Raw genomic sequence first — 67,500 nt, 5'->3', positions numbered from 1 at the left:
CTCTTCAGGTCACTTGTTCTATCTAGGCTGGAATATTGCTGCACACTAACAGCACCTTTCAAGGCAGGTGAAATTGCCGACCTAGAAAATGTACAGAGAACTTTCACGGCGCGCATAACGGAGATAAAACACCTCAATTACCGGGAGCGCTTGAGGTTCCTAAACCTGTATTCCCTGGAACGCAGGAGGGAGAGATACATGATTATATACACCTGGAAAATCCTAGAGGGACTAGTATCGAACTTGCACACGAAAATCACTCACTACGAAAGCAAAAGACTTGGCAGACGATGCACCATCCCCCAATGAAAAGCAGGGGTGTCACTAGCACGTTAAGAGACCATACAATAAGTGTCAGGGGCCCGAGACTGTTCAACTGCCTTCCAGCACACATAAGGGGGATTACCAACAGACCCCTGGCAGTCTTCAAGCTGGCACTGGACAAGCACCTAAAGTCAGTTCCGGATCAGCTGGGCTGTGGCTCGTACGTTGGTTTGCGTGCAGCCAGCAGCAACAGCCTGGTTGATCAGGTTCTGATCCACCAGGAGGCCTGGTCACAGACCGGGCCGCGGGGGCGTTGACCCTCGGAACTCTCTCCAGGTAAACTCCAGGTATACCCCAACTGTTTTAGTTGTTGCCAGAGCTTTCTGGGGTTATGCTTATACTCTTCAATTTTTGAGCAATAGTGCTTTGCCTTTGCTCCTTTTATAAGTCTCTGTACTCTGTTCCTCACCCTTTGGAATTCATTTAGTGCTGCAATATCCTGTCTGTTTGCTTTAAATCTTTTTAGCAGCTGGGCTCTGAATTTCATATTATCTAATATCTCAGTATTCATCCAGGGTTCAGTTCTTTGTTTAATCCTAACCTCTTTAACTGGTGCAATATTATCAAGGATGGTAGTGAACATTGTTTTGAATTTTTCCCAGGCATCGTTTACGTCCATGCAACTTGTTATCTCTGTCCAGTCACAATTGTGTAGCCTATTTACCAGTGTTTCTTTACTGTAGTTTCTAGTTGACCTCATTTTTATTGTCCTGTGTAGGCCTATCCTATCCCTAGTGATTTTCCTGGTGCAGTAAATGATGAAATGATCACTAAGACCTGTGGTAATGACGCCTATGGAAAATTTTCTAGGGTGCTTACCTGTATGTACCTCAACATTATATACATACCAGTAATCTCATTGGGAGACAGCCATATTGTTTACCGTAGTCACCCCGTGTAGACATGTGAGAAAACTTAACCACCCCTGGTCGCGGCAAGTGGTTCCTTCGACCTCACAATCTTATCCATATCTATCCGAGACCAGTATGGATTGGATAGCACCCACAAGTACGGTGCTACTAATTAATTGTGGACTGTATAGATTATATTAGTGTAACTGAATGAAGGGGAGGGGGGTAGGTTACACATGGATATATCCATCAAGGAAAACCACTTGTACATGATCTCTCCACTTACCAGATATTCTCTGGTGGTCACTTGATGTAGCTGGATCACTCATAACCTATCCAATTACAACATACCTAACTGGCCAGTATCAGTCTGCTATAACTAGAAGGGTTACTTAACTGTGGGTGATTGATACTCCTTATTTCCTCCATTCACCATCTCATTTCGATGTTCTGCTACACCGACACGGTTCTCATTCCAGCAGGACGAGGTATCCGTCGGTTTGTCCCGGTTTAGAAGTCATGATTCCATAAAGCTTCATTATCCTCGGTACGAATCACACATTCACTCGGAACAGTCTGAGGCCGATGAGCGAAGATTAACACACGGGTATTTCCCCTGGACACACACCATGGCCGTGCACCAGTCACACCCCGTCAAACCATTATTCACTAATTTTACCACCCTTTTACGGTGGTCCCCTAAATCACGTTCCCTCACTCTTCACCAGGAACAGTTACGACACTTCCTATTATGAAATGAGGCCTATATTAATCCTTAGGCCGCCGTGAATGCCAATTTCGTGGTTCCATGCTTTCCCAGCCTCCTCACCACATTCAAAACACTCCCGCCTGCCCCATGGCCCGAGTCCCCCTATACCCCCGCACATCCGTGCATGCGCAAAGGGAACTCTTGGTTCTACCCTATTGTCCCCTCAAGGAAGGTTCCTTGATGTTGGTGAGGGGCTCTTGATTTAGGGAATTGGATCTGTGCTCCAGTTCCCCGAATTAAGCCTGAATGCCTTCCACATCCCCCCCCAGGCGCTGTATAATCCTCCGGGTTTAGCGCTTCCCCCTTGATTATAATAATAATAATCTACCCTATTGTCAAATACATTTTTGACTCATATCGACACATTAAACACCTATTAGGCGCTATAGCTTCGGAAAATCAAAAATTTTCCACACTGCGGCCGGGCGGAGGTCGTTGCTAGACGACTTACATAATGTGGAGTACAATTTTCCCATCTTCACTGGCCACCTGGCTTGGGAACTCCAACATTGATATTTACATAATCACCCATTAATTCTTTCCACCTGTTAACTCCTCAGGTAGGGCTCCATCCAAAGCACACTCAAGCCTCCATGCTTCTGGTATTAACAATTTCCCTCTTATTGTAAGGTACGACACTAAGTCTATGCTCTCGGGGCTAATTTGTTGGGCATACTGGAATTATGAGACTTTACAATAACAAGTCTCTCTCAGTATCCCAAGTCAGCCCCAGCACATTACTGCATATAGGCACCAACTCCATGGCCATCCATATTTATTGAACCCTCAAAATGGACTAATTAGTGTTCCATTCTCTCAGGGGCATAAGCCTATGCTCCCTGGATTAATTTATTGGGCATACTGGAATTATGAGACTTTAACAATAACAAGTCTCTCTCAGTATCCCAAGTCAGCCCCAGCACATTACTGCATATAGGCACCAACTCCATGGCCATCCATATTTATTGAACCCTCAAAATGGACTAATTAGTGTTCCATTCTCTCAGGGGCATAAGCCTATGCTCCCTGGATTGATTTATTGGGCATACTGGAATTATGAGACTTTAACAATAACAAATCTCTCTCAGTATCCCAAGTCAGCCCCAGCACCTTACTGCATTATTTCATTAACCCCTTCACATATCCTCATTAGTTCCTCTTCAGTTGACGTCACACCCGGAGATTGTCCACATAAGATTATTTACCCAATTACTTCGCTCAGTGGACCACCTGTGCACTTAAGGTGTCCATTGATATTGTGTGTCTACAAGAGTGCAGAGTCCCTGAAAAATCCCAACCCCCTAAATTGCCATCGTTTGTTGCATATAACCTCAAATCTACTAATTCTTGTGTTCTATATATTAAAAAATCACTTCCCCATCAACTTCTTGCACATAAGAAAACAGAGGGGCTACAGTATCACGGTGTTAGGATTTATATTGGGAACTCTGCTCTCAACATATTTAACTTGTACGCTCCTGCTGATAAGTTTAATTACTTGGAGCTCCCAACTTGTGCTCAGTCTGAACCTACTCTCATTATTGGTGATTATAATGCAAGACACAAAAGCATTGGAAACTCTCAGTTTGGTAATCGTAATGGCAATCAACTGTTGTCACTCTTAAACAGTCATGATAATGTGCAAATTGTAGGTGACCTTGAACCCACACATATCTATGGAGGTGTCCTTGATCTGTGTCTTGGCTTCAACATTACTTCTGCCAGCTGTGAGTCTTCCATTGTAACAGATATAGCGTCTGATCATTTCCCAAGGCTAACCTCTCTAGATATTGGTAATACTATTCTCCCTGGTGGGATATTCAAACGGAAACGTCTTAATGTTTCCCCTGATCAACATGATGACTTTGTTGCACATGTGACTGACTGGTATAATTCCTATGAGTGTACCTCTGTCGAGACTTTTAACAATGACCTTGTGAGCAGTATTCAGAACTTCTTAGAGCCGCCTCTGAAACCTCCTACTACTCTAAATCCAAATGACTTCCATAATAATCATAAGTCTTATAAAAATCATACCTATTACAATGATTCTAAACTTCGAACATTGAAACGTACTGCTCGCAGACTAGGCCTAGCCTATAGAAACCATCGTACCCCTGAAATGCTGAGCCTCTTCCAAACTGCCCTTGCTGCTGCCAGAGAGCGTATGACAGAGCTGCGGCAAACAGACTGGGAACAATTTGTCAATGGTCTCAATGCTCACACCCCACTTAGCCGGGCATGGAGGGACATAAATAGAATTAAGGGTAACAGAACTGGGCAGATCGCGCACCCTCATCCCTTGCATAGGGCGAATGAGTTAGTCAGTGCTTGGGCTGCTACATCTAGCTATGACAGTCTTCCCAGTACCACACAGGCGAAATTAATGGACAAATATGATGCAAGGGAGAGACTTGTTTGCTTTATGCTCAGCAAGGCAGATGACTGCAACATTCCTTTCACTAATTATGAACTTGATGCAGCACTAACTAAGGGCAACTCCACGTCGCCTGGTGAGGATGGTATTACTTACAACATACTCAGATTGCTGTGTCGAGTACCAGGTAATCCTTTACTTGAATTATATAACATGAGTTATGTCACTGGGGAGCTCCCTAAATTATGGACCAATAGCCTCATTATTCCCATTTCAAAGCCCAATCAACAAAACTCATTTCGCCCAATATCCCTTACTAGCTGCTTGTGTAAAACATTTGAAAGGATGATTCTTAATCGTCTTATGCACAGAATTAAGGAATTCTTGTCACCCCGGTTGCATGGCTTCATGCATGGAAGGAGTGTGCATCATTGCATTACCACCTTTCTCACTCTGCACACTGACAGCTCATACACTACGTTCCTTGACCTTAAATCCGCTTTTGATGTAGCCAACAGACATGTAATCATTAGTGAACTTGCCAGAATGGATGTTGGAGGATGGCTTCTCCGCTGGATTAAAGGTTACCTGTCCAACAGAAAGTCGTCTGTGTTGTTCCAGGGACATAGAAGTGTAACTAAAGATTTGGAATTAGGAACCCCACAGGGAGGTGTGCTTAGTCCCACCCTTTTCAACATTTTGATTAATGCCTTACTTAATGCCATGCCTAGCCAGCCCCATCATTATATGGTTAGTTTTGCTGATGACATAATGATTCACACCACCGGATTCTCCAACACCCAAAACATTCTTAATCATGTTTTAACCTCGTGTCAGGACCTGGGGTTAATAATCTCAGGGGATAAAACAAAGATACTCAACAGGCGTCCTCCTCGGCAGAGAGTCACAGTTCGTCAGGTCCAGTTGCATGATGGGTCTCTTCTAGAATATGTAAGCAGATACAGGTATCTAGGCTTTGAGGTTCCACTACTTGGACCTGTTGTAACGAGACTTTGTCGCCAATACAAAGAAAGGCTGAGAGCACTTAGAGTTGTGGCAGGTTTTCATCCCAGGTATGGTGCTAATGTTAAAATTGTGAAAATGATGTATCTTGCTTATATTAGATCATTGGTTGATTATGCAGCGCCACTACTTGCACTCGTGTCTGACTGGAAGCTTGGAGGGCTGGAAAAACTGCAAAACGAAGCAATGAGGATCATCCTAGGATGCCCTCGTACTGCTAAAATTTTAAATATGCGGAAAGAACTTAATATTCCAAGCATTAGAGATCGTGTTACTGAAAGAAATATCCTTATTGGGGTCAATATGCTTAGGCTAGCCCATTCAAACCCCTGCACAGAAGCCCTCCAAACTTTCCTCAGCACTGGTGAACATCCTTCCAGATGGATCGAAAAAACTGGAACCGACCTCCGCATGAACCAGCTACATGATCTATATCAAGTTGGACAACAGAGACATTTCCCTGCTCCATGGGATATTACCCCATTCCAAACTACCATTCCTCCATTTCCCCCCAAAACTCTTCTTAAATCACAACCAAAGCTTCGTCTTGAAGCCAAACATGATGCCTTAAGCTGTATTGATAACTTAGTCACACAGAACAATCTTTCACAAATTATTTACGTCGATGGTTCTGTTCACCAGTCCACTGGTGCAGCTGGTAGTGCCGCTGTTGTCACACAGAGTGATGGCTCTCATAAAGAAATTGGAGCACGCATCAATAACTGGGCCTCTACCCTTCAAACAGAACTGTTTGCCATACTTCTTGCACTCAAATGTGTCCATGTATCTAAGGTTGACACTTTAATTGTAACTGATTCTCTGTCATCCATAAATGCTCTCAACTCATTAAGTATAAATTGTGGCATGCTTGTGTCAGAAGCCAGACATAGATATGGTAAGATTGTGGACAGTGGAGTCAGAGTGCACATGCTGTGGATTCCACGCCCTTGTGGCTTAGCGCTTCTTTTTGATTATAATAATAATAATAATTTGTGGATTCCATCTCACATTGGTCTTCAGATGCATGATAGAACTGATAAATTGGCTAAGCTGTATGCTTTCAAAGAGGGAGTAGATTACAATCTTGGCTTGTCAGGTAGTAGTTTGAGAACAATAATACGAAAAGAACTTCAGCTGAATTTTATGGACTTAAGGCTCAGGGAGATTGACACCAGTGAGTCCATCTATCATCATTCTATCATGCAGGAGGAGCCACATGTCTATGGTGCATCCAACAAAATAAGCAGACTCTTGGATGTCACTACCGCCCGGCTCCGGCTGGGTTACAAGTATCTTTGGCAGGTTAAATCACCACCACCAGATGTAGATCAAACGAAATGTAAACTTTGCCAGATGGACTATTGTCACACATTGCGTCATTATGTACTGGAGTGTGATAAAATTAATGAATTTAGAAACAACTCACTCAGAAGTGTTCAAGAAATGGCTAAGTATTTTATCCACAGTTTACCTGGAGTTTACCTGGAGAGAGTTCCGGGGGTCAACGCCCCCGCGGCCCGGTCTGAGACCAGGCCTCCTGGTGGATCAGAGCCTGATCAACCAGGCTGTTGCTGCTGGCTGCACGCAAACCAACATACGAGCCACAGCCCGGCTGATCCGGAACTGACTTTAGGTGCTTGTCCAGTGCCAGCTTGAAGACTGCCAGGGGTCTGTTGGTAATCCCCCTTATGTGTGCTGGGAGGCAGTTGAACAGTCTCGGGCCCCTGACACTTATTGTATGGTCTCTTAACGTGCTAGTGACACCCCTGCTTTTCATTGGGGGGATGGTGCATCGTCTGCCAAGTCTTTTGCTTTCGTAGTGGGTGATTTTCGTGTGCAAGTTCGGTACTAGTCCCTCTAGGATTTTCCAGGTGTATATAATCATGTATCTCTCCCTCCTGCGTTCCAGGGAATACAGGTTTAGGAACCTCAAGCGCTCCCAATAATTGAGGTGTTTTATCTCCGTTATGCGCGCCGTGAAAGTTCTCTGTACATTTTCTAGGTCGGCAATTTCACCTGCCTTGAAAGGTGCTGTTAGTGTGCAGCAATATTCCAGCCTAGATAGAACAAGTGACCTGAAGAGTGTCATCATGGGCTTGGCCTCCCTAGTTTTGAAGGTTCTCATTATCCATCCTGTCATTTTTCTAGCAGATGCGATTGATACAATGTTATGGTCCTTGAAGGTGAGATCCTCCGACATGATCACTCCCAGGTCTTTGACGTTGGTGTTTCGCTCTATTTTGTGGCCAGAATTTGTTTTGTACTCTGATGAAGATTTAATTTCCTCATGTTTACCATATCTGAGTAATTGAAATTTCTCATCGTTGAACTTCATATTGTTTTCTGCAGCCCACTGAAAGATTTGGTTGATGTCTGCCTGGAGCTTTGCAGTGTCTGCAATGGAAGACACTGTCATGCAGATTCGGGTGTCATCTGCAGACCATTGCAGACCATTCTGGAGAAATACCCTGACTTTGCTAGCTGTAAATAAAGCATTACCACATGTGTGCATGTGTGTGTGTGTGTGTGTGTGTGTGGGTGTGTGTGAGGGTGTGTGTGTGTGTGTGTGTGTGTGTGTGTGTGTGTGTGTGTGTGTGTGTGTGTGTGTGCGTGTGTGTGTGTGCGTGTGTGTGTGTGTGCGTGTGTGGGTGTGTGTGAGGGTGTGTGTGTGCGTGTGTGTGTGTGTGTGTGCGTGTGTGGGTGTGTGTGTGCGTGTGTGGGTGTGTGTGTGCGTGTGTGGGTGTGTGTGTGTGTGTGTGTGGGTGTGTGTGTGGGTGTGTGTGTGTGGGTGTGTGTGTGGGTGTGTGTGAGGGTGTGTGTGTGGGTGTGTGTGAGGGTGTGTGTGTGTGGGTGTTGGTGTGTGGGTGTGCGTCCTTGTGTGTATGACAAGGTCCTAAATGCACTAGAAGACAAAAAGAATGCAGATGTAATATATACAGACTTTGCAAAAGCCTTCGACAAGTGTGACCATGGCGTAATAGCGCACAAAATGCGCGCTAAAGGAATAACAGGAAAAGTCGGTCGATGGATCTATAATTTCCTCACTAACAGAACACAGAGAGTAGTCGTCAACAGAGTAAAGTCCGAGGCAGCTACGGTGAAAAGCTCTGTCCCACAAGGCACAGTACTAGCTCCCATCTTGTTCCTCATCCTCATATCCGACATAGACAAGGATGTCAGCCACAGCACCGTGTCTTCCTTTGCAGATGACACCCGAATCTGCATGACAGTGTCTTCCATTGCAGACACTGAAAGGCTCCAGGCGGACATCAACCAAATCTTTCAGTGGGCTGCAGAAAACAATATGAAGTTCAACGATGAGAAATTTCAATTACTCAGATATGGTAAACATGAGGAAATTAAATCTTCATCAGAGTACAAAACAAATTCTGGCCACAAAATAGAGCGAAACACCAACGTCAAAGACCTAGGAGTGATTATGTCGGAGGATCTCACCTTCAAGGACCATAACATTGTATCAATCGCATCTGCTAGAAAAATGACAGGATGGATAATGAGAACCTTCAAAACTAGGGAGGCCAAGCCCATGATGACACTCTTCAGGTCACTTGTTCTATCTAGGCTGGAATATTGCTGCACTCTAACAGCACCTTTCAAGGCAGGTGAAATTGCCGACCTAGAAAATGTACAGAGAACTTTCACGGCGCGCATAACGGAGATAAAACACCTCAATTACTGGGAGCGCTTGAGGTTTCTAAACCTGTATTCCCTGGAACGCAGGAGGGAGAGATACATGATTATATACACCTGGAAAATCCTAGAGGGACTAGTACCAAACTTGCACACGAAAATCACTCACTACGAAAGCAAAAGACTTGGCAGACGATGCACCATCCCCCCAATGAAAAGCAGGGGTGTCACTAGCACGTTAAGAGACCATACAATAAGTGTCAGGGGCCCGAGACTGTTCAACTGCCTCCCAGCACACATAAGGGGGATTACCAACAGACCCCTGGCAGTCTTCAAGCTGGCACTGGACAAGCAACTAAAGTCAGTTCCTGATCAGCCGGGCTGTGGCTCGTACGTTGGTTTGCGTGCAGCCAGCAGCAACAGCCTGGTTGATCAGGCGCTGATCCACCAGGAGGCCTGGTCACAGACCGGGCCGCGGGGGCGTTGACCCCCGAAACTCTCTCCAGGTAAACTCCAGGTAAACTACGCTCGTGTGCACATGTCCGTGCGTGCGCCCTCGTGTGTGTATGTGCGCGCGCGCACTAGTGTGGGTGCATGATCCACTTAATATTTGTATTTATAACTCATTACAATTGTGACCAGGTGTGGACGTATCAGTGGTTCATTACTTTGTAATTTGTTCATGACTGTAACCATGTATAGGAGTGAAGCTGATTCATTACCTCTGTAACTTGCCATGATTAGTGACCAGATCTACCTGGAGTTCATTACCTTTGTAACTAGTTCAGCTGTCATAACTTTGGGGTCCAGTCACTGGACCCATTATGTATCTTTGTAATCTTTTGACTACCGCCCACAGGATGGGTATGGGGTGCATAAAGATATTAAACTAAAGTGTGTGTGTGTGTGTGTGTGTGTGTGTGTGTGTGTGTGTGTGTGTGTGTGTGTGTGTGTGTGTGTGTGTGTGTGTGTGTGTGGTGTGTGACTCAACAATCAATATTTGCACCAATAACTCATTACAGTTGTGACCGGGTGTGGAAGTGTGAATTGTTCATTACTCTATAATTTGTTCATGATTGTAGCCAAAGTATAAACGTAAGTAACCATTCTACAGAATTCATTACCTTTGTAACTTGTGAGCTCATTACCTTTGTACCTAGTTCGGCTATCAAAACTTTGGGGGCCCAGTCCATGGACCCATTACGTACCTCTGTAATCTGTAAATACCTTTGTAACTTGTCATGATTGTGACCAGACTTACCTGGAGTTCATTACCTTTGTAAATTGTGAGTTCATTACCTTTGTAAATTGTGAGTTCATTACCTTTGTAAATTGTGAGTTCATTACCTCTGTAACTTGCTCAGCTATCAAAACTTTGGAGTCCAGTCCCTGGACCAATTATGTACCTCTGTAATCTTTTGACTACCGCCCACAGGATGGGTATGGGGTGCATAATAAACATATTAAACTAACTAACAACTCAGGTATTGTTCCTGAGTAAAGGAATCATTTGGACTTTCCTCATTTATATTAATCACTATGCTGTCCAGCTCTCACAAATTAGACTGGTTCAACATCATTCTCGATAGAAGAATACTTGTGCTGGGTTGACCTTTTATGAGTAAGACACCATGACTGTATTCACTACTTCCTCTAGTCATTATTACTAGGCGGTAGTTTGCCATATATTACATGGCCCTTACCAGTGTTGAGGAGAGTGACGCCGCATGGTTTTGGATTTATGCCCTTTATCCTGAATTTTTACATCCAACGCCGGCAAGGCTACCTCAGCTAGGCCATCATTATTGCCATTAGCTGCAACCTTTACATCAGTCACTGTAGTGTCAGGGTTATTAACATTATCATTATTGTCACCATTATTATCAGACTTACATACAACCCTGCACGTAACTGTATGGTGCCTTCCCTTGTTGCCTTGATAGCAACTGTTCAATTTGGTATGACAATCCTTTACATTATGATTGTCTAGACATCTGATAAATCTGTCAAGTTCTTTCATTCTTTCCACTTTAATCTTCCATGAATTATAGACATTACAATTTTTAGTGAAATGAGTACCCTGGCAGAAGAGACAGTCTCTCTTTTCCTTGCCTGACCTCTTATTAACTGGGTTACCCTTACTGAGGTACTTATTCCTCTTACCTTGATGTGAGGAACCACTATTACTGATTCCTGTCACTTGATATGTGCCTATTTATCTCTTAATTATGATTATTACCACTGGGATTATTTTTCCCTTTTGAGACTTGACAGATACTTCAGAGTCATTATGTGTTATATCCTTAGAACTGTTTGGCTGACTTGTCTACAATTGAACAATTAATTCTTGCCGACCTAGTCTGATTTCCTCCAGACCGTACTCTGGAGGTTTTGGCAAACCCACCCTTTGCATTAATAGGTTGATCAGCTGCCTGGCTTACACCATTTAATTTATTCAAAGCCTTACTTTTACAAGACAGTTTTTCTTCCAATTCGTAATGTTGATTAATTAAAACATTCATTTCCATTCCATCTGCACAATTCTCCAGCAGATCTCTTTCACAGTCTTTACCACAATTTGTACCAATCAAATCTACTCTCTAAAGCATCTAAATATAACTTTAATTCATTAGGGTTCACGGTTCTGATTCATTAAATCAAATGCCTTCGTCACATGGCTTTTAATAGCCTGTAATGATGCTTTCATTACTCTAAAATTCATGGACTTGTCAGCCACATTAACTCCATCAGATCCAGTCATGATTAGAGAATTATTAATCACCAATTATACAACTTAAGTAGGCGCCTTATAAGAGTAATTCTTGCACTTTACTCTTGTATAAATCCTAGCCACACATGTGCTAGCAATTAATTGGGCTAATTGTCATCCATCACACGATCGATTAAACTTGTGCACCCTACACCCACTTCCTTCAATCAGTCACTTAATTATTAAGTAATTAATTCAATTAATTTTTTCACTGATTGCATCCGGTTCAGGAAGGACCAACGGGCAGATATGGAAAATTTTCTAGGGTGCTTACCTGTATGTACATCAACATTATATACATACCAGTAATCTCATTGGGAGACAACCATATTGTTTACCGTAGTCACCCCGTGTAGACATGTGAGAAAACTTAACCACCCCTGGTCGCGGCAAGTGGTTCCTTCGACCTCATAATCTTATCCATATCTATCCGAGACCAGTATGGATTGGATAGCACCCACAAGTACGGTGCTACTAATTAATTGTGGACTGTATAGATTATATTAGTGTAACTGAATGAAGGGGGGGGGTAGGTTACACATGGATATATCCATCAAGGAAAACCACTTGTACATAATCTCTCCACTTACCAGATATTCTCTGGTGGTCACTTGATGTAGCTGGATCACTCATAACCTATCCAATTACAACATACCTAACTGGCCAGTATCAGTCTGCTATAACTAGAAGGATTACTTAACTGTGGGTGATTGATACTCCTTATTTCCTCCATTCACCATCTCATTTCGATGTTCTGCTACACCGACACGGTTCTCATTCCAGCAGGACGAGGTATCCGTCGGTTTGTCCCGGTTTAGAAGTCATGATTCCATAAAGCTTCATTATCCTCGGTACGAATCACACATTCACTCGAAACAGTCTGAGGCCGATGAGCGAAGATTAACACATGGGTATTTCCCCTGGACACACACCATGGCCGTGCACCAGTCACACCCCGTCAAACCATTATTCACTAATTTTACCACCCTTTTACGGTGGTCCCCTAAGTCACGTTCCCTCACTCTTCACCAGGAACAGTTACGACACTTCCTATTATGAAATGAGGCCTATATTAATCCTTAGGCCGCCGTGAATGCCAATTTCGTGGTTCCATGCTTTCCCAGCCTCCTCACCACATTCAAAACACTCCCGCCTGCCCCATGGCCCGAGTCCCCCTATACCCCCGCACATCCGTGCATGCGCAAAGGGAACTCTTGGTTCTACCCTATTGTCAAATGCATTTTTGACTCATATCGACACATTAAACACCTATTAGGCGCTATAGCTTCGGAAAATCAAAAATTTTCCACAACGCCTGACTGACTAATGTTCTCAGAGCGGTTACAAAGTACGTGGTCAATTAGGGTGGCTGAGAACTGCGTGATCCGGGTTGGTGTATTAATTAGTTGAGTGTAACTATTTAAACCTAGAATTTGCTTATACCTTTTGCATAGCCCGTTATTTTGCTGCTGAAAACAGATATTGAAGTCGCCCAGTATTATCGTCTCGCAATTGTTTTCAAGTCCGGACAAGACTCTGGAAAAGTCTTCTAAGAACTGGTCCTGGGTAGGAGGGCGGTAACTAGTTCCTACTAAGATGGGTTTGGTCTTGGGAAGCAGCACTTCAAACCATAGAATCCCCAGTTTAATGTTATTTAAATCAGGTCTTGGGTTGTAAGCTAAGTCATTTCTAATGTAGGCACATACTCCACCACCCTTTCTGTTCCTATCTAAGCGTTTTATATTGTAACCTTCTATTTTGACCTCGTCGTCAGTCACCGTATCATCCAACCAAGATTCAGAGATGGTTATAACTGCCGCCCTAATTTTGTTAGCTAGAATCCTAATCTCTGCCAATTTAGGAAGAAGTGATCTTGCGTTGACATGAATAAAGTGAAGGCCTGTTTTCATAAAACAATTATAATCATCAGTATATGGCAATGGGTCATTTGTATTAAAATTAGGTGGTATAAACCTTGGTAATAAATACCGACAAGTTGGTTTAGAAAGACACGTAAGCAAACACTATAACATATTTATTAGAAAACGTTTCGGTCCTGGGACCTTGATCACTTCTAGCATACAGAGGTAGAAAGACATTATATATATAGGCCTATATATATAATGTCTTTCTACCTCTGTATGTTAGAAGTGATCAAGGTCCCAGGACCGAAACGTTTTCTAATAAATATGTTAGTGTTTGCTTACGTGTCTTTCTAAACCATTAAAATTAAGTAAATCAATGTCATCATTGTTAAAGGGTAACTGTGCCAAAGTGCATTTGTTACACACAAAATGAATTCTGGCACCGTTACTATAATTGTACATACATCTATCATGCACCCACCCCTTACACATTTTACATAAGGTGTCTTTTCTGTTTTTCATGTGTACTTTAGTACAGTGTATGCACCTGTTTGGTAGTGTTTGAGATAATAATGGCTGTATTGTCTCACATTGACCTATGTATGCATTACATATAGAGTTAAGGTTATCATTCCTAGCTACTAGACCGTCATTATCACCGTCATTTATCTGTCTGTTTTGCCTCTGCACAATAGTTTGAGGTCTTGGATTAATTTGGATATCACCACTTAAGAGCGCTATAATAAGAGCTGTGTGCCACTTTTTGCTTGGGTATGCGGTGTTGCCATACCTTGCGGCGATAGTGACATGTGCAACAGTCATCATGCTGATCAGGGGGAACATTAAAACGTTTCCGTTTGAATATCCCACCAGGAAGGATAGTATTACCAATATGTAGTGAGGTTAGCCTTGGGAAATAATCAGACGCTATATCTGTTACAATGGAAGACTCACAGCTGGCAGAAGTAATGTTGAAGCCAAGACACAGATCAAGGATGCCTCCGTAGATATGTGTGGGCTCCAAGCAGTCACGCTGTATAGCCCTTGTGGCTTAGCGCTTCTTTTTGATTATAATAATAATCCAAGCAGTCACATTTACTTTCTCTTTTGGGTTATCTTAGGTAATTTACACGAATATTAATATATATAATAACTGTAATCAGCTAAATTTGCGTAATTGCACTTATGTGTTACTGTACCTAAATAAAGTTACTAATTTAATTTCAATTGTAATATAATGGGGAATGAGGTCTGGCGAAGGTTAGACCTGACAGTGGCCCTTAACACCCATAACAACAAGTGTTACTGTTGCTCTCTGTTAGTCTCAAAAATACTCTGAACAAGGTATAAGTGCACATGTACTGTGAGCTTAGACATTGTTTATGTAGCCACTTGTAAATGCAACTGGAAATAAGTCACTCTGTCTTGACTTTTGGGATATCCTAGGTTCTCTACACATATGTTGCTATGTAAACCACACATTGTGAACTTTGCAAGGAAATAAACATTTTCATTTTCATGTATGATAATTCATGTACCTGGATTTGTGTATACCTGAGTGAACTTACTAAATGTTCACTGTTAAGTGCTATGTATGTGTGCCACGGTAGTGGGCCAGTGGCTAGATAAAATTCTATTTTTGTTTAAGCTCTCAAGGATATGTAGATGTTAGCATATACAGTGTGGTGCACTGTTGTGTTGTGCTGTATGACCCTTGTGCTTTTAGCAGTTAGTTTTGCTTCTAATAATTATAGTGTGATTAGTTTGACCGAAGTGCATTGTTAATTATTGGTTTTCTTTTGTACGTACTAATGTTTTATTATTTGTCAACTACATTTTTGTACCCTATCAAGAAATACAATTGTATTTTACTGTGACTAGTGAGGGGACCTGATTTAGGGAATTGGACCTGACCTTCCCATCTTTGCATTGAACCTGATTACCTCTTATTCCTTCAAACCCCATGCAGCCCCTCCAGGTTTATAGCTCTTGCCCTCCAGGAATTTGATAGTTTTGTTTAACTCATCAGTACATCTGTTGTTCATTAAAATAATTACCATCATTGCATCTCACACAAAATTAGTGATAATTTAACCAAGGATAACACAAAACTAATATACATTTATAATAAATGATTAATTTTATTTTTACGAAGTATGGTTTACAATTGATTTGGAAACGATATTAATGACATACTTTATAGGAAGCCCCTGGTTATGCAGAGCATTTTAGGCAGCCCTAAAATAAGATTATAATTGCTTATAACCAGTCAAAATAAACCAGTTATAACATACCTAAAAGCCAATAAATGAAATTGCAGTCCATGTGAAAGATAACAAAAGGTGGGAAACAAAAATAGAGGTTGACCTAAGGTCCACAGTCTTTTGATTTTTCAGCTGCAAGACAATTTGATTTATTGCCCTTGCTTATAATTTTTTTTTTTTTTTTTTTTTTTTAGCAAGTCAGCCGTCTCCCACCAAGGCAGGGTGACCCAAAAAAAGAAAGAAAATCCCCAAAAAGAAAATACTTTCAATGTTCAACACTTTCACCTCACTCACACATAATCACTGTTTTTGCAGAGGTGCTCAGAACACAACAGTTTAGAAGCATATACCTATAAAGATACACAACATATCCCTCCAAACTGCTAATATCCCGAACCCCTCCTTTAGAGTGCAGGCATTGTACTTCCCATTTCCAGGACTCAAGTCCGGCTATATAAAAATACAGTGGTCCCTCGTTTTTCATAATTAATCCGTTCCTGGAGGAGCTACTATAAACGAAATTTATGATTTGCGAATTAATTTTCCCCCTAAGAAATAATGTAAATACAATTAATCCGTTCCTGACACCCAGAAGTATTAAAACAAAAAAATTTTTTACATGAAATATACATGTAGTACATAAACAATACAATGGGAAATGATGAATGAAACATTAACAGCATAGCACTTACCTTTATTGGAGATTCTTCTTAGTGTATGGGAGACTGGAGGAGGAGGAGAGAGTGTGGATTGTTTATAGTTTGGAAGGGGAATCTCCTTCCAGCAACACCTCAGGTACCAATTGCTTTTCTGGGGTTGCTTCACTTCTCTGTTTCTTAATGCCACTAGGACCACCTTGAGAGTCACTGGAGCCCTGTCTCGCAAAAGAACTGTCCAGAGAGCTCTGTTTCTGGCGTCTCTTTAACACTTCCCTAAAATGGCCCAAGACTTTGTCACTGTACATGTTGCCAATATGGCTTGCAACAACCTTGTTAGGGTGATGTTTCTCCATAAAGCTTTCCATCTTACCCCACATAGTAAAAATCTCTTTAATTTCTGAAGAAGGCACCTTCTTCCATCTCTCTTCCTCCTCCTCTGCAGCAAGATTCTGAGCTGCGATCTGTTGCTCTTCCTGCTGAAGCTCTTGCAGCTCCTCAGTGGTGAGCTCTTTGTTGTGGTCTTCCACCAATTCTTCCACATCCTCCAAACTCACATCCAACCCCATGGAACTCCCCAGTGCCACAATTGATTTTACAACAGACATAGGGTCATCAGGGTCAGTCCCAAACCCTTCAAAATCCCTCATGTCAGCACAATCTGGCCACAATTTTCTCCAGGCAGAGTTCAAAATCCTGGTAGTCACTCCCTCCCAAGCCATACCTATAAGGGTTATGCAATGGAGGATGCTGAAGTGTTCTCTCCAAAATTCCCTTAGGGTCAAGTGAGTGTCTGTGGTCACAGTCAAGCACCTGTGAAACATTGCTTTTGTGTAGAGTTTTTTAAAGTTTGCAATGACCTGCTGGTCCATGGGCTGGAGGAGAGGAGTGTTTTTCGGGGGTAAGAACTTTACTGTGATGAACCCAAACTCCTCGAAAATTAGGTCATCCAAGTTTGGAGGATGAGCAGGTGCATTGTCCATTACTAGCAGGCACTTGAGATCCAATTTCTTTTCCAGGAGATACTCCTTCACACTAGGGCCAAACACTTCATTGAACCACTCAACGAAAATTTCCCTCGTGACCCATGCCTTACTATTAGATTTCCAAAACACACACAATTTACTCTTCATAACATTGTTTTTCCTGAACACACTGGGATTTTCAGAATGGTACACTAGCAATGGCTTCACTTTGAAATCCCCACTAGCATTAGCACAGAACATTAGCGTCAGCCTGTCTTTCATAGGCTTGTGTCCTGGCATTGCCTTTTCCTCCTGTGTAATGAAGGTCCTCTTTGGCATTTTCTTCCAAAAGAGGCCTGTTTCGTCACAATTGAACACTTGTTCAGGTTTCAGTCCTTCAGCCTCTATGTACTCCTTGAATTCATGCACATATTTTTCAGCCGCCTTGTCGTCCGAACTGGCAGCCTCACCATGCCTTACCACACTGTGTATGCCAGTACGGTTCTTAAATCTCTCAAACCAGCCTTTGCTGGCCTTAAATTCACTCACATCACCACTTTTTGCAGGCAATTTCTTTACCAAATCGTCATGCAACTGCCTAGCCTTTTCACAAATAATCGAAGTCATAAGAGTATCTCCTGCTAATTGTTTCTCATTTATCCACACCAATAATAACTTCTCAACCTCTTCGAGTACTGGTGATCTCATTTTTGTCAGCATAGTTACCCCCTTTGCAACAACAGCATCCTTGATTTCCTTTTTCTTGGCCACTATGGAACATAAGGTTGTGTAGGGTTTCTTATACATCCTGGCCAGTTCTGCCACACTTGTTCCACTTTCATATTGTTCAATGATGGTTTTCTTAAATTCAATCATATTTCTCACCTTCTTTACCACAGGCTTGGCACTAGGAGCTTTCTTTGGAGCCATGGTAGCTTATTTAGTACTTGCAAGCACTAAAATAAATGGAATATTATGAAATATTTCGCTGGAGCACATGAGGGGACCTTCGCTCACTGGTAAACAATGCCAGACTGGCTGCCGCCATGGCTCACGCCGTGGGTACGCATCCTGGACGAACTACGACTCGCGAGTCAACCTACGAAAAGCGAGCCCATGTTTATACGAAAATATCCCTATGATTGCCGAAATTTACAATTGCCGAGAACTATGAAAAGGGAGGGACCACTGTAACCGGTTTCCCTGAATCCCTTCACTAAATATTACCCTGCTCACACTCCAACAGCTCGTCAGGTCCCAAATACCATTCGTCTCCATTCATTCCTATCGAACACGCTCATGCACGCTTGCTGAAAGTCCAAACCCCTCGCCCACAACACCTCCTTTACCCCCTCCCTCCAACCTTTTCGAGGGCGACCCCTACCCCGCCTTCCTTCCCCTACAGATTTATATGCTCTCCATGTCATTCTACTTTGATCCATTCTCTCTAAATGACCAAACCACCTCAACAACCCTTCTTCAGCCCTCTGACTAATACTTTTATTTACTCCCCACCTTCTCCTAATTTCCACACTTCGAATTTTCTGCATAATATTTACACCACACATTGCCCTTAGACAGGACATCTGCACTGCCTCCAACCGCCTCCTCGCTGCTGCATTCACAACCCAAGCTTCACACCCATATAAGAGTGTTGGTACTACTGTACTTTCATACATTCCCTTCTTTGCCTCCATAGATAACGTTTTTTGTCTCCACATATACCTCAACGCACCACTCACCTTTTTTCCCTCGTCAATTCTATGGTTAACCTCATCCTTCATAAATCCATCCGTATGTTATAATTGATTAATTTTCATTGCCCAGCCAGCCACCTAACCTAATCCAATGATAAATATTGGAAATAAAAGAATTTCCTTATAAATTTGATGAGAGAACCAACTGTTTATAAATACTAGTTGGAATTCTGACTGTTGCTGAAGATGATGGGTTGTGCAATATAAATTTATAATACTGAAGCATAATTAAAATGTTGTTAATTGTGACCATGTTTTAATGTAATGCATTAGAGTATGGTGCAACCAACATGCTTATAAAGGTGTGAATCACAGGTTGTGAATGTTACAGTGAGGAGTAGGCTGGAGGCAGTGGGGTTGTCATGTCTGAGGGCAATGTGTGGAAAAAATATTATTCAGAAAATTTGCAGTTTGGAGACAGGTGTGGGGTTACTAAAGGTATTATCCAGATTGCTGAGGGGTTGTTGAAGTGATTTGGACATTTAGAGATATGAAGCAAAATAGGATGACTTGGAGGGTGTATAAATTTGTAGAGGGAAGGTAGGGTAGGGGTCACTATGAAAGGTTGGAAGAAGTATTGGAGGTTTTGAATGCGAGGGGCTTGGAAATCTAAGGTGTGTGTATGAGAGCATGTTAAATAGGAGTGGAGGCAAGTGGTTTTTATGACTTGACATGCTGTTGGAATGCAAGCAAGATAACTTGAGTCCTAAAGGTGTGAAGTACAGGGTGAGGATGTTTGAAGAGACATCTGAACTGTAGAAAGATAAGCTGGGTGGCTAACCTGGGTTAGCCACCCAGGATAACCCAAGAAAGTCAGTGAGTCATCAAGGACTGTCTGTCTTATTTCCATTGGGGTCCTTCAATCTTGTCTCCCAGGTTGCGACCCACACCAATCAACTAACACCCAGGTACCTACTTACTGCTAGGCAGACAGGGACCCGGTGGCAAAAGACCCTCTGGCGAGGGTCTGGATTCGATTCCTGGTGAAGGAGTGGAAACATCGGATGTGTTTCCTTACACCGGTTGTCTATGGTCATCCATCAGTAAAATGGGTACCTGGGTGTTAGTCGACTGGTGTGGGTTGCATCCTCGGACAAAATTGACTTAATTTGCACAAAATGCTCTGCATAACAAGCAGCTTTCTATATATGTAGTAGTATGTCATTGATGTCAGCTAGGCCTGTATGCCTTGTACATGTACTTGTAATAAATATATTATTATTATTATTACTACATATTATTATAGTATAAGGAAACATGCCCAGTTTTTCCAACCTTTTTTGGGCATTGAACCACAGATACAGTGTATGAGGTGAGAGCATTGCCAACCAGTGGAGTGAGTGATGGTGAAAGTTTTTTCTTTTTCGGATTACCCTACCTCTGTGGGAGACGGCTGTTGTGTTAAATAAAAATATCAAGGGGATTCACTCATCTGTAGGATTCATACAGTACCTGAGAATAGTAGGTAATCAGGTTTGAGCCAAAGAAATGAAGGTAGCTTTAATTCCATGCATCAAGAACCGTTCACTAGCATCAGAGTACCCCTTGAAAGGATTTTTCAGTGGCAGAAGTGTTTACTGTATGAAATTAGAAAAATATGAATTAATTTTTAAACAGGTTGAGATATGTATAAAAATGTGTAAAGCACTGTAATATATGATTGTATTAAGCACCCACAGAAAATGTATGTATATATTTTTTCTATTTTTTGTACTGTAGCTTGCAGAGATGTTTGCTGATAAAACCCGAAGCACAAATGCCTATAAGAAACAGAAGTTCTCTGATAACTCGGAAGGATATAATGAATCAGATTTTAACAAGAAGAGGAAACATGGTGATCCTAGTTATGCACGAAATAAACTAAATGCAAATTGGCAGAAGGAAGATAGACATGGATTTAATCAGTGGAATTATAATAGCCAAGGAAATTTCAGAGATAAGAGTACTTTTAAAAGTAAGAGACAAAACCAAGAGAATTTTGTGGACGTTCCAAGACCGGGCAAGCCTCGCAAATATACCATAAGCATTGCTGTGCCTGCAACTATCCTAGAAGATACTTGCATCAAGGATGAGCTTAGAACGTATGTTGTGGGGCAGATTGCAAGAGCTGCTAATATATATTCCATTGATGAGATTGTGGTATATAATGACAGAAACTGTAATAAAGACTGTCTAGGTAAGTTGAATTTATGTTGTTTTTTATTTTCTTAATTTTACATGAAATTCACTAAATAATCTTTTAAAACACTCAATTTATTGGTTATTTCAAGTGTGTAGATTGCTTTTTATAACAATGATGAGAAAAAACAATTTTATGGGGTGACACCAAAGATGCTGCCCCGGGTGACACCAGAGATGTCGCCCCTGGTGACACCATCTCTAGCAACACCTCTGATTTGAACAATCCTTTACTTACAAGAAACTGCCCATTGAACAATTAGAACTACCCTATAAAATTCCCAGAATTTGGTAATTTAGATGCTTATACCATTAACAAATTCCAATTTAACCCTTAAACTGTCCAAACATAGATCTACGTTCACGTGCATTGCGCTCCGACCTTGATTTTCCCCATTTGAAAACGTAAAAAAAAAAAGTAGATATATGTTCGGAGCCCCCCACACATGGACGTAGATCTATGTTTGGACAGTTTAACCCCTTCAGGGTCCAAGGCCAAAATCTGAAGTGGTGCTCCAGTGTCCAAGAAATTTTGAAAAAAAATAAAATTATTTTTTCTTACAGAATTAAAGAGCATATTTTTGTGAAGGTAATAAGACAAAAAAAAAAATCTGATCAGTACTTACCGAGATACAGTGCCAAGAAGTTTGTCAAAAATGATGTGGTGGCGGCAACATCAACGAATTCCACATACGCGCATTACATTATTTTGCGGTTTTTGTTGTTTTTTCTTTTCTTTTCCAATTTTTTTCTATTCCTACTAACATTTGGGGCCTGAGAGACCAATACTGTATATAATGTATATATATAAACTCACTGTATTGAACAAAATAACCGCACTAAAGTTATTATCATATTATTGTTTACCACTGTTGTTTATTACAATAAACATGCACAAATCTTGTATAATACTAACGTTCTATCATATATTTACATATTTACAATCACTGGACATGGTTTTAGAACTGCTGGAGCTTGTGGAACTCCTTGAAACAAGGCACCATGCACAGAGGCACCTTACATTCCCCACACATAAATCGAGTGTCTTTGCGTCTTTGTTGCCGTCGTTTTGTTTGTGCACAGACGATGCATCTCTTCTGAGCAAATTTCTTCTGAGTTGAAGGAAGTTGTATTATGAAATGATCACCTTCCCTCCTCAAACGCTTGGGTATATCCTGAGGAATTCGAGGACTGTGTTGTATAGCAGGTGTTCTTACCTGGTACTTCATTATGAGTTGTCTGACAACAGACAAACAAAATTCACCATACGGTGGTCTGTTGCCAGTCTTTATTTGGTACATATTATATGCATTGAGCATTGCAATGTCCATGAGATGGAAGAAAAGTTTCATGTACCACTTGTAACTCTACGAACACAGTCAACAAAACCAATCTGCATGTCACATTTGTCAGCCAAGCGCATGTTTTGTGTATAATCAATCACTGTCACTGGTTTTCGAATACGTTCATTAGTCACTCGATCAACTTTGCCACTGTCTTGCATTTCATTACGGTGAATGGTTGTCAACAATGTGACATCTCGTTTGTCATGCCACCGTAATGCCATGATGTCATTGGCAGTAAACACCTGCACGTCATCACCACGAGCACCTGCGTTGAGCCTCGGCATATGTTTACGATTAGAACGCACTGTGCCACACACATCTGTCTTGTTCACTCGCATGAAATCACTGAGTAATGGGCTTGTGTACCAGTTATCGTTATATAATGTATGCCCCTTACCAAGATAAGGCGCCATCATGTTTCTCACTACGTCACCTGAGATACCCAATAACATCTTGGTATCTTTCAATGTTTTACTACCCGTGTATACAACAATATCCAACACCAGGCCAAAACGTTTCCTCTTGCTCGGTATATACTGCTTGAATGACAGTCTACCTTTGAACAAAATCAAAGACTCGTCAATTACAAGATTCTTGAATGGATAAAAGTATATGCTGAACTTTTGTTTAAGATACATGAAAACATTTCTAATCTTGTATAACCTGTCACTTCTGTCAGGCCTGGGTTTGTCAGAGAAGTGCAATATACGTAAGAGTAAGATAAACCTGTTCACTGGTATGATTTCACTGAAGACCGGGGTAGAAATTAGCCGATCTGTGGACCAGTATGCTTTTATATTATGCTTATAGACGTGAGGCATAAGCATTATTGTTGCAAAAAGCAAATACATTTCTGCAACAGTCGTCTCTTTCCACCTGTGTAGTCTTGACTGTGGTGATAAGATCGTATTTGCCATGGTGTACTCAAAATACCTATTACTTTCCCTGACAATAATTTCCATCAATGGCTGGTCAAAGAATAATTCAAAGAATTCCAGTTCATTGGTCGTGGTTCCAAGGGGACAAGTAGGTAGAATTCCACTTTGAGAGTCATCAAAGTGGTGAGGCTTGGGAACAAAATTGGGATTTTGCTGCCAATCCCACATACGGTTTGCTGGTGGATACTGGACATCATAGGCTGGTTGTGCGGGTGGTTGTGGTTGTGGTGGGCTGGTGGCTGGCGCTCCGCTTTGTCCTTGAACTGACGAGTCAGCAGCGTGGGTCCCAGCGTGGCCTGGTGAGTCATGCATGGCGGTGCCACTACCATCACCACTAACACCATCCACTGATGCCTGTGGTCTATCCATGCCAAGTGTAGCCACATCATCCTCACTATCACTACCTAAAACTGGTGTTGGGCCACGGGATGTACTCCGGGATGTACTCCATCCCCTGGGCACAGCATAGGGTACACTACCCGAGCGCATGCGGCGGCGAACATACCGACGCTTCACTGGTGAATATGATTCCTCATTATCACTACTCGAATGATCGTCGAGCGCAATAAAATCACAGTCCACGTCACTATCATCATCATTACTTAAGTCAGAGGCCTGGCCACGCGAAAATATTAGTTTTCTCTTCCGATGAGGAACAACCGACCGTGAGTCACGAGTGCCCACACCAGAGGTAGAAGGTTGAGGATCGTCAGGGTTTTCTGCACTATCGATATCCTGGTCATTCTTTTCGGTCACTAACTGATCAAAGCCGTAGAATTCGTCTTCATTTCCACTTCCATCAGTGTCACAACTATCAGATAGGAAGAGGAGAGTCCCAATTTTCCGGGGAGTGAGAGCTGACTTGCGACGAGGCATGGTGAACAAGGTAACTGAGCCGGCGTTCCCACAATGCTATGCGGGCGCCTAGATTTTTTGTTTATGGCGCACACCCACCACGCAGACCCGTTCTCTCACATGTAGGCCTATGAGCGTTTTCGCGCTAAATTTGACGGCGCTAGAATTTTGGCATAGATCTACGGTTTGGACACTCAACGTGAAGCCGTAGATCTACAGGACGGACCCTGAAAGGGTTAAGGGTTAAAAAGAGAATCCAAAATAAACACTGTAGCCATTTCAGTGACTAAAGCAGCCTTTCCTCTGTTCATTAATTCCATTCCCAGGCTTCCGTATAACACTTGTCCTCCACTTTAAATCCATCACAAAAAAAAAAAAAAATAATTTTTCTTAATTTCCCATTTAATAAACCATAACCAGGAATGCTTGGTCATAGCTTAAGCCATCCCAATATTTAAAACAGACCTAGTAAAAATTCATAAAACTGATGGGGTGCCCTACCCTTTCCTTCCTTAGGAAAATCACTCAAGATTAATTATTTCTACCACTTTGAAGCCTATTTCAGCCTACTTCCAGTCTTAAACTGACCTACATCTTCTCCCTTTAATCCCCTCAAGGAAGGTTCCTTGATGCTGGTGAGGGGCTCTTGATCTAGAGAATTGGATCTGTGCTCCAGTTCCCTGAATTAAACCTGAATACCCTCCACATCCCCCCACAGGCACTGTATAATCCTACGGGTTTAGCGCTTCCCCCTTGATTATAATAATAATTCTCCCTTTAATTTGAATGTCTTGCATCTATCTATTAGAACCAAGAAACAGTCAATAAAACCACAAGAACCACCCTAAAAAAAAAAAAAATGTCACTATTATACTCCAAATGCAGGGTCAGAGGTAAGCTTCTCCCATCATGTACTGCATGGGGGAGGATTTTTTTTTTATATACTGCTTACACCAACCACACAGACCCATTCTCTCATGTGGAAGCCAAATTTTGCCATTCACAACAAATATGAAGGCATTGTGAAATATGCATACTAGTACTCCTTAACTTTCATTGCTATGACATACTAGTATGTGATGACAGCTTAGGGGGTTAAAGACAAATATAGATTTATATATTATGTATGATAGAAACAGTCAGGTGAAAAGGGGATAAAACTCTCTCTGCTTATTTAAATACATAGTATTTACTGCAATGTTAGTACTATGGGTATTCTAGATTCCATTCATCTTCCTTTTTTTTTTCTGTATTTAGGTTGTGCAGTAAGTGTTAAAAAGCCATATTATAGTAGACTAGGAGCAGCGCTGTATAGCCCTTGTGGTTTAGCCCTTCTATTTGATTATAATAATAATAATAATACTAGACTAGGAAGTTACCTATTTGCTGTTAGGTGAAATGAGGCAGCAGGTGTAAGGAGGCTTGCTCATGGGTCTTGCTTTCCGAGGGATCCTTTCTGTGGAGATTTGAACGTTCTGCCTTTAAGCAGCGGGCCACCCAGATCTCTATTATGTGAGAAATTATTTTTCAGAAATGATGCGAATGTTGTTGGAATATCAAGAGTGCCCACAGTACCTCAGAAAATATTTATTTCAGTTCCATCGGTATTTGAGAAGGGTTGGTGTCCTTAATGCTCTAAATTCTCCACATCATCTGCTCTCCAATCAATGGTGTGAATATAGGTAATTTGTAGTTTTACAACTTTGTATTAATATGGTCTGACAAAAAAGTCTGGGAAGAATAGCTTTCATGTACATAATAGAATCTGCTTTCAACGTATTTCTTAGTTGTTAATCCTTTTACTGTTGCAACTCCCAAAATTAAAAGTGCTGATTGCATCACATATTTCAACAACAACAAAAAAAAAATCTTCTGAAAATGGTTGAATCTTTTTCAGAAGGTAATGACACCAAAAAATATCAAATTTGATGGGAAACTCAGGGAATTACACAGACTCAGAGTTGTAATTCTATAAGCAGTTTACAAATCAGTGATTTCACCCATTTTGAGTCATATTTTCTGTCTACTGAGTGCAAGAAATTGTTCAATCAACTTTCAGAACTATCGTATAAGGTGCCTAGAAGTAGGAAATTTGGCCAGTTTTACGAGAATTTAAAAAATATTGTGATTTAAATGTATGTTTTCTGAAATAAACGCTGCAGGTATACCAGCCACTAAAGCAACCTATCTGTTCATTAACCCGTAAACGGTCCAAGCAGATCTACGTTCACATGCGTAGTGCTCCAAAAGTAGATCTACGTTTTTTTTACATATTTTCAAATATAAAAAAAAAAAATAGATCAAAGATTTTTTACACGTTTTCAGATGTAAAAAAAAAAAAGATCTACTTTTTTTACATACTATCAAATGTTGAAAAAACTTATATAGTATACGTTTGGACCGTTTACGGGTTAATCCCATCCCCAGGCCTATCCTATATAATAACACTTGCCTTCCATTTTGTTGAATTGAGAAATGGAATTGGCTGAAAATAGGACTCAAAGTGGGTAAAATTACTGATGCATAAATTGCACCATGATTGCCAACTTTATGCCTGCATAATTCTGTAAGTTTTCCATCAAATTTCATTTTTGGTGTCATTACCTTCAGAAAAGGATTCCCTACCATTTAATTTTTTTTTTTTTTAAATTGCGACATTGTCAGTAGTTTTAATAATAATGGGGTCACAACAGTGAAATGGTTAATATCCTGCATTTTGGCCTCTGCTTTTTTTATTGTTTTCTGTTTCTTATACGATATAGTGCTGTGTTTTTGATTATGGTCTTCAACCCTATGGACTGTATAATACAGAACCATGGCTTTTAAGCATTTTTTGTTGTATGTATATGATATTTTATTAATAAAACAAATTTGTACGCACTGGTTTACACAATACAGTCATACCCCAGTTTACTTCATCTCAGCTTACAACAAATTCGCCTTTACACCACTTTTCTAGAGTAAATTTCAGTTCAGCAAATGTCATTACATCCAGCGTCACATCACAAAGCAACGTCACCTACATCATAATAAAAGGACATGCAATAAATCAGTTTTTCCTTAAAAATATATTTAAAATAAATAACTAAAACAAAAATTAACAATAAAAGATAAAAGAAGCTAAAAACAATTTAAAATACAGTAAAACCCCATATCCACTGATTCGGTATTTGCAGTTTCAGTTGTCCATGGTTTACTGTGGCTCAGAAATACCTCTTAATTTTGCATAATAATGGCCCCAAAGCACAAAAGAAGAAAAACTGGCAGTTCTTCGAAGCCTAAGAGAAACCATGAAGTGCTTCCCATCAGTGAAAAGTGATAATTCTCCACTTACCTTTCATAATTTATCAATTAAACTTTATAACAGGCATGTATAGGACTTATATATAGGGTTTCTGCTCTCCATGGTTTCGGTATCCACAGCAGGTCCTTGGAATGTATCTCCTGCAGATATGAGGTCCTTCTGTACAATAAAAAGACATTAAAAACATAAAAAATATATACATATACATGTAAGGTGATGAGGGTATCAAATGATTTAGATAAAGAAAAATTGCATATCAAATTGGAGAGGAGGAATATGGAAGAAGTGAATGTTTTCAGATGTTTGGGAGTTGACATGTCAGAGGATGGATTTATGAAGGATGAGGTTAATCATAGAATTGATGAAGGAAAAAAGGTGAGTGGTGTGTTGAGGTATATGTGGAGACAAAAAAGTTATCAATGGAGGCATAGAAGGGAATGTATGAAAGTATAGTGGTACCAACACTCTTATATGGGTGTGAAGCTTGGGTTGTAAATGCTACAGCGAGGAAACGTTTGGAGGCAGTGGAGATGTCCTGTCTAAGAGCAATGTATGGTGTAAATATTATGCAGAAAATTCAAAGTGTGGAAATCAGGAGAAGGTGTGGACTTAATAAAAGTATTAGTCAGAGGGCTGAAGAGGGGTTGTTGAGGTGGTTTGGTCATTTAGAGAGAATAGATCAAAGTAGAATGACATGGAGAGCGTATAAATCTGTAGGGGAAGGAAGGCGAGGTAGGGGTCGTCCTCGAAAAGGTTGGAGGGAGGGGGTAAAGGAGGTTTTGTGGGCAAGGGGCTTGGACTTCCAGCAAGTGTGCATGAGCATGTTAGATAGGAGTGAATGGAGACGAATGGTATTTGGGACCTATGAGCTGTTGGAGTGTGAGCAGGGTAATATTTAGTGAAGGGATTCAGAGAAACCGGTTATTTTTATATAGCCGGACTTGAGTCCTGGAAATGGGAAGTACAATGCCTCCACTTTAAAGGAGGGGTTTGGGATATTGGCAGTTTGGAGGGATATGTTGTGTATCTTTATACGTATATGCTTCTAAACTGTTGTATTCTGAGCACCTCTGCTAAAACAGTGATTATGTGTGAGTGAGGTGAAAGTGTTCAATGATGATGAAAGTATTTTCTTTTTGGGGATTTTCTTTCTTTTTGGGTCACCCTGCTTCGGTGGGAGACGGCCAACTTGTTAAGAAAAAAAAAAAATGTACTGTACAATAAAATATTTACATAGAAAAATTTTAAATGTCCGTTGTTACATAGTTCCGCTGTCTTGTTGTGTGGTGCCATTGCTGCTGGTTCTCATTAAAAACAAGGGCAATGCCATGTGCATTTTTGCCCATACTGCAGTCGTGTGCTTGTTTTGCATTTCACTGTTATTTTTGTGATTATACCTTTACTGTGTCTGTTAGCCATGGGTCTTAAAAAGGATAGTGCTTTACAAATTAATACTAAAATATTCTTTAAATTCTTTAATGCAAGAATTATATTCTTTCATGTGTTATTTACATTAATTGTAAGATGTTTTTCGTCATGCTTAAGGCATTTTTAAGGGCAGATCACAAGGTAAATAATATACAGTAATTTTTTAATTGTGTTCATTATTCTTTAAAAAATATGACTAAAATGTATTTTTAGATAGTTTTATTCTTTTGCGAGTTATTTACGCTAGTTTTACGGCATTTGTCATCATTTTAAGGTATTTTTAAGGCGCTGTGTTCAGTTTACATAAAAAATCAGGTTATATCACGGCTCTTGGAACCAATTAATGATGTATGGCAGGATATGACTGTAATGATATCTGAATATTTGTTTTATGTTGATATCTGAATGTTTGTTTAATGTAGCACTGCATATCTTTACATCACTGTAATTTATGTCATATAATTTTGAGAGTAGTGTATAAAAATTAGATTGAATTCAATTTCAATACAATTTTTTCTATTTACTGCAGAGAAGGTGTCGTTTTGGAGAGGGATAGCAAAAGCACATCATATGTGGATATTGGTCTTGGTGTGGATGTTTCCATTAATCAGAAGCTTGAACCTGGACTGAGAGTTACACTTAAGTTGCCACCTGAAGCACGAACATTGCAGAAACCTTGTGGTGTTGTTGTATCAGCTGATGAGCCAAGATTGGAAGCTGGCTATTATTGGGGTTACACTGTTCGAGTAGCAAACTCACTCTCTGAGGTATTTATTGTATGTAATACTATGTGACAAATAGGGGGACCTGAATGCTAAAGTAGGAGAAACTTTTAGAGAGGGTGTGGTAGGTAAGTTTGGGGTGCCAGGTGTAAATGATAATGGGAGCCCTTTGATTGAACTTTGTATAGAAAGGGGTTTAGTTATAGGTAATACATATTTTAAGAAAAAGAGGATAAATAAGTATACAAGATATGATGTAGGGCAAAATGACAGTAGTTTGTTGGATTATGTATTGGTAGATAAAAGACTGTTGAGTAGACTTCAGGATGTACATATTTATAGAGGGGCCACAGATATATCAGATCACTTTCTAGTTGTAGCTACACTGAGAGTAAAAGGTAGATGGGATACAAGGAGAATAGAAGCATCAGGGAAGAGAGAGGTGAAGGTTTATAAACTAAAAGAGGAGGCAGTTAGGGTAAGATATAAACAGCTATTGGAGGATAGATGGGCTAATGAGAGCATAGGCAATGGGGTCGAAGAGGTATGGGGTAGGTTTAAAAATGTAGTGTTAGAGTGTTCAGCAGAAGTTTGTGGTTACAGGAAAGTGGGTGCGGGAGGGAAGAGGAGCGATTGGTGGAATGATGATGTAAAGATACTAGTAAGGGAGAAAAAGTTAGCATATGAGAAGTTTTTACAAAGTAGAAGTGATGCAAGGAGGGAAGAGTATATGGAGAAAAAGAGAGAGGTTAAGAGAGTGGTGAAGCAAAATAAAAAGAGAGCAAATGAGAGAGTGGGTGAGATGTTATCAACAAATTTTGTTGAAAATAAGAAAAAGTTTTGGAGTGAGATTAACAAGTTAAGAAAGCCTAGAGAACAAATGGATTTGTCAGTTAAAAATAGGAGAGGAGAGTTATTAAATGGAGAGTTAGAGGTATTGGGAAGATGGAGGGAATATTTTGAGGAATTGTTAAATGTTGATGAAGATAGGGAAGCTGTGATTTCGTGTATAGGACAAGGAGGAATAACATCTTGTAGGAGTGAGGAAGAGCCAGTTGTGAGTGTGGGGGAAGTTCGTGAGGCAGTAGGTAAAATGAAAGAGGGTAAGGCAGCCGGGATTGATGGGATAAAGATAGAAATGTTAAAAGCATGTGGGGATATAGTTTTGGAGTGGTTGGTGCAATTATTTAATAAATGTATGGAAGAGGGTAAGGTACTTAGGGATTGGCAGAGAGCATGCATAGTTCCTTTGTATAAAGGCAAAGGGGATAAAAGAGAGTGCAAAAATTATAGGGGGATAAGTCTGCTGAGTATACCTGGTAAAGTGTATGGTAGAGTTATTATTGAAAGAATTAAGAGTAAGATGGAGAATAGGATAGCAGATGAACAAGGAGGCTTTAGGAAAGGTAGGGGGTGTGTGGACCAGGTGTTTACAGTGAAACATATAAGTGAACAGTATTTAGATAAGGCTAAAGAGGTCTTTGTGGCATTTATGGATTTGGAAAAGGCGTATGACAGGGTGGATAGGGGGGCAATGTGGCAGATGTTGCAAGTGTATGGTGTAGGAGGTAGGTTACTGAAAGCAGTGAAGAGTTTTTACGAGGATAGTGAGGCTCAAGTTAGAGTATGTAGGAAAGAGGGAAATTATTTCCCAGTAAAAGTAGGCCTTAGACAAGGATGTGTGATGTCACCGTGGTTGTTTAATATATTTATAGATGGGGTTGTAAGAGAAGTAAATGCAAGGGTCTTGGCAAGAGGCGTGGAGTTAAAAGATAAAGAATCACACACAAAGAGAAGTTGCAGAGATTGGTGGATGAATTTGGTAGGGTGTGCAAAAGAAGAAAATTAAAGGTGAATACAGGAAAGAGTAAGGTTATGAGGATAACAAAAAGATTAGGTGATGAAAGATTGAATATCAGATTGGAGGGAGAGAGTATGGAGGAGGTGAATGTATTCAGATATTTGGGAGTGGACGTGTCAGCGGATGGGTCTATGAAAGATGAGGTGAATCATAGAATTGATGAGGGGAAAAGAGTGAGTGGTGCACTTAGGAGTCTGTGGAGACAAAGAACTTTGTCCTTGGAGGCAAAGAGGGGAATGTATGAGAGTATAGTTTTACCAATGCTCTTATATGGGTGTGAAGCATGGGTGATGAATGTTGCAGCGAGGAGAAGGCTGGAGGCAGTGGAGATGTCATGTCTGAGGGCAATGTGTGGTGTGAATATAATGCAGAGAATTCGTAGTTTGGAAGTTAGGAGGAGGTGCGGGATTACCAAAACTGTTGTCCAGAGGGCTGAGGAAGGGTTGTTGAGGTGGTTCGGACATGTAGAGAGAATGGAGCGAAACAGAATGACTTCAAGAGTGTATCAGTCTGTAGTGGAAGGAAGGCGGGGTAGGGGTCGGCCTAGGAAAGGTTGGAGAGAGGGGGTAAAGGAGGTTTTGTGTGCGAGGAGCTTGGACTTCCAGCAGGCATGCGTGAGCGTGTTTGATAGGAGTGAATGGAGACAAATGGTTTTTAATACTTGACGTGCTGTTGGAGTGTGAGCAAAGTAACATTTATGAAGGGGTTCAGGGAAACCGGCAGGCCGGACTTGAGTCCTGGAGATGGGAAGTACAGTGCCTGCACTCTGAAGGAGGGGTGTTAATGTTGCAGTTTAAAAACTGTAGTGTAAAGCACCCTTCTGGCAAGACAGTGATGGAGTGAATGATGGTGAAAGTTTTTCTTTTTCGGGCCACCCTGCCTTGGTGGGAATTGGCCAGTGTGATAAAAAAAAAAAAAAAAAATATTCACATTAGCAAACTTGACACATTACAAAATAATATAATTCATCAAAAAGACAGATTTTATTTAGCAACATAGCTATTCACCTAGGCTCACTCATAATCAAGTTACTGTGTGTTGCTCCTAACTTAAACTTGGTCCATGCATGGATAAATGAAATTTAATATGTAACATATAAGCCTGGGGTATTCCCTCAGTCTAAACCTTTATTGTGAAGTTAAGTGAAAGATCATGTGGATTATCTGTTTCTGTCCATATTATAACAGATTTACAGTCTAGTCCATTGAAAAGGAGTTATGGAAGAACAGTTTTGTGCTTTTTAGGTAAATGCAGTATATTTATAATAATAATAATAATAATAATAATAAGAATAATAATAATATCTAAAAGTCCAATGAATGATAAGGCATGTAGTGGTACAAAGTTTATGACAATGGTTTTTAGATAGTTATTTTATAGGTTTACATCATCCATTTTAATAATGTGCAAAACTGGATTACACTCTCTTGGTTAAATATTATTTTCATTAAGAAATAAAGATAGCTGGGCCTCTTAACCCTTTGAGGGTCGACAGGCCCTCTCAGAAACTCGTTCTCAGGGTCGGCCAGATTTCAAAAAAAAAAATTATTTTTCCTTATGAAAAAATAGTTTTTTTTTCTAAACATTATAGGCTAAACAAAAAAATTTTGCTGTCAATACTTACCGAGATATGGAGGCGTGAAGTTTGCCAAAATTGAACAACATCTGGTAACATCACCGACTGCCGTCACCCGGTATTTTTCTATTTACTTTTTTATGTACTATTTTCAATTAATTTTCAATTTTTCTTTTTCTGTGTAACTTTTATGGCCTCTGAGGCCAACATGATCATTATTTTGTAAGTTATTTCTTTTTCAATACTACACAATAAGGGCGTAAACACTGTTGTCATTATTTTGTTTATAGAAAATATTTACATAAACAAACGATATGAAATGTTGTTTATTACTATTTTTCTATATTTTATATACACATATACAGTCACAGGGAATGTTTCTAGAAGTTCTGCAGCCTGTGGAAGTCTTTGAAACATGGTGTCATGCACAGTGGTGTTTTACACTCCTCACACATAAAACGAGTGTCTCTGCGTTGTTGTGGGCGGTTTTTTGTATGTGCACAGACGTAACACCTCTTCTGAGCCTTTTTCTTGAAAGCAGTAGCAGGCAGTTTTACCAGGAAGTGATCACCATGCTTCAGACGAGCAGGTAGTTGTTGATAATTTAGTGGGCGGTCAATTGCAGGTGCTGTTCCTTGGTACTTGAATACTATTTGTCTGATGACAGACAAACAGAATTCGCCATACTGTGGTTTGTTTCTGGTCCTCATCTTATACATATTATAAGCATTGAGCATGGAAATGTCCAGAAGATGGAAAAACAGTTTGATGTACCACTTATAACTCTTGCGAACACATTCAGCAAACCCAATCTGCATGTCACATTTGTCCACTGAACGCATGTTGAAGGTGTAATCAATCACAGCTGCAGGTTTTAGAATGGGTTCATTGCTCTCTCTATGCTGCCTGCCACTGTCTGCCATTTCATTAGGGTGAACTGATGACAACAGTGTGACATCTCGTTTGTCATGCCACCGAAATGCCATGATGTCATTGGCAGCAAACGCCTGCACCTCACCTCTACGAGTGCCAGCGTCAAACCTGGGCATATGTTTCCGATTTGCATGCACTGTGCCACACACATCTGTCATGTTCACTCGCAAAAAATCACTGAGTGAGGGGCTTGTGTACCAGTTATCTGTATATAATATATGCCCCTTACCAAGGTATGGTTCTATCATTGTTCTAACCACATCACCTGAGATGCCCAATAACTTCCTGGCATTTTGCAATGTATAATTTCCAGTGTACACAATAATATCCAATACCAGACCACTGTAACAATCACAAAGCACAAACAACTTTATACCAAAGCGTTTCCTCTTGCTTGGTATGTACTGCTTGAAAGAGAGTCTTCCTTTGAACAGAATCAAAGACTCGTCAATTACAAGCTTCCTGAAGGGATAAAAATGCATACTGAATTTCTCTTTCAGATACACAAACACATTCCTAATCTTGCATAACCTGTCAGTTCTGTCAGGCCTGGTTTTGTCTGAGAAGTGAAGCATACGTAACATTAGCACAAATCGATTCACTGGCATTATATCACTGAAACCTGGGGTTGCAATCAGGCGGTCTGTTGACCAGTATGATTTCACTTTGTGCTTATACACATGTGGCATAAGCATTATTGTGGCAAAGAAAAGATACATCTCAGCCACAGTTGCCTCCTTCCACTGGTGTAGACGTGATTTTGGTGAAAGTAATGTGTTTGCCATGGTGTACTCGTAGTATGTGTTGCTTTCCATGACAATACTTTCCATCAGGGGTTCGTCAAAGAATAACTCGAAACATTCCAGTTCAGTGGCATTGTTCCCAAGTGTACAAGATGGCAGTATTCCACTTTGGCTGTCATCAAACTGGTGGGGATTTGGAACAAAATTAGACAACTTCCTGCCAATCCCAGGTGCAGTCTGCTGGTGGGTACTGGACAATGACAGGTGGTTGTGGTTGTGGAGGCTGATGTGGTGGGTGGGTGGGGGATGGTGGCCTTTGTTGTAGATCAGCTGAGGCAGCAGCGTGGGTGGCATCATGGCCCACTGCTGGTGCCTCACCGCCAGCACCACTACCACCATGCACATTTTCCATCCCAATTGCAACTTTATCATCGTCATTTTCACTGTCTGTTCCTGTTGTACAGCCACGGGATGTACTCCAAGATGCACTCCTTCCCCTTGGAATAGCATATGGCACACTACCAGAGCGCATATATCGTCGTATATACTGACGCTTCACTGGGGAATATTGCACTTCACTATCACTACTGGAACTAGTTTGAAGAGCTTGTAGTTCATATTCACTATCACTATCATCACACATGCTCTCATCTGAGTCTGGGATTTGGGAAAATAGAAGTTTCCTTTTGGATTCTGGTACAACTGAACGTGAACAAGACGGCCCAGCACCAGAGGTGGAAGGCTGAGGGTCGTCTGGGTTTTCCTCACTATTACTGATATTATGATCATTAGTTTCGGTCAAAACCTCACCAAAACCTTGAAACTCATCTTCACTGGCACTTCCATCTGTATTAGAACTGTCACTGGGGAACAAAAGTGTCCCAATTCGCCGAGGAGTGAGGAGCTTCTTACCGCGAGGCATGGTGGACATTGTTTACTAAGATGGTGTTCCCACAATGCACCACTGGGTCCCAGATTTTTTTTCTACCGCGCACACCGACCACACAGACCACACATCTAGTCTTACCAGCCTTTTCCTGCGAGATTGGACGGCGCTAGAATTTATGCGTACTAGTACGTCAAAAACCCCTGCGCGTAAACCGTACTAGTACGTCCTAAACCCTCAAAGGGTTAATAGGCACTCTTATTTATGGAGTGATGAAATTAACAGTATATACAAGTTAGTGATGCAGTGTGTATGTTGATCATTTTTAACTCATTGAAGGCTTCTTTAAAACATTAAAAATAATTGAAGGGCTTCATGTGCCTTCATCAATTGCATGAAAGATTCCCTAGTATAAATACCTTATGAATTACTAAGTTACTAATAATTCTAATTAAATAAATTGTGATGAATATGTATCTAATGTTACAAATAATTTTGCCTTTCTGCAACAGTTATCTTCATTAAAACTTCAGATGTTTCTGTGCATATGCTTCTGTAAGAGTAGTGCTTTCACTCTGAAGGAGTCTGGATGTCACAGTTGGAGGGTAATCTGAATTATGATGTCACTACTCTTCTGGCAAGACTGCAGTTGAGTAAATGATGGTGAATGGATTTTTTTTTTTTTTTTTTGGGGGGGGGTCACCATGCCTTGGTAGGAGATAGCTGAGGTAAAAAATGAAAATTACTGGGTTGCTTAAATGTGCGTGGATGTAGTGCGGATGACAAGAAACAGATGATTGCTGATGTTATGAATGAAAAGAAGTTGGATGTCCTGGCCCTAAGCGAAACAAAGCTGAAGGGGGTAGGAGAGTTTCAGTGGGGGGAAATAAATGGGATTAAATCTGGAGTATCTGAGAGAGTTAGAGCAAAGGAAGGGGTAGCAGTAATGTTAAATGATCAGTTATGGAAGGAGAAAAGAGAATATGAATGTGTAAATTCAAGAATTATGTGGATTAAAGTAAAGGTTGGATGCGAGAAGTGGGTCATAATAAGCGTGTATGCACCTGGAGAAGAGAGGAATGCAGAGGAGAGAGAGAGATTTTTGGGAGATGTTAAGTGAATGTATAGGAGCCTTTGAACCAAGTGAGAGAGTAATTGTGGTAGGGGACTTGAATGCTAAAGTAGGAGAAACTTTTAGAGAGGGTGTGGTAGGTAAGTTTGGGGTGCCAGGTGTAAATGATAATGGGAGCCCTTTGATTGAACTTTGTATAGAAAGGGGTTTAGTTATAGGTAATACATATTTTAAGAAAAAGAGGATAAATAAGTATACACGATATGATGTAGGGCGAAATGACAGTAGTTTGTTGGATTATGTATTGGTAGATAAAAGACTGTTGAGTAGACTTCAGGATGTACATGTTTATAGAGGGGCCACAGATATATCAGATCACTTTCTAGTTGTAGCTACACTGAGAGTAAAAGGTAGATGGGATACAAGGAGAATAGAAGCATCAGGGAAGAGAGAGGTGAAGGTTTATAAACTAAAAGAGGAGGCAGTTAGGGTAAGATATAAACAGCTATTGGAGGATAGATGGGCTAATGAGAGCATAGGCAATGGGGTCGAAGAGGTATGGGGTAGGTTTAAAAATGTAGTGTTAGAGTGTTCAGCAGAAGTTTGTGGTTACAGGAAAGTGGGTGCAGGAGGGAAGAGGAGCGATTGGTGGAATGATGATGTAAAGAGAGTAGTAAGGGAGAAAAAGTTAGCATATGAGAAGTTTTTACAAAGTAGAAGTGATGCAAGAAGGGAAGAGTATATGGAGAAAAAGAGAGAAGTTAAGAGAGTGGTGAAGCAATGTAAAAAGAGAGCAAATGAGAGAGTGGGTGAGATGTTATCAACAAATTTTGTTGAAAATAAGAAAAAGTTTTGGAGTGAGATTAACAAGTTAAGAAAGCCTAGAGAACAAATGGATTTGTCAGTTAAAAATAGGAGAGGAGAGTTATTAAATGGAGAGTTAGAGGTATTGGGAAGATGGAAGGAATATTTTGAGGAATTGTTAAATGTTGATGAAGATAGGGAAGCTGTGATTTCGTGTATAGGGCAAGGAGGAATAACATCTTGTAGGAGTGAGGAAGAGCCAGTTGTGAGTGTGGGGGAAGTTCGTGAGGCAGTAGGTAAAATGAAAGGGGGTAAGGCAGCCGGGATTGATGGCATAAAGATAGAAATGTTAAAAGCAGGTGGGGATATAGTTTTGGAGTGGTTGGTGCAATTATTTAATAAATGTATGGAAGAGGGTAAGGTACCTAGGGATTGGCAGAGAGCATGCATAGTTCCTTTGTATAAAGGCAAAGGGGATAAAAGAGAGTGCAAAAATTATAGGGGGATAAGTCTCTTGAGTGTACCTGGTAAAGTGTATGGTAGAGTTATAATTGAAAGAATTAAGAGTAAGACGGAGAATAGGATAGCAGATGAACAAGGAGGCTTTAGGAAAGGTAGGGGGTGTGTGGACCAGGTGTTTACAGTGAAACATATAAGTGAACAGTATTTAGATAAGGCTAAAGAGGTCTTTGTGGCATTTATGGATTTGGAAAAGGCGTATGACAGGGTGGATAGGGGGGCAATGTGGCAGATGTTGCAAGTGTATGGTGTAGGAGGTAGGTTACTGAAAGCAGTGAAGAGTTTTTACGAGGATAGTGAGGCTCAAGTTAGAGTAAGTAGGAAAGAGGGAAATTTTTTCCCAGTAAAAGTAGGCCTTAGACAAGGATGTGTGATGTCACCGTGGTTGTTTAATATATTTATAGATGGGGTTGTAAGAGAAGTAAATGCGAGGGTCTTGTCAAGAGGCGTGGAGTTAAAAGATAAAGAATCACACACAAAGTGGGAGTTGTCACAGCTGCTCTTTGCTGATGACACTGTGCTCTTGGGAGATTCTGAAGAGAAGTTGCAGAGATTGGTGGATGAATTTGGTAGGGTGTGCAAAAGAAGAAAATTAAAGGTGAATACAGGAAAGAGTAAGGTTATGAGGATAACGAAAAGATTAGGTGATGAAAGATTGAATATCAGATTGGAGGGAGAGAGTATGGAGGAGGTGAACGTATTCAGATATTTGGGAGTGGACGTGTCAGCGGATGGGTCTATGAAAGATGAGGTGAATCATAGAATTGATGAGGGAAAAAGAGTGAGTGGTGCACTTAGGAGTCTGTGGAGACAAAGAACTTTGTCCTTGGAGGCAAAGAGGGGAATGTATGAGAGTATAGTTTTACCAACGCTCTTATATGGGTGTGAAGCGTGGGTGATGAATGTTGCAGCGAGGAGAAGGCTGGAGGCAGTGGAGATGTCATGTCTGAGGGCAGTGTGTGGTGTGAATATAATGCAGAGAATTCGTAGTTTGGAAGTTAGGAGGAGGTGCGGGATTACCAAAACCGTTGTCCGGAGGGCTGAGGAGGGGTTGTTGAGGTGGTTCGGACATGTAGAGAGAATGGAGCGAAACAGAATGACTTCAAGAGTGTATCAGTCTGTAGTGGAAGGAAGGCGGGGTAGGGGTCGGCCTAGGAAGGGTTGGAGGGAGGGAGTAAAGGAGGTTTTGTGTGCGAGGGGCTTGGACTTCCAGCAGGCATGCGTGAGCGTGTTTGATAGGAGTGAATGGAGACAAATGGTTTTTAATACTTGACGTGCTGTTGGAGTGTGAGCAAAGTAACATTTATGAAGGGATTCAGGGAAACCGGCAGGCCGGACTTGAGTCCTGGAGATGGGAAGTACAGTGCCTGCACTCTGAAGGAGGGGTGTTAATGTTGCAGTTTAAAAACTGTAGTGTAAAGCACCCTTCTGGCAAGACAGTGATGGAGTGAATGATGGTGAAAGTTTTTCTTTTTCGGGCCACCCGGCCTTGGTGGGAATCGGCCGGTGTGATAATAAAAATAATAACATTTGTCTTCCCTAGTATCAGTGTACCTTGCATCCTTGCACTTGCTAGGGCAGTCAGGAGGATACATTTAGGTAGGGGGGTATATCTTTCTGATGCTTCATTCATAGTGAGCTGAACCTTTACTACCCCTTGCATTGAGCAACTTACACTGGCTTAGTGTAGGTTGTGAGAAAGATTAGAGTTTATTTATTAGTACTGAAATTTTAAAATGAATTTTAAAATTGCACTTAGGTTGTTGCTGGTAGCAGATTTCCTGATGGCTATGACCTGCTAATTGGAACTTCAGATAAAGGTGATGATGCTCGAAAGATGGAGTATCCTACATTTTCACATGCGCTCATTGTATTTGGAGGTAAGTTATAACAGGTCAGTTTGTAACAATAGAATTGTAATTTATTAAACAGTTTTGATCCTAAAATAGTACAGTGTTGTTAAGGTGTTATCTGCTGTGATACTCTAACACAGATATTTCTTAGTCTGCTAAGTAATTAAGCTTCTTGTAATAATGCATAAAATTTTGTGAAAGTTGCATAAAAAATAAATGTCATTATTTTTTCTTTTGAAAAGCATTTTTATAGTTCTGTGTATGTACTGTATCTTCATAAATCTGCATTCATTAACTTGATATATTTTAAAGAGATAATTGCTAATGTTATGAATGAAAGGAACTTGGATGTCCTAGCTCTAAGTGAAACAAAGCTGAAAGGGCTAGGTGAGTTTCAGTAGGGAGCAGTAAATGGGATTAAGTCAGGAGTAGCCAGGGCTGGATTAACCATTAAGCAAAATAAGCACGTGCTTAGGGCATCAAGGGAAGGAGGGCACCACAGAAATTTTCCATAGCCGGATTTACCATGGACCATAGACCATATGGTGCAAAGCTGCAAATGGTGCAGCTGAACCAGGGTCCACAAAAAGAGGCTCACAGATTAAATGAAAAAAAAAATATGTACATATATATACAACAACAATAATAATAATAAATAGTAATTATAGAAGTTAATGATATACAGTAGGGCCCCACTTATATGGCAGCTTAGGTTCCAGGCTACTGCCAGAAACTGAACATTACCGGAAAGCAGAACACCATTTATTTCCACTTATAAATGTCAGATAATAAGTTTACACTAACATATATTAAGTTAGCAATAGAACAAGGCATTAAAAAAACAATAAAAAGTAACATGCACATGTAGTACACTCATTACTTACCATAAAATATTTGTAGTCGTAATGGTCTTAATATAGGGTGTAAGGTGAATAGTAGGGTAGGTAGGTATTGAATAGTGTAGTAGGTATTGTAACCCCCATCTGGCCACCCCACCCACACATTACATACTATGCATTTACAGCACCCTAGAGCTATAAAATGCACATACAGTGCCTTCATTACTTACCTTAAAATATTTGTAGTCTTAATGTAGGGTGAGAGGTGAGTAAATGAGATTAAACGAATAAACGAGAGAGAGAGAGAGAGAGAGGGAGAATGAGTACATGAGAGAGGACAGACGCGAGTTATGTAAACATACCAGGTGAATGCATATGGTTTTAGTTCACTCCGCAAGCCGACTAGAAAAACATCTCATATTTATAATATAATAATGATATAATAATATCTTTATTTACTACAAGTACATGTACATGGTATACAGGCCTAGCTGACACCAAAATCATACTACTATATAGAAAGCCTCTTGTTATGCTGAGCATTTTGGGCAAATTAGGTCAATGTCCCAGGATGTGACCCACACCAGTCGACTAATACCCAGGTACCCATTGTACTGACGGGGATCATAGACAACAGGTGAAAGGAAACACGCCCAATGTTTCTACCCTGGCTGGGAATTGAACCCAGGCCCTCACCGTGTGAAGCGAGAGCTTTAGCCACCAGGCCACCAGAGCCTGGTGGCTCTGGTATATTTATCATGTTTATATGTTATGTAGCATGTTTATTATATAATTTTGAAAAAATATCATAGATGGATTAAGCAAAATGTCTATATTAATGTTTTATATGACATTTAATGCACCTCAGAGTGATTATTATTGTGTGTCATTATTATTATCATTATTCAATTCAAATTCAAATCCAAATACCTACAAAAACCTCTCACAGTGATAAACATCTACAGAGTTCCACAATCAAACATTAGCCAATTTAGTCAAAACCTAGGAAGTATGATAACTGATGCACGCATGAACAAAGATCACTTACTACTCTCAGGTAACTTCAATATAAATCTCCTGCAAGACCAGGACCCACACGTTACTGAATTCACAAACACAATGAGTAACTGCATGTTGCTACCAACAGTAACAAAACCTACAAGAGTTACAGAGACTAGTGTTTCCCTACTTGACCACATCTGGACCAACACCATATCCCCTTTAAAATCAGGCATAATTACAGATAATACCACAGACCACTACCCTACTTTCCTCATAACAACTCTTGGTAAAATACCCCAAGACACTACTAAAGTCACCTTCAGACTTCACAATGAGGCAGCCATTAATAACTTCACAACAGCAGTAACAAACATTGACTGGCACACTGAGCTAGAAATCTATACAGATATTGACGAATGTTTTAATAATTTTCTAAAAAAGACCCAATACCTTTATAACAAGCACTGCCCTAAAAAAACTAAACAGATGACAGCTAAGAGACTGAACAGTCCCTGGCTAACACCCAGCATTCTCAAATCCATAAATACAAAACACCGATATGAAAAACAGTACAGAATGGGTCACATAACCAGAGACCAAACAAAACATTACTCGTCAGTCCTAACCAGCCTGATAAGAAGGGCAAAAAAATTGTATTATGAGAACAGATTATCCAACTTACGAGGTGATATAAAAAAGACCTGGAAGACCCTATCAGAAATTCTGGGAACAAAAAAGATATCACGACATAGTGAAATAAAATTAGCAAAATCAGATGAACCCCAACTCCCACCAACAGAAACAGCAAACAGACTCAATGATTTCTTCTCCACTATAGGTCAAAACCTTGCCAATAAAATCCCAAGCTCAGATACCCCACCAAATGACTACTTCACTGGCAACTACCCAAACACACTGTTCCTAGCTCTGACTAACCCATACGAAGTCTCCCTTATTATCAACGCACTGAAAAATAAGGCAGGAGATTTAAATACCTTACCACCCTTTATATACAAAAAAGCGTCACAAGTACTATCACCAATCATTGCAACACTCTTTAACAAATCCATTGAATCCTCCACCTTCCCTACAGTACTCAAAATAGCAAGGGTCACCCCGATCCATAAAGGAGGAGACCAAACAGAGTTGAATAACTATAGGCCAATATCCAATTTACACCCTCTCTCAAAAATCTTCGAAAAATTAATTCATAAACGAATCTACTCCTACCTCATCTCCCAAAACATTCTCAACCCCTGCCAATTTGGATTCAGGCCTAATAAAAATACTTATGATGCTATTATACACATGCTAGAACATATATACACTGCAATAGAGAAAAAAGAAGTCCCACTGGGGATCTTCATTGACTTACGTAAAGCTTTTGATACAGTTGACCATGACTTGCTCCACGTAAAATTGTCACACTATGGTATTAGAGGGCACTCCCTCAACTACCTCAAGTCTTACCTCAGCAACAGAAGCCAATATGTGTACGCAAATGGGGCAAGCTCTTCCGCACAACCAATTACAGTTGGTGTCCCACAGGGAAGTGTCCTTGGCCCTCTTCTCTTTCTCCTATACATAAATGACCTACCAAATGCTTCGCAATTACTCAAACCCACACTTTTTGCAGATGACACTACATACGTCTTCTCTCACCCGAGCCCAGTCACGCTAGCCAATACTGTAAACACCGAATTACAGAAAATATCTACCTGGATGAGGACTAACAAACTTACACTAAACATTGACAAAACCTACTTCATTCAGTTTGGTAACAGAGCTACAGATGTACCTCTTAACATAATAAACGGATCACCTATCACAAAGCTAACAGAGGGAAAATTCCTAGGAATCCACCTCGATAATAGACTCAAATTTCATACACATGTACAACAAATTTCTAAGAAAATCTCCAAGACTGTAGGCATACTATCGAAGATACGGTACTATGTTCCACAGTCAGCCCTCCTGGCCCTTTATCACTCTCTTATTTACCCCTATCTCACCTATGGAATTTGTGCATGGGGCTCAACAACAATTAACCATCTCAGACCACTAATTACCCAACAAAAGGCTGCAGTTAGAATGATAACAAATTCTCACTACAGGCAACACACTCCACCAATATTCAAAACACTCAACCTACTCACCATACAAAACATCCATACTTATTATTGCACCTATTACATACATAGAACACTTAACTCTGATATTAACCCTCCCCTCAAACATCTCCTTGACAACCTCAACAGAACACATGACCATAACACAAGGCACAGATCACTCTTTGATGTTCCTCGTGTCCATCTCACGCTATGCAAAAACTCAATGCACATAAAAGGCCCTAAAATCTGGAATTCATTACCTGTAAATATAAAAGAAACACTACCTGTTTATAAATTCAAGTCTCTTCTCAAAGATCACTTACTCACTCAAAACCAAATAAATACTGAATAACTGAACCTTATAAATTGTATATCCTATATGTTACTCACAATTATATCACACAAATGTTAAACCTAGGACCCAATCTAACTTCATTATTTTTTTAAATACACTACCTAACAGAATACTCCATTCGACTGAATGTACAGCAATGCAAGCAACCATATGACCTGTCTTTGTAATACTCATTTGTGCTTTATAGTTATCTGTTTACAATAATGTTTTATCACTGATTTCATCATTGCTTAGTTAATCTTAAGTTAATTTTAAGCCAGCCCGTAATGCTATGCATATAAGTGGCTTTGGCATGCTGCTCTTACATGTATTTTTTGTACCTCTGTTTGTATGCTTAAATTACTAAAAAAAAATAAAATAAAAAAAAAATTATTAATATGGCATCTTCAAGACTAATAAGACACTCCTAGTGATTTTAATGAATACCTGCATGCCAGGACAGTGTGTAAGTTTACTTAGGTACAGGTACACACAAGTATAATTTTCAGAGTATATATAAAATATTAAGTAGTAGGTTGGTAGACAGCAACCGCCCAGGGAGGTACTACCATCCTGCCAAGTGAGTGTAAAACGAAAGCCTGTAATTGTTTTACATGATGGTAGGATTGCTGGTGTCCTTTTTTTCTGTCTCATAAACATGCAAGGTTTCAGGTTTGTCTTACTACTTCTACTTATACTTTGGCGACACTACACATACATGTACAAGTACAGTGGACCCCCAGTATTCGATGGTAATCTGTTCCTGAGAGCTCATCGAATACCAAAAATATAAAAAAGCGAATCAATTTTCCCCATAAGAAATAATGGAAATCAAATTAATCCGTGCAAGACACCCAAAATTATGAAAAATATTTTTTTACCACATGAAATATTAAGTTTAATGTAATAGAATAATTACAATAACAACAATAATTATAGAATAATAACAATAGAATAATTGATACTTACCTTTAATGAAGATCTGGTGATGATTGATGGGATAGGAGGAGGGGAGTGTGTGGATGGTGTTAGTGTTTAGAAGGAGAATCCCTTTCCATTAGGACTTGAGGTAGCAAGTTCTTTTCCAGGGTCACTCCCCTTCTTTTAATGCCACTAGGACCAGCTTGAGAGTCACTTGACTTCTGTCGCAAAACATATCTGTCCATAGAGGCCTGTACCTCTCGTTCCTTTATGACATTCCTAAAGTGTTTCACAACATTGTCAGTGTAATAGTCACCAGCACGGCTTGCAGTAGCTGTGTTAGGGTGATTATCATCAAAAAAGGTTTGCACTTCAAGCCACTTTGCACACATTTCCTTAATCTTTGAAGTAGGCAACTCCTTCAATTTCTCTATCCCCTCCTCCAAAGCAGTTTCCTCAGGTCTGGCCTCTTGCTGTTGAAGATGATCTAGCAGCTAATCAGTGGTTTGTCATTGTCCTCCTCCACCAACTCTTCCACATCCTCCCCACTAACCTCCAACCCCAAGGACTTTCCCAATGTCACAATGGATTCCTCAACTGGCATAGGATTCCCAGGGTTAGCCTCAAACCCTTCAAATTCCCTTTTGTCTACACATTCTGGCCACAGTTTTTTCCAAGCAGAGTTCAAGGTCCTCTTAGTCACTCCCTCCCAAGCCTTACCTATAAGGTTTATACAGTTGAGGATATTAAAGTGATCCTTCCAAAACTCTTTTAGAGTCAGTTGAGTTTCTGTGGTCACTACAAAGCACTTTTGAAGCACAGCTTTTGTGTACAGTTTCTTGAAGTTGGAAATGACCTGCTGGTCCATGGGTTGCAGGAGAGGAGTGGTATTAGGAGGCAAAAACTTGACCTTAATGGAGCTCATGTCCCCAGAAAGTTGCTCTGCCAAGTCTGTAGGATGACCAGGGACATTGTCAAATACCAGGAGGCACTTAAGGTTTAATTTCTTTTCAATTAGGTAATTTTTCACAGTGGGGGCAAATGCATGGTGTAACCAGTCATGGAAAAAGTTCCTAGTGACCCATGCCTTACTGTTTGCCCTCCACATCACACACAAATTAGCCTTGAGGACATTGTTTTTCCTGAACACACTGGGAGTTTCAGAGTGATACACCAATAAAGGCTCCACTTTGCAATCACCACTAGCATTAGCACACATCAACAGAGTAAGCCTGTCTTTCATAGGCTTATGTCCTGGGAGTGCCTTTTCCTCCTGAGTAATGTAGGTCCTGCTTGGCAGTTTCTTCCAAAACAGGCCTGTTTCGTCACTTGTTCAATTTTAAATTCTTCACTGTCTATGTAATCCTTGAATTCCTTCACATATTTCTTAGCTGCTTTTTGGTCCGAACTAGCAGCCTCACCATGCCTAATCACACTATGTATGCCACTACGATTCTTAAATCTTTCAAACCAACCTTTGCTGGCCTTAAATTCACTCACATCAGCACTAGTTGCAGGCAATTTCTTTACCAAATCGTCGTGCAACTTCCTAGCCTTTTCACAAATGATCGCTTGAGAGATGCTATCTCCTGCTATCTGTTTTTCATTTATCCACACCAATAACAGTCTCTCAACATTTTCTAACACTTGCAGTTGCTGTTTCCTAATCACAGTTGCACCTTTTGCAAGAACAGCTTCCTTGATTGCCGTTTTCCTGGTCACTATAGTAGAGATGGTTGATTGGGGTTTACTATACAACCTGGCCAGCTCCGACACACGCACTCCACTTTTGTACTTTGCAATTATCTCTTTCTTCATTTCATTAGTCATTAGCACCTTTTTTCTCGAAGAGTTGGCACTAGAAGCTTTCTTGGGGCCCATGGTGACTTATTTTGCAGAAACAAGCACCAAAAACAGTGATAATATGGAATGTACCGAATGTATCCTTAGATGCGCTCTCACTGGCTGGCTTGTAAACACTGGCACACACAGGGCAGTTCAGGCCACACGTGGACATATCTCGTGTGAATCGTATCGAATACCGGGTTTTCGATCGGATACTGAGGCAAAATTTTTGCGTTAAAATGCATCGAATACCGGATTTATCGAATACCGATGCCATCGAATACCGGGGGTCCACTGTATATATATACACACCCCTCTGGGTTTTCTTCTATTTTCTTACTAGTTCTTGTTCTTGTTTATTTCCTCTTATCTCCATGAGGAAGTGGAACAGAATTCTTCTTCCGTAAGCTATGCGTGTTGTAAGAGGCGACTAAAATGCCAGGAGCAAGGGGTTAGTAACCCCTTCTCCTGTATAAATTACTAAATTTAAAAAGAGAAACTTTTGTTTTTCTTTTTGGGCCACCCTGCCTCAGTGGGATTCGGCCGGTTTGTTGAAAGAAAAAGAAGAATATAAAATATTAAATAATTTTAAAACACTTGAAATTTTGGAAAGTTTCCAAACATAATGGAGAGAGGCACTGCTCAGGAGAATGTACACAAACCGGGTGGTGTGTGCCGTATTAGAAAGATGTGGGAGCTGTATAGAGAGTTTTGGTCATAATTTGAAATTGTCATATTAGTGAAACGCCATAAAGCGGGGCCCTACTGTACATTCATCTTGGGAATACAGTACAATAAATTAGGATCTGGTAACTGCCCCATGGTCCACGGAGGCTCGTGTGAATGTTCTTGTCTTGGTCATGTTGGCTGTCCCATTCAGTCGTCCACTGAGAGTGAGTGCAGTGGTGCTCAGTAGCTCACTCAGCTACTGGGGGACACCAAAATCTTTTAAGTGCTTAGGGCCTCTAAGGGTCTTAATCTGGTCCTGGGAGTATCTGAGAGAGTTAGAGCTAAGGAAGGGGTAGCAGTAATGTTGAAGGATCAGTTATGGAAGGAGAAGAAGGAATATAAATGTATAAGTTCAAGCATTATGTGGATTAAAATAAGGGTTGGATATGAAAAGTGGGTCATAATAAGTGTGTATGCACCAGGAGAAGAGAGGAGTATAGAGGAGAGAGAGATTTTGGGAGTTGTTAAGCAAGTGTGTAGGAACTTTTGAACCAAGTGAGAGAGTAATTGTGGTAGGGGACCTAAATGCTGAAGTAGGAGAAATATTTAGAGAGTGTGGTAGGTAAGTTTGGGGTACCAGGTGTAAATAATAATGGGGTTCCTTTGATTGAACTTTGTATAGAAAGGGGTTTGGTTATGGGTAATATATATTTTAAGAAAAAGAGGATAATTAAGTATACAAGATATGATGTAGGGCAAAATGACAGTAGCTTGTTGGACTACATATTGGTAGATAAAAGACTGTTGGGTAGACTTCAGGATGTACATGTTTATAGAGGGCTACAGATATATCAGATCACTTTTTAGTTGTAGCTACAGTGAGAGTAAAAGGTAGATGGGATACAAGGAAAATAGAAGTGGCAAGTAAGAGAGAGGTGAAGGTTTATAAACTAAAGGAGGAGGCAGTTAGAGTAAGATATAAACAGCTATTGGAGGATAGATGGGCTAGTGAGAGTATAGGCAATGGGGTCAAAGATGTATGGGGTAGGTTTAAAAATGTAGTGTTAGATTGTTCAGCAGAAGTTTGTGGTTACAGGAAAGTGGGTACAGGAGGGAAGAAGAGCGATTGGTGAAATGATGATGTAAAAAGAGTAGTAAAGGAGAAAAAGTTAGCATGTGAGAGGTTTTTTCAAAGTAGAAGTGATGCAAGGAGGGAGGAGTATATGGAGAGAAAAAGAGAGCAAATGAGAGAGTGGGTGAGATGTTATCAAAAAGAGTAATAAGTTGGGGAAGCCAAGGGAATGAATGGATTTGATAGCTAAAATAGGAGATGGAGGGAATATTTTGAGGAATTGTTAAATGTTGATGAATATAGGGAAGCTGTGATTTCGTGTATAGGGCAAGGAGGAATAATATCTTATATAGGAGTGAGGAAGAGCCAGTTGTGAGTGTGGGGGAAGTTCGTGAGGCAGTGGGTAGAATGAAAGGGGGTAAGGCAGCTGGGATTGATGGGATAAAGATAGAAATGTTAAAAGGAGGTGGGGATATAGTTTTAGAGTGGTTGGTGCTTTTATTTAATAAATGTATGGAAGAGGGTAAGTTACCTAGGGATTGGCAGAGAACATGTATAAAGGCACAGGGGACAAAAGAGAGTGCAAAAATTATAGGGGATTGTCTGTTGAGTATACCTGGTAAAGTGTATGGTAGAGTTATTATTGAAAGAATTAAGAGTAAAACGTTGAGTAGGATAGCAGATGAACAAGGAGGCTTTAGGAAAGACAGGGGGTGTGTAGACCAAGTGTTTACAGTGAAACATATAGGTGAACAGTATTTAGATAAGGGTAAAGAGGTTTTTGTGTCATTTATGGCTTTGGAAAAGGTGTATGACAGGGTGGGTGGGGGGGAGGGAATGTGGCAGATGTTGTGGAATGTGGCAGATGTTGCATATGTATGAAATAAGAGGTAGGTTACTGAAACCATTGGAGAGTTTTTATGTGGATAGTGAGGCTTAGGTTAGGAGAGAGGGAGATTATTTCCCAGTGAAAGTAGGCCTTAGACAAGATGTGTAATGTCACCATGGTTGTTCAGTATATATATATACATGTATATATATCGGTGGGAGACGGCTGACTTGTTGAAAAAAAAAAAAAAAAGAAAAAAAAAAAAAATACGACATTTAATATATATATATATATATATAATTGGGGTTGTAAGAGAAGCGAATGCTTGGGTGTTGGCAAGAGGTGTGGGGTTAAAAGATAAAGAATCTAAAACAAAGTGGGAGTTCTAACAGTTACTCTTTGCTGATGACATAGTGCTTTTGAGAGATTCTGAAGAGAAGTTGCAGAGGTTGGTAGATGAGTTTGGTAGGGTATGTAAAGGAAGAAAATTGAAAGTGAATATAGGAAAGAGTAAGGTGATAAGGATAAAAAAATTAGGTAACGAAAGATTGGATATCAAATTGGAGGGAGAGAGTATGGAGGAGGTGAATGTATTGAGATATTTTGGCGTGGACGTGTCAGCAGATGGGTGTATGAAAGATGAGGTGAATCATAGAATTGATGAGGGAATAAAGGTGAGTGGTACACTTAGGAGTCTGTGGAGACAAAGAACTTTGTCCATGGAAGTAAAGAGGGGAATGTATGAGAGTAATGAATGTTGCAACAAGGACAAGGCTGGAGGCAGCGTAGATGTCATGTTTGAGAGCAATGTATGGTGTGAATATAATGCAGAAAATTCATAGTTTGGAAATTAGGAAGAAGTACGAGATTACCAAAACTAATATCCAGAAGGCTGAGGAGGGGTTGTTGAGGTGGTTTGGACATGAAGAGAGGATGGAACAAAATAGAATGACTTCGAGAGTGTATAAATCTGTAGTGGAAGGAAAGGTTGGAGGGAGGGGGTAAAGGTGGTTTTGTGTGCGAGGGACTTGGCCTTCCAGCAAGCATGCCTGAGCATGTTAGGCAGGAGCGAATGGAGACAAAGGGTTTTTAGGACTTGATGTGCTGTTGGAGTGTGAGCATGGTAACATTTATGAAGGGATTCAGGTAAACCGGCTGGCCGGACTTCAGTCCTGGAGATGGGAAATACAGTGCTTGCACTCTGAAGCAGGGGTGTTAATGTTTCAGTTTTATAACTGTAGTGTAAGCGCACCTCTGGCAAGACAGTGATGGAGTGAATGATGATGAAAGTTTTTCTTTTTCAGGCCACCCTGCCTTGGTGGGAGACGGCCGATGTGTTAATAAGAAAAATTATTTAAAAGTACTATACTAAGCAAATCATTAAGTAAAGATAAGGTTAGAGTTACTAGTTTGAGTTTCATAATTGAAGAGAAAAATGGCATCCAGTCACAGCTGTTTTATTACTTAAAGAATGCATTTATATTTTGTTTCAGGAGTAGAAGGACTAGAGGCAGCAATAGTTTCAGATGATAAACTTGAAGCATCAGAACCTCTCCACCTGTTTGATTACTACAACAATACATGTCCACTTCAGCAGTCACGTACCATACGAACAGAAGAGGCTGTGCTTATCAGTCTTTGTATTTTGCAAGATAAACTAGTGCCAAAGGGAATGCAGTAGCTAGTTAATATAAAAACATTACAATACATTTTGCTTACTAATATCGTATTGTAGTCATGCCATATGGTGGAAGTAGGTTTGCTTGTGTGGAATGTGCAGATGTTTATATTTACAAATAAGCATCATGTACATACCAGTACTGACATGTTTATGTAGAAAATATTTTCATTGTGCTGTAATCATGTAAACTGGAAAGAGGTACACATTTATGTGTAAGCTGAAAGAGGGAAAGTGTTGTATGAGAAGAAAAAAAGATAGGATGCATGATTATTATATCGTAAAGGTATGGTACTGTATTTCAATAAAGGAAATTGTTATCAACTAAGAGGAGTTGTCCGTAGATATCACACAGCAACAAAAAAAATAATTGCAATTGGAGTTCCAAGTTTATCATGAGCTTCCAGAAATGACCAGCTGATGGTAAAAAGGAATTATATTAGCCTGAAAAAGATCAAAATTCAAAATTTAATAAAGCTTCTAAAACGTGCATTTACACAAAGGTAAGCAGAATAAAATGGATGTAAGTGTATTAACAGTTCATAATTAATTTAAATTCTCCATAGGGAAGTGGAACAGAATTCTTCCTCTATCAGCTATGCATGTCATACGAGGCAACTAAAATGCCAGGAGCAAGAGGCTAGTAACCTCTTCTCTTGTATACATTACTAATTTTAAAAAGAGAAACTTTCATTTTTCTTTTTTAGGTCACCCTGCCTTGGTGGGATATAGCCGGTTTGTCAGAAAAAAAAAATAATTTAAATATGTCTTAATGAAGACAGGCATTTTTGGGCAGTTATGAAGTGGCACAGTTAAATTGTAGCATTATAGTTAACCTTTACAGTACTGCATGTTTTAAATAAATGAGACATTACGTTGTATGTACATTAATCTTTACTACCTGACTTTTCTTGCCAAAAAGAAATTAACTTTCAATACTTTGTGGCTAGTGTGAAATAGCAGACATAACTAAAGGAAACAGATTGCAAGATTCTAAATGGACGTGATTGTTAATATCTAGATAAGAGGGTTGCTGACATAGATTAACTTCCTCAAAGTAAATGCAACAAATTATACAAAAAAAAAAAATTAACACACTGATCATCTCAGCACCAGGGTATGTTTGTTTTATCTGACCTCTCCAACAGTCCTGCCAGACTTGCATTTTATTTTTTAACTATTTGCTACATCAACTTTGACCTTTTCCTTCTTTTCTGCCAATGGTCTTTCCTTATCCCTTCCACCTCACCCATCTACCATCTCTCTCAGTACTAATGTGTACCAGTGAATAGCCCTACCAGATTTAGCACTTTCCATAAGTATAAAAAGATTGTACTGTGGCTGAAAGTATAATGGATTTAGGAGTTCAAAGGTCATGCATAACTCATGATCTTAGTCTTTGTCTGAAATCTTTTAATTTCATAAGTGCCTTTTTCTAGGTAGTAGGTTGGTATACAGCAACCGCCCAGGGAGGTACTACTGTCCTGCCAAGTGAGTGTCAAACGAAAGCCTGTAATTGTTGTACGTGATGGTAGGATTGCTGGTGTCCCTTTTTCTGTCTCATAAACATGCAAGGTTTCAGGTACATCTTGCTACTTCTACTTACACTTAGGTCACACTACACATACATGTACAAGCATATGTATACATACCCCTCTGGGTTTTCTTCTATTTTCTTTCTAGTTCTTGTTCTTGTTTATTTCCTCTTATCTCTATGGGGAAGTGGAACAGAATTCTTCCTCTGTAAGCCATGCGTGTCGTAAGAGGCGACTAAAATGCCAGGAGCAAGGGGCTAGTAACCCCTCCTGTATATAGTACTAAATTTAAAAGGAGAAACTTTCATTTTTCCTTTTGGGCCACCCCACCTCAGTGGGATACGGCTGGTGCATTGAACGAAAGAAGAAAAGAAGTGCCTTTTGTTCTTTTAGGTACACTGCATGACTTAAGATAGCCAAATTAAAGTTCAGAGGCTTATTCACAAGCCTCTTGAGTTATTCTTCTTTCAACAAACCGGCCGTATCCCACCGAGGCAGGGTGGCCCAAAAGGAAAAACAAAAGTTTCTCTTTTTAAATTTAGTAATTTATACAAGAGAAGGGGTTACTAGCCCCTTGCTCCCGGCATTTTAGTCACCTCTTACAACACGCATGGCTTACGGAGGAAGAATTCTGTTCCACTTCCCCATGGAGATAAGAGGAAATAAACAAGAGCAAGAACTAGAAAGAATATAGAAGAACACTTAGAGGGGTGTGTATATATATGCTTGTACATGTATGTGTAGTGTGACCTAAGTGGAAGTAGAAGTAGCAAGACGTACCAGAAATCTTGCATGTGTATGAGACACACAAAAGACACCAGCAATCCTACCATCATGTAAAACAATTACAGGCTTTCGTTTTACACTCAATTGGCAAGACGGTAGTACCTCCCTGGGTGGTTGCTGTTAACCAATCTACTACCTAGCCTCTGAGTTATATAAGAATTAATATGAATCACACTCATCTTGTACACATAGCACATGCACAGTAGCAAATACATTTCTGTTATTAAATTCAAGATAATACTGTACATATTGCCAAGAAAAATATAGTTCTAAAGTCACAGGGTAAATGCCACAGAGCTGAAGTAAAGATCCAAAAAGATCTCAAAATAATAGTGGCTTTAATAATGCAATATTATAATGGGCAAAAAAAGTTCAGGTTATGTAGCTGCAAATTTACTAATACACCAACATCATAAAAATACATCGGAATTTTTGGATTCTGTGAGTTAACCAGAGAATGCCTCATCTGGTCAGCTTCAACATTCAATGTTAGCATGTTTCACTTAGTAGAAGACCTTTAGTAGACTTTGTAGCCTCAATATTTGCTAATTTTATTAATAAAAAATGTGGAATATCATTAGTATTTTTTTCACCCACTAACCAACTGAGCTCTCAAGCTGAAAAATTAAACAAACCTTTAAAATGTTTCAAACCTGCTCTATGCAAATTTTTCCTTCCTTTAGCCATTTAGGAGGTAGTACACAATTTTGTTTTATCTAAAATCAACAATAAATATTTAATATTAAGCCGAATGAAAGATACTGATTCGTTACAGTGCTATGGTCTAGAATAATATGTGTAAGGTTCATTAAGATCAGTGTACTGTTCTCTCATGATATATGATACAAACTGGGGAACAAACACCTCCCCCCTCTAAAACAAAATTATACACAGATATCTGTCTCCAATACAGCATGGATGAATGTGCAGCTGCCAGCTTCAGGGAATCCCAGAAGCCTAGAAAATATGGTGAATGTGCCGATTATTATATGTTTGTACCCATCGGTTCAGAGACCCTCAGCTCATGGGGGGAAAAGTGAGATAAGATAAGATTTGATTTTAACCCCAGAGGGTTAGACACCCAGGATAACCCAAGAAAGTCAGCATCATTGAGGACTGTCTGTCTTATTTCCACTGGGGTCCTTCAGTCTTGTCCCCCAGGATGCAACCTACAGCAGTTGATTAACATCCAGATACCTACTTGCTAGTTGAATGGGGACACCAGGTGTAAAGAAACACTCCCAATGTTTCCACTCAGCAGGGGATCAAACCATGGACACTCAGTGTGTGAGGCAAGAGTATTGCTTAGCAGGCCATGGGACACCAAGTCTCATAAGGAACTAGGCAAAAGGCTCATCAGAGCAACTAAGGATCCCAGAGCAGCTGATTTTCTGTTCAGCAGTTCAGTGCTGCAGTTCAGAGGAGTAATGTCTGTCATATCCTGGATATGCACCCCAACTCTGAGCTGGATGAGATAATTGAAATGCAAATTTTGACACACCCATTGTGTACTTAAACTGTATCCCTCAAACCTTGTGTATTGTATATTTCAACATCTTTGTACTATCAGTGTATCCTTTGAATTTTGTGTACGGTATTCCATAAAATATATGTGTGCATTCATAAAAAATGGGGTGAATAAAAATGGAATATTCAAATGGCCTTGGGGAGAAATTTAATTTTTTTCTTGAAACTTTTTTTTTTTTACGTATTTCTTCAAGGTTATTGGTCCCCACAATTTGCACCACAATTGGACCCTATATACATAGTTCGTATTCGGTATCCAGACCAAAGCTTTGGTGAGATGGGTAAGGAAGAAGGATGGGTAAGGATAGAAATTTTGGAAAAGGGTGGGAGGGGGGAGAGAGGTAGGATATAAAAGGTAAGTGGCCCAACCACTTTGGTGTAATTTAAAAAGTGTACATGAAATGATAAGATATTCTTTAAGAGGTATAAGACTAACCCATCAGAGTCACATAGATATAACAGAATATAAGTACATGACTCTGAATTGGTAGTAATTATACAAGTTGCAATTTTTTTTTTTTTTTTTTTTTTTTTTTTTTTTTTTTTTTTTTTGCGATTGCACAACGGATATTTATGAGACAATTTTATAGAATTCCGTGACAATGGCTTCATATACATAGTACGTACAGTATGCCGAACACCGACATATTTAGGTAAACTCTAAGGAAAACGCCCACCAAATATTGACGATTGATCCTGGAGTTAGCCTGGAGAGGGTTTCAGGGGTCAACGCCCCCGCGGCTCGGCCTGAGAGCAGGCCTTATGGTGGATCAGGGTCTGATCAACCAGGCTGTTACCGCTAGCCGCATGCAGACTGATGTATGAACCACAGCCCGGTTGGTCAGGTACTGACTTTAGGTGCCTGTCCAGTGCCTTCTTGAAGACAGCCAGGGGTCTATTGGTAATCCCCCTTATGTATGCTGGGAGGCAGCTGAACAGTCTTGGGCCCTGGACACTTATTGTGTTGTCTCTCAATGTACTCGTGGTGCCTCTGCTCTTCATCGGGGGAATGTTGCATCTCTTGCTGAGTCTTTTGCTTTCATAGGGAGTGATTTTCGTGTGCAGGTTTGGCACCAATCTCTCGTCTTGCTATTTGTTTTTTACCAAGATATGGCCCATGAGCCAAATATGGGCCACCAAATTGTTTCTTTGACTTGCCATTCCATGTATTAATAAGGAAAAAACGTCCTTTAATCATTATTATGTTGGAGAAAGGCTCCCCAAAAAACGAGGCTTGCTAATCGTCTATTGACCTCGTATAATAATCCATTGGATTATCAAAAAACAAGGCTTGATAATCATATATTGACCTTGTATGATAATCCCGCCAGTCAAATTACCCATCCCTGGATTATACATTCACACGTATGCATATTTACATGTATAATTACGTGCATGTATACACAGTATACATATGTGCATGTACACATAGTATACATACGTGCATGTACACAGTATACATATGTGTATGTACACAGTGTACATACGTGCATGTACACAGTATACATGTGTGCATGTACACAGTATACATGTGTGCATGTACACAGTATATATGTGTGCATATACATAGTATACATGTGTGCATGTACACAGTATACATGTGTGCATGTACACAGTATGTGTGCATGTACACAGTATACATGTGTGCATGTACACACATAGTATACATACGTGCATGTATATACACATATGTAGATGTATTCATAATCATACATGTACTTAACCATACATTCACGTATGTATACATACACATGCATACATAATCACAAGCATACATGAACAACCCTACATTTGCAAGTAAATATATACCTGTGCACATGTATACGTATGCATATATGCACATAATGCAGGTAATATATGGACACATGCGTAAATATACAAGTGTACATTCATACATAAATTCGCAGAATACATGCTTATATACAGACATGTACACACGTCCACATGTACACACGTCCACATGCAAAAGTGTTCATACATAAGCACACCATATTTTTTACCGTATTTTATAACCGCCGTGTTACTGGGACACTATTGGATCACGACAGCGTTGTATGTCCCTTGTGGGTGTGGGTGGGTGTGGGTGTGGGTGTGGGTGTGAGTTGGACCTGACTAGCTTGTGCTGTTGGGTCTGGTACAGTGCTCCATCCTTGAGTGGAGATGACCAGACTGGGTGGGTCATTGGTCTTATCCGGGGGGGGGGATATGGACCTGCTCCGCATGGGTCAGTAAGCCTGTTGCAGTGTTCCTTCTTTCTTATGTTCTTATGTTGTGGGTTTAGCGCTTGGTTTTGGTAATAATAATAATAATAATAATCTGAAATTCTTCCAGTTTAATATATTTGTGGAAATTATTTACATAATTTTCTAAATGCAGAACATATAAATGCATAATATAATAACTGTGTATTAAAATGTGATGCTATTTGGACCCTTCGAGAAATTTTGAGTGAGGGGGGAGGGGCAGAACAGCCGGGGGAGGGGCAGAACAGCCGGGGGAGTGACACTGCAGAGAGGACGCCATATTGAATTTAATGTGTGAACACTGGTCTGAATTGTGCAAAGTAATCAGGTGTTCTCGAAGGTTAATTGGTGTATATCGGCCTCAATCCTACTGAAGAATTGGAGTAAATGGTGTGGAAAACCTTTACAATTCGGCAACAAATACAAAAAAAAAAGAGGACGCCATTCGTAAATTGTGGGCATTGGTTGTCGTGGAAATTCTAATAACAGTTCGGTGTCTTCCCAGCCAAATTTGGGGATTTTGGCCTGAATTTGTAATTAGGAACCCATGTTAATGTCCCCTGCTGAAGAATTGGGACAGGAAATTTGTGGGTATGTGTGGATGGGGAAAATAAGGGATACGACTCGCAGGGAAGTGCGCCAATATTCCTTGCATTTAGATCTCTAGCTGGCCAGTGTAGAGTCTAGGTGTCAGGCAGGTGATGTGGTGTGATCCATCTACAGTAATTAAATGGTAAGTGGTAATACAAATTTCTTTTGTGTACCCAGCAAGCCTAAACAAATAGAGTTCACAATTTTAATTTACCAGAATAGCTGCTTTTAATATTATAATTATTAATGTAATGTCAGATCTAGGTTTTTGTGTGGCGAAGAAGTGAGTGAAATCCCACTTATCTCACCCAGATTACTTGCACATAATAATTCAGGTAATGCCCTGTAAGCCTCATGCAGGTAATTTGTTCAAATAATAATTTAAATAATATTTTGACCTGTTATGTGGTTTCATTGTTTTTCATAATAAGAAAACACTTCTGATTGACCTGACACTTTCAAAGTTGGTGTACAGAATATTACTTGAAGGAAGGGTCAAATTGACGGCGTCCCATAGCTTGATTGGTAGCGCACTTAGCACACACATTGAGTGTCCATGGTTCAATCCCTGTCATGGGTGGAAACGTTGGGCATGTTTCCTTACACCTGCTATCCCTGTTCACCTAGCAGCAAGTAGGCACCTGAGTGTTAGGCGACTGCTGTGGGTCACATCCTGGGGACAAAATTAACCTAAATTGCCTGAAATGCTCTGCATTAAGGGGCTTTCTATATAGTATATCACTGATGTCAGCTATGATATGTATAAGTTGTATCATGTACTTGTAGAAATAAAGGTAATTATTATTATTATAATTGTTATTGGGTAGTGTAGGTGCCAATGTGCAAATTTTATACATGGAAATAAATATATACAATCATGTAGATAGGTAGATAGAAAGATGAATGTAATAACGTGGGAATCCCGCCTCTGGCTGCAATTTTTTAGGAGGTGAATCCTACATAGAAGAAAGTTCGGTTTGTAATTGGAGTGTGTACGTGCAAATTTTATCTTAAACTGATAATGCCTCTACTGATCGGCTTCAAACCTTCAACATTGATATTTTACTTAGAGGTAAGTTCAAATTACGGTTCCTGGCCTTTTTTTTTTTTTAATGCTGAGCGCTGTATGACCCTTGTAGGTTTAGATCTTCTTTTTGATTATAATAATTAAAGATGTTGATCTAAAGCTCATGAGCCTCCTGAGTGTTACAAATGACAGAATTCCTGAGTGTGTTGATCTAAGACGTTTGGTCCTCTTCAAGGTTTTCTTATTATTACTGTATTGCATTCAAGGGTGGAGAGCTACACCCGTAGGGTCTTACAGATCCTGGAGGAATGTTAGGCAATCAAGTTCGATCCAAGGTAATAGAAGATATGTTCATTTCCTTGGATCATGAGCCTCTCGCTGCCATTAAGGCACCCTGAGGACTAAAAGGTGTTGATCTCCAGCTGGAGACATATGAGTTCAACCCTCCTGGGAGGGTTGAACTCATATGTCTGTGCAGGGAGTTAAGCTGCAGTTCCTTTGTCTCTTGTGGTTTGGAGATTCAACTATGTCGCCTGCGCAGGTAGTGGTAGAGGAGGCTGGGGTTATGGGATACTAAGATGTCTTTCTCGAATTACGGAGCTACAAAAAAATATTTGATTACTTCTTTCCCTGCAGCTCTTCCCTAGTTAATAACGATAATAAACTTGTTGAACTAGGCATAAGAATTAACAACTGGGCGTCTACATTGCAAACTGAACTGTTTGCAATCCTAATGGCGCTAAAGCTAACTTATGATACTGAGCTTGACTCTATCATCATTACTGATTCTGTCATCACTGAAAGCTCTTAACTCATATAATGACTCCAACAACATGCTCATTGGAGAAGCCAGGTATAGATACTCAATATTTGATTACTTCTTTCCCTGCAGCTCTTCCCTAGTTAATAACGATAATAAATTTGTTGAACTAGGCATAAGAATTAACAACTGGGCGTCTACATTGCAAACTGAACTGTTTGCAATCCTAATGGCGCTAAAGCTAACTTATGATACTGAGCTTGACTCTATCATCATTACTGATTCTGTCATCACTGAAAGCTCTTAACTCATATAATGACTCCAACAACATGCTCATTGGAGAAGCCAGGTATAGATACTCAAAAATCAGGGACAAAGACATTAATGTACAATTGCTATGGATTTCATCACACATTGGATTACTCCTTCATGATAAAGTTGATATGTTAGCCAAGAAGAGTACCCAGAAGGAGAATGTAGAATATAACTTTGGTATAACTGTATCTAGCATTAGGAATAATATTAGGAGAGAAGTAAATATGAAAATGATGTTATAGGAATGCAGTTAGAAGCCTGAGTAGATCTATAACCCACTATGATAACATGAACGTAGATTAGTATGTTTATGGAGCAACGTGCAATGTGAACAGACTGACTGATGTTGTAGTGGCCAGGCTTAGGCTTGGTTACAAGTATTTCTGGCAGTTTGGGAGACACACAGATGATGATCAAACTAAATGTAAATTATGTGATCAGGCATATGGTCACTGTCTTGAACACTATGTGCTTAATTGTCCACTTATTGAGGAATACAGAGACAGACGGTATAATAACCTATGTGACATGTCAAGATATCTTATTAATTAAAATAAGATACCGGATATACTAAGCAAATTTCCTTGTAAATTTGCTTGTAACAGATAATTGAACTATAGATTTGTAGATATAAATCCATATGTATTCCTGTTAACCCTTTTGGGGACTAGTTCCTGGGCCTTTTGTGTATCCATATGCTCTTGCGCTACCGTCCACAGGATGGATATGGGGTGCACAATAAACTAGCCACTTCGGTGGCAAAAAAATCTGCAGCTCTGTATGACCTTTGTGGGTTTAGCGCTTAACCTTAACTTTGTAGGAGGTTATGCAGGTCGGGGTAGTGGCACAGTGCTATATATCTGGTTTTGATAAAAAATAAAAAATACTTCACGCATTCAAGAGAATAGCAATAGTCCTACGTAATCATGCAAACATATATACATGCATTAGGTGGAAGTTTTGCCAATTTGAGTACAGTTTCTCACAAATCACCCTACTTTTTCTGCCATCCCCACTGACAGCCCCACCTTTGACACAGACTCCCTCTTTGACTCTTTGTCAGCGACAACTTTATTACACCGACTTTGATTTTACTTTCCCTTGAGCACTCCTCGCCGCCCTAACTGATTCTGCTCTGGCTTACTTTCATCTTCGCTAGTCTTTGATCTGGCATAGTACATCTTTAGCACATCCCACCCGGCAGCGATGTATGACCCATGTGGGTTCAGCGCTTACTAAACCACGGTACGGGAGGGGTTAGAACTTATAGCGAGCGAGTCGTAAAATTCCAGGCCAGCGTGTTTAGCGCTTACTTCTGATTGTAATAATAATAATTCTCAAATCAAAGAAATATTTAAAAAAGTGAAGGAGGGAAAAAAATATCAGTTGACACTTATGTCTTTTTTTTCCTACGAAAAATGCTTAGCCTTTTTTGTAGCAAAAGGCTTAGCCTTTTTTGTGAAATTCAAAATAACATTTTGGAATACAATAAATATATGCTGTTATTTAGTTTAGTGTTCGTAGTGAATAAAATTACTAATAATAAAAGCGAAAATAATTACAAATACAAATCACTCTTATGAGTAACGCTTCACAATGAATACATAATGTAAAATGATGTCTAGTCCATGTTGCCCGTAGCTAATAATTCAATTTCCTGTCCTGAAAGAGCGTCTTCAGTCACTCTTACATCACTTTTAAGCCACTTTTTTTTATTATTTTTTACACTCATCTCCCCTCAAGGAAGGTTCCTTGATGTTGGTGAGGGGCTCTTGATTTAGGGAATTGGATCTGTGCTCCAGTTCCCCAAATTAAGCCTGAATGCCTTCCACATACCCCCCCCAGGCGCTGTATAATCCTCCGGGTTTAGCGCTTCCCCCTTGATTGTAATAATAATAATAATTTTACACTCATCTAAGAAGCCTTGGCCTTGAATCTAGTACAATAAATAATTTCCAAGAAAAGGCGTCGTCTCATTTTATACACGGATGATGGGTCATCTTACCTTGTAGAGATTTATCAAGGTAACGTTTCGCTCTACACTGAGCGAAACGTTATCACAATAAGAGCTTAATCTACACCTGTGACTTCTTCATCCTCAATAAACCCGGCAACGAGGTTTTTCAGCGTAACTACCTGGGAGATTTACATTGTCATAATTAACCCCCCCCCCCCACACACCCCTCCCCCTCATTCCTAGGTTTAGCACGTCCCTCCCCTCAACACTATGTAGTCTTACGGGTTTAGTGGCATTTAAATTGATTTTATTATTCTCCCTTTCGTCGAAATTTTCTGCTACATCTTGTGACGAGAAACGAACTGTGATTATGAGCTGAACTTTGGTCATTAGAATTCAAATAGTTTATGTTTAGATTATGTTATTTGTAATATGACTGTTAATTAGTGTCTATATCAACAAATTGTATTCATAATAACACTGTTTGGGTAACTGAGAAAGAGGTAACGATGGCATTAAATTAATAATGATGTTAATAATTGTGTTAAAATAACTGGATAATAGAATGATTTTACGTTTTGTGTATCAAAAACCTTCCTTCCACCCTCCCGGTAAATTATGACTTTTACCAGTTTTGGATATATCTTAATGAACTGTGTAAAGTGCTTGAAAGTTACGCTACACCAATGTTGTAAATATTTCCAGTGCATTCTTGTACACCCATTAAAGCTGTCACTGTTTTTATTAGCGTGTCTGCTTGATCCTACCCTCGTATATATACAAGCAAAGTTGTCTTCATTCTTATAAGTTACAATGCTACCTAATGACCGACAAGTAAAATATTACTCACAAAAAATAAGACCCCCAAAATATTATCCTTACATTTCCTACGAATTTTATGCAATTTATATAATTTTTATACATTATAATTATATATTTTAAGGTATACTATGTGCCCGCACCAACATCACCTAGACTTTTATGTTTATGAAGTTCATGCAATATGTAATGATAATACGGTTTTCCTTACCTTTAAGTAACAACAATATATCTTATGGGGATGAGGAAAAGTTCGATACATAACTCCTCTGTAACTAACTCTCTGGTTATGAGTTATTTATTTATGCTTGGCTGCAAGTACATTGCTGAAAGTTCCTTGATATACGATCCCCTTGTCACGCGAGTGCAACATCACGTTATATCTAGACTAGAATTCAAGAACACATGTAACACCATCAAGACAGGTTGATTTTTAAGGAGCAGACATAAGGATAACACAGCACTCATCCATAATTCCACCAGGCAGCGGTCACTGCTGCCATGACCTACCATAAGGCCTTTTGGCTGCCCAAACTTCATGTCATGCCCTCAGATACTGGGAAATATAATTTCCAATTTATAATATTAGGACTTAATTACTTCTACCTAAGGTAAGGTCGAGTATATACTGAAAATAAGTATCTAATTATTATATTCTTTATTATTAATATTTATTATAATAGGATAAAGAAAGAACATCGAGTTATGCTAGTTCTATTAACGTATATCATCTTAAGATCTTAATGCCATATCGTTGAAGATTTTAACTGGCTCCACATTACACTGCATGATAACCAGTAAGATTTCCACAGTAAGATAAATAATAAACATATTTTTTATCATTAATGAAACAATTCTTAAATCTCACATTTTAAATAATAAATTGATTAAGTTATTTATGTTGTGGAACTTGCAAAAAGAGTAATAACTATAAGTTAAAATAAACTGATTGAAATTCAGAGTGTCTTCATGAGGTGCCAACTGGCCTGCCTGAGCGAGGAAACAAACTTAAGAAGTTGGTAAAGGTGAACGTGTTTTTACAGAAGCTCCACAATAAACAATTATTTTCCCATAACAGAGAGTCTTTATTGCCGTAGTATCTTTATGAAGTGATACACGAATATCTTCTGGTCTGACGAAGGGAAGAACTTAACGTTTTAGTGTGTCTACTTGATCTATATGTGGTTGCAGGTGTTGATTCATAGCTCATGGCTCCGCCTCTTCACTGGTCGCTACTAGGTCTGCTCTCTCCCGGCTCAAAGAGCCTTATCGTACCTCTTCTTAAGCTATGTATGGATCCTGCTTCCACTACTTCCAGTTGTGTCCCCTTGTTGCTGTGTCGCATCTCTGAAATATTCTAGTCCTGTTCACTTTCTCAATTCCTCTTAGTATTTTATACGTCCTTATCATGTCCCCCTATCCCCCTGCGCGCGCGCGCGTGTACTCACCTATTTGTGGTTACAGGGGTCGAGTCTTAGCTCCTGGCCCAGCCTATTCACCGGTTGCTACTGGGTCCTCTCTCTCCCTGCTCCATGAGCTTTATCATACCTCGTCTTAAAACTATGTATGGTTCCTGCCTCCACTACATCACTTTCTAGGCTATTCCACTGCCTGACAACTCTATAACTGAAGAAATACTTCCTAATATCTCTCTGACTCATCTGTGTCTTCAACTTTCAATTGTGACCTCTTGTTTCTGTGTCCCCTCCCTGGAACATCCTGTCTTTGTCCACCTTGTCTATTCCGCGCAGTATTTTATATGTCGTTATCATGTCTCCCCTGACCCTCCTGTCCTCTAGTGTCGTCAGGCCGATTTCCCTTAACCTTTCTTCATAAGACATTCCCCTTAGCTCTGGAACTAACCTTGTCACAAACCTTTGCACTTTCTCTAGTTTTTTGACGTGCTTTATCAAGTGCGGGTTCCAAACAGGTGCTGCATACTCCAGTATGGGCCTGACGTACACGGTGTACAGTGTCTTGAACGATTCCTTATTTAGGTATCGGAACGCTGTTCTCAGGTTTGCCAGGCGCCCATATGCTGCAGCAGTTACCTGGTTGATGTTGGCTTCCGGAGACATGCTCGGTGTTATACTCACTCCAAGATCTTTCTCCTTGAGCGAGGTTTGCAGTCTTTGGCCACCTAGCCTGTACTCTGTCTGCGGTCTTCTGTGCCCTTCCCCTGTTTTCATGGCTTTGCATTTGGCGGGATTAAATTCGAGAAGCCAGTTGCTGGACCAGGTGTCCAGTCTCTCCAGGTCTCTTTGAAGTCCTGCCCGGTCCTCATCTGATTTAATTCTCCTCATTAACTTCACATCGTGTGCGAACAGGGACACTTCTGAGTCTAACCCTTCCATCATGTCGTTCACATATACGTTAACAAATAGCACTGGTCCTAGGACCGACCCCTGTGGGACCCCGCTCGTCACAGGTGCCCACTGTGATACATCATTACGTACCATGACTCGTTGTTGCCTCCCTGTCAGGTATTCTCTGATCCATTGCAGTGCCCTTCCTGTTATATGAGCCTGATCCTCTAGCTTCTGCACTAATCTCTTGTGAGGAACTGTGTCAAAGGCCTTCTTGCAGTCCAAGAAGATGGAATCAACCCACCCCTCTCTCTCGTGTCTTACTTCTGTTACTTTATCATAAAACTCCAGAAGGTTTGTGACACAGGATTTTCCTTCCATGAATCCATGCTGGTTGGCGTTTATACTCTTGTTCCATTCCAGGTGCTCCACCACTCTCCTCCTGATAATCTTCTCCATAACTTTGCATACTATACACGTCAGTGACACAGGTCTATAGTTTAGTGCCTCTTTTCTGTCTCCTTTTTTAAAAATGGGAACTACATTTGCCATCTTCCATAACTCAGGTAGTTGCCCGGTTTCCAGGGACGTGTTGAAGATTGTGGTAAGTGGCACACACAACATATCCGCTCCCTCTCTAAGGACCCACTGGGAGGTGTTGTCCGGTCTCATTGCCTTTGAAGTATCGATGTCCCTTAGCAGTTTTTTCACCTCCTCCTCATCTGTATGTATGTCCTCCAACACTTGTTGGTATATTCCTTGCTGGTGTCCCCATCTGGTCTGTCCCCCGAGAGGCCTTCCTGTCTCCACTCTAAATACTTCCTTAAATCTCATGTTGAGCTCCTCACATACCTCTTGGTCGTTTCTTGTGAGTTCTCCACCTTCTTTCCTTAGCCTTATCACCTGGTCTTTGACTGTTGTCTTCCTCCTAATGTTGCTATACAGCAGTTTCGGGTCAGACTTGGCTTTCGATGCTATGTCGTTTTCGTACTGTCGCTGGGCCTCCCTCCTTATCTGTGCATACTCATTTCTGGCTCTTCTACTAATCTCCTTATTTTCCTGGGTCCTTTGCCTCCTGTACCTTTTCCATTCTCTGGTGCACTTAGTTTTTGCCTCCCTACACCTTCGGGTAAACCAAGGACTCACTTTGGTCTTCATATTATTTCTGTTTCCCTAGGAACAAACCTTTCCTCTACCTCCTTGCACTTTGTTGCTACATATTCCATCATCTCGTTTACTGATTTTCCTACCAGTTCTCTGTCCCACTGAACCTCCTGCAGGAAGTTCCTCATACCTGTGTAGTCCCCCTTTTTGTAGTTTGGCTTTTCCCATTCAATTCCTGTTACCTTCTCCTCTTGTAACTCTACTATATAATCAAAACTCAGAACCACGTGATCGCTAGCTCCAAGGGGCCTCTCGTAAGTGATGTCCTCAATGTCTGAACTGCTCAGGGTGAACACAAAATCCAGTCTTGCTGGCTCATCCTCCCCTCTCTCTCTGGTAGTGTCCCTGACATGTTGATGCATGAGGTTTTAAAGTACCACATCCATCATCTTGGCTCTCCATGTTTTGGGACCCCCATGTGGCTCCAGGTTTTCCCAGTCGATCTCCCTGTGGTTGAAATCGCCCATTACCAGTAACTTTGCTCTGCTCGAGTGAGCTCTTCTTGCCACCTCAGCCAGTGTGTCCACCATCGCCCTGTTGTTTTCTTCGTACTCCTCTCTTGGCCTCTTGCAGTTCTGTGGTGGGTTATACTTCACTCCAATGACTACTTTATGTTCTCCAGACTGAATTATACCTACTATGTAGTCTCTTTCTCTAATCACGTGCATGCCTTCCATTTCCTCAAATCCCCATCGGGTTTTTATGAGCAGTGCAACTCCTCCTCCCCTCTACTCCTTCTATCTTTTCTCAGGATCTGATATCCCGGTGGGAAGATTGCATCTGTTATTGTCTCAGCTAGTTTTGTTTCTGTGACTGCTATGATGTCTGGGGATTTCTCACTGATTCTTTCGTGCCACTCCTCATGTTTATTCATTATTCT

General features: G+C 40.2%; 1 protein-coding gene across 5 annotated transcripts; it reads left to right on the top strand.

Annotated features, from left to right (window-relative positions):
• The first annotated feature begins 14,414 nt into the window (after positions 1–14,414).
• LOC128698196 (putative methyltransferase C9orf114 homolog) lies at positions 14,415–54,488 on the top strand. 5 transcript variants are annotated; one of them, XM_070090222.1, is made up of 7 exons: positions 14,843–14,974; positions 20,992–21,448; positions 26,121–26,271; positions 29,851–30,088; positions 40,197–40,317; positions 51,217–51,307; positions 51,406–51,539. In XM_070090222.1, the coding sequence occupies exons 2-6, from the start codon at positions 21,001–21,003 to the stop codon at positions 51,282–51,284; spliced, it is 1,026 nt and encodes a 341-aa protein (XP_069946323.1). In that variant the 5' UTR covers positions 14,843–14,974; positions 20,992–21,000; the 3' UTR covers positions 51,285–51,307; positions 51,406–51,539. The 5 variants fall into 5 exon arrangements, with proteins under 5 accessions (XP_069946321.1, XP_069946323.1, XP_069946324.1 ...); XM_070090223.1 differs by having other exon boundaries at positions 51,383–51,407; XM_070090220.1 differs by lacking the exons at positions 14,843–14,974; positions 51,217–51,307 and adding an exon at positions 14,415–14,532 and having other exon boundaries at positions 51,406–54,488.
• The last annotated feature ends 13,012 nt before the right edge of the window (positions 54,489–67,500 follow it).

This window comes from Cherax quadricarinatus, chromosome 31 (assembly GCF_038502225.1).
Source record: "Cherax quadricarinatus isolate ZL_2023a chromosome 31, ASM3850222v1, whole genome shotgun sequence".
Lineage (NCBI taxonomy): Eukaryota > Metazoa > Arthropoda > Malacostraca > Decapoda > Parastacidae > Cherax > Cherax quadricarinatus.
This window is presented reverse-complemented; position numbering and strand designations above follow the sequence as displayed.

Excerpts from the sequence above, each read along its gene's own strand:
- LOC128698196 (XM_070090220.1), top strand. The coding sequence starts at position 21,001 with ATGTTTGCTGATAAAACCCGAAGCACAAATGCCTATAAGAAACAGAAG. Across the intron at positions 26,272-29,850 it reads AATCAATGGTGTGAATATAG|AGAAGGTGTCGTTTTGGAGA; the intron begins GTAATTTGTAGT and ends TATTTACTGCAG. Across the intron at positions 40,318-51,405 it reads TGCGCTCATTGTATTTGGAG|GAGTAGAAGGACTAGAGGCA; the intron begins GTAAGTTATAAC and ends ATTTTGTTTCAG.